The sequence below is a fragment of the Solanum lycopersicum genome, chromosome 4, assembly GCF_036512215.1.
Source record: "Solanum lycopersicum chromosome 4, SLM_r2.1".
NCBI classification, from domain to species: Eukaryota; Viridiplantae; Streptophyta; class Magnoliopsida; order Solanales; family Solanaceae; genus Solanum; species Solanum lycopersicum.
The window spans coordinates 42792061-42864149 of record NC_090803.1 but is presented as its reverse complement, the minus strand read 5'-3'; the positions used below and the strand labels follow the sequence as shown (position 1 = coordinate 42864149).

Here is a 72089-nt window from a genome sequence, read left to right as displayed (position 1 = left end):
AAGAATATATACATTATACTGGATCAAAATTCAACTATTTTGTCTTGCCACTTTCAGGTCAACCATAATCCAAACATAACACTATATATCCATTATTTTATTATTTATTTATTTACTTATTTTTACTGTAGGTGTTTGACATTTTAAAGCTCATCAAAGACGAGTTGATTGGTGAAGTTGTTTGTCTATCTTCTTCTTAAAATGTAAAGTTTAAAATATTACATTTTGTATAATGTATTCATTTGTTTATATGTGGGTAAACAAAATCTCCTAGTATGAACTACCTATCCACAAGAAAAATGTGAAATAGTACAGTTTTTAGCCTATGCTCCACTAAGCATCTTCTCCATTTCCTCCGGGTCCACATTAAAATTGAGACATTTGTTATCTTAACAATTCAATGATTATAATTTAGTTTACTAAACAATATATTTTAATCATAGTTAAAAGATTATTCTCTACTATTGTTGTAATACCCCTTTAGGTCGTTTCCTTCATTTTCTAATATTCTTGGTGTTTAGAGATTTTCTGTAGCAACCCTAAGTCATTAGTGACTTGCATGGATTGATAGTTTGGTTACTTGGTCACTCAGATAACCTTTATACGAGTTTTCATGTTTTAGATCTTCTAAAACTTGTACGGTTGACTTTGATCAGAAATTAGGTAAACGATCTTAGAATGTAATTCTAACGATTCTGGTAGCTCTAAAATATCAATTTCGATTTAGAAGGACGTTTGATGCGGGTCCCGAGGTTTCTAGGCTCATTTTGAGCTACCTTGTGAATTTTTCCTTAAAAAGAAGCTTGGGTGTGAAACCAACTTTTTGTTGTGACGACCCTTGTTGAAAGTTTCGACATCTCTGTTGAGTCTATAATGTGGATTTGGTAGGGTAGCATAATTTTTTTGCATGCACGGGGTTCTAAACAAATCTTGAACATGCAGTCGACGTCTTTTCAACTCCAAATGCTCAGTTGGTGCAGCAACCTTTAAGTTTCAACTTCAGTTGACTAGTGAAACGTTTGTGGAGGCCACTGATTTCGATCTCTACATTCGCGATCCTATTGTTACATTCGTGAAGGACAGGTCCCTTGACCCTGCATTTGCAGGCCCTGACTCCACTTTTGCAGAGAAGGGTATAATTTAACCGGTCTAATTGACCACTTAAGTGGCGAACTTGGGGCCCGCTTTTCTGGAGGTCATTTAGCTTATGATATATGGTGATCAATCCCGAATTCAATTCGATTTTCCAAATTTCCAACTTTGAGTTCTTGGCCTTTAGAGCTTCGATTGAGCTCATTTCTGTTGCGTGTGATGTGGGAAATTGTGGTGCATTGTCTGGGGGTCTCGGGGATGCATTGCAGGTCTGTTTTGAAGTGTTGGATAAACATTGTGTGCCCCCGTTCTTTCTGACACCTTAACACAATCAATACTCAATAATACCAGCCAAACTCAATCAAAGGGCTGCCCCTAACAACAAAATTAAAGACACCACGACATGAGTTAGAAATTTGGTAAAAATGATACTAGGACATGGAATTAGGAAGGATGGTGGTAAGAAGAAGATTACATCAACAAAAATGTTTGAAATATCAAGCTTAAGAATCTTCAACCTTGCAACATTAACAAACAGAGCCTAAATCTATAAGAAAATTATACCATAGTGATAAATTCGCTACCTAGAGCAACTTTCGTTAAACTTATGAGTTGAAAAACTAAACACCCGAGGAGTATTTGGAAGTTTACTTAATAATTTTTATGGTTTTTCATTTTTCTTAGCGAAAAAAATACGAAAAAGGGGAAGACCACTAACTTAGGAACTAGGGAGGCCCGCTTAGAGGTGTTTACTTACGCAGTCTCACAAAAACATGCATAATCTCTATTCTAAAGTCGCATGGACCAACTCTTTAGTGAGTTTGATACTACACTTGTATACCTTCGATTTGATAGGTTATAGGCGTCTAACTCCTTATATATTAGGAGAATATTGTTGAGACATTTGACCCAAAATTCTGGAGAATTTCTTAGTGGTGTTTACAAAAACTTCTCCCAACTTTCTTGACTTCAAAACTTAACCTATGAACTTTGATCAATTAAAATACCTTATAAAACATCCCTCCTAATATGTTAAATACTCTTACTCTTATCCTAAAAGCACTAGTTAATCCAAATGTTCAAACAGGTTGGGAGTCATACTTCCTCCTTAAGGTCAACATCCATCCTCAAATGATAATAATATTTATGGCAACATAGAAAACAATATAGGAATTAATCTAGAACATAAGTAACATACCTTATATACTAAAATGCGAGTCTACTCTCCATTTACTCTTCAAATAATATAAAGGAGAGAACAAGTGGGGATATTTAGTCTTCTTGTCTTCCTTAACTTCCTACTTAGCTCCTAAACACTACAACTCCTTCACAACACTTATCACATAAGCTATATCCTCTATTCAGAATCTTCTTATTTGGCTATCTACTATGTGAACATGGACTTCTTCATAATATAGATCCTCTTAAATATGAACATCTATTGTTGGCACTACACGAGTTGGATATCTGATACACAACCGTAACATAGAAACATGGAAAACCGGTTGTACCACCTATAACTCTGAAGATAACTCGACTTATCCATCACAAGATACGGTAAGGAACAATGTACCTTGAGCTCAATTTTCCCCTTTTATGGAATCTAATTACGCCCTTCATAGACGAAACTTTAAGAAAGACCAAATCATCAACATCAAACTCTAAGTCTCATGCTCATGCCTAACATCCACATTGGATTTATGGTGGCTCTAAGATGTCAACAACCATTCTCTATTTAACTTAACTTGTTCCATGACTTGCTGCACTATGTCTGGTCCAAACAACCCCGATTCTCCAACCTCGAACAAATCAAGAGAGGGTATATATTTTCTTCCATATAAATCCTCATATGGAGCTATACCGACGTTGTAAAGATAGCTATTATTATAAGAAAATTCAATAAGTGGCAAGTTATCATCCTAATTTCCTTTGAAATCTAGAACACATGCCGGTAACATATCCTCGAATATCTAGATTGTACATTTGTCTTGGTTGTCATTCTAAGGATGAAAGGATCTGCTAAGGTTGATTTGCATCCTTAGATCCTTCTGGAAAGATTTTGAGAACTATGTTGTAAATTATGACCCTCTATCCAAAATGATCAATATAAGGACATTTTGAGAAATATGTTGTTAATTATGACCCTCTATCCAAATGATCAATATAAGTACACTATGCAATCTATCAGTCTCTCTAATGTATAACCATGTATAATCTTGAGCTGAAAAATATGTCCCTTCTGAACTCGATGACTGCAGCTAGAACCTAATGCCAAAACCTGGGACTAAGATGATCGTTCTAAACCACTTGCTTATGCTCCATGACAACCACCCACAATTAAAAAACAAACAAGTATATATAGGTTTAAAGCCATCGTACAATAAGGCCATGTCAACAACTCTATAAAGAAAACAACTAACCCTAATAGTTTATATAAAGAAATAACTAGCTAGCACACAAGCCTGTTTGGACGTTGAGGCCACCATGGTATCTAGAAAAGCATAAACACTATGTGGAGTTTCGAAGCCGCCATGATCTCTATACAAAAGCTGAAATCTGATACATATATATATATATATATATATATATATATATATCTAAACATTATCTCAAATAACGATGAAACTTCAGTTAACCCGCACACAAGGCCAATGATCTTGGGCGTATTTGCATGCTTAAGAACCAAATAACTCCCGCATTTTGGCTTAGTTTAGAATCATTCTTTACTAATTGATAGTACCTTCGGGTCATATTAATTCATTTATACTGACCAACATGATTGGTCGTGCAGGTAATGCGTAAATGAAGAAATGAGCACGAAAAAACACGAAAAAACAAACAGTGGAAAACACAAGAAGATCCAAGTACATAACAACAAGAAAGAAGAACAAAAAAATGAAGATCAAGGAAAATCCGTATCCCCTCCGTGTCACGGAGAGGGATTTTGTTCTTTGTTCTCATATTAAAAGTTGAGAAAAAACAGACTGTAACAGAGTCGCATCGTGGATAAGTAATGATTTCCAAGGACTGGATTTGTGGGATCACTCCATGTTGTGGAACACACTTCCATATTTGGACGAAGTAGACTAAATATAAATAGACTAGAATTTTAATTCTTTTTTTGGGTTTGAAGAACGACGACTTTGGGAGTTTTTTCATCTGTCTTAGGGGTCATTCCTAAACTCTTTTATCTACGATCTCTTTATGTTATTTAAACATTGAATAATCGAGATTTTTTGTATGGGTAGCTAATTTCTCTAGTTCAAGGGTTGTGGCTACTGGATGATTGTATCTTATATGGATTGAAATTAATTATAACACGAATTTATCTTTTGTTCTTATTTTCGTATTTTGTACTTGATCACCACTAAAATAAACACATTTTCTAAATTGAACTCAGAGGATAGAACGTGGGGGCAAAAAGAGCATCATTTTCTCTTAAAATCTAGAGTTAATTTGTATCGATGGTAGGGATATACTTAGAAATTGTGCTGGATTATTAGATAGGAAAAAATCTTGATGCTCGTTAGTTGGTCCAATCTATCCCTGCTCAATGATGCAGTTAGACTGCCAATTATTGTAGGTGATTAGAGGCTGGGAGATCATAATAATATATTTAACCCTGTGATCATTCGATAGTTCATTAATATCCATTTTACGAGATAATATGCATGAAGTCAAAGTAATCTGCAGCCATGAACTTTACTCAATCATTGTTCAAACCCTTTTGAAATTGAATCACATTATTTTAGATTTTAATTAGATTTTAGATTATGGAGTTATTCACTATATCATTCTTGATAACACTTGTTTCGAATTGAAAGTATTGGAAAGATCGAATTAATCTAACCATAAGTCATTGTGGGTACGACACCTGACTAAAAAGAGTCACTTTAATACTTGAATGTGTGATTAGGCACAATAAGTTTTTGGTTGCTCTGCTAAGGACATAAATTATAAAGTATTTGATTTGACTATTTTTGAAGTTAGAAAGCAAAAGTTGACAACTTGATCTTAACTATTCATTTTGCAGGTTGTGTTGAAGCTTCAAATTGAAAGACAATCAGCACTTAGCAAAGCCTCTAGATGAAATGGAAAGATTTGTTCATTATTGGAGAAGGCAAACACGGCTCACTTACACAGTCCCTCTTGTTGCTAGTGAAAAAGTAACTCCAGTAGAAAGAGTTGAGCCAAAAGAACCTATAGTGATAGCCGAGATTAAAGCGAGAGACATGAAAATCCGACGTACCACCAGTGTTATAGTTGTTGCACACCAATGTATAGTTCACTGGTTTATTGCACAAGGATCGCAAGTTCATATCCAGAATTTCCTCGAAATCAGTGACACTTATACTCCAACTTGAGTGAACTCAGATTATGGGAGGCTCGCCTAATTTTCCTTTTCTCTCCTAGGGGAATCAAAATGATGATTAAATTTGAAGCGCACGAACTCAATAATATTATTAGACGATCTTGCACGAAAGTTCCTGATGGTTTTTATCATTTGGGAAAATAACTAAGTTAAGGAGTTACATATTGTGATTCCTACAAAAAGGAGGACAAAACTTATACCACGCTCTGAACAAGCTTAAATAAATGTTGTTAATATGGACGCACCATCATAAGGCTAATGAGGTATTGGTCCACACCTTCATCGAAGGGTTGGATCCTAACACCAAAATTTTACTTGATTTAACTACAAGTTGACATGCTTTGGAGAAGACATATGCTGAGTTGTTCACCTTGTTGAACATGTTTTTACAGGTAACCCCGAGTGGAATGGAGAAGGAGCCAAACCAGTCGTACAAAAGACTACTGGAATGTTAGAAGTAAATACAATAACATCATTGACTACAGATATTGTTGTGATGCAGAATATCATGAATACACATTTCAATAACATATATTTAGGATGACAACAAGTACAGGTTAATGCAGTACAACAACCACCTAAATAGTGTGAGATCTATGGAGGTGGTGACCACAATGCAGAGGTATGTGGGGCAAACCCAGATTCTTTTAACTTTGTAGGAAATGCTTAGCGTGGAGGAACTCATCAGAACTATGATAACTCCTATAATTCGAGTTGGAAAAATCATCCAAATTTTTCTTGAGGAGAAAATCAAAATCAAACGCATATTCAAAACTAATATAGGCCTAGGGGAATGCGCATGATTATCAACAATAGGGAACAACAGTAGCCTAGTAATCGGTAGAGTAACATGAGCTATAGGAGATGCTGAAGAAGAACATGATTGATCAAGCTCAATTAGTCGTTGATGTGACAAATAGTCAGTTTGTAACCCAAAATCTGGAGAAAAAATTTGGGCAATTTTCTAATGGTCAAAACTCATGACCTCAAGGAAGTTTTATGGGAAATACTGATCCAAATCTCACACAATTGAATGCCTGCGTAATGGGTTGCATTTGGAAGAGTTGGCTCCGAGAGAGCAAACTGTTGATATGCAACCAAAGAGGGTGAACTTAAGGAGAGTGAGACTGTTGCACAAGAAGAAAGAGTGAAACCAATAGTAAAACCACCTCGACCATTTCCTTAGAAGTTCAAATAAAAGAAGTACGACAAATGTTTTGGTAAGTTGCTCTCTATTAAAGCAAGTTCACATTAACTTGCCTTTGATAGATGTGTTGCAGGGTATAACCAGGTATGCAAAGTATGTGAAAAAGATTGTGTCAAATAAGAGGAGGTTGACTGAATATGAAACAATATCACTTACCGAATAGTGTATCTCCAGAATCAAGAATAAGTTGCCTATTAAACAGAAAGATCTGGGAAGTTTTACGGTGCAGATCACCATAGGGAAAAGCACCCACGCGCGAGAGTTGTGTGACCTGAGGTGAGTATAAAATTTATGACAACACCATTATATAAAAAATTGGGGTTGGGTAGTCCTTAACCCACTACCATTATCTTGCAGTTGGCAGATTGGTCAGTGTCTAGACCAGAGGGTGTTGTAGAGGATGTCTTGGTCTAGGTGTGATCCTTGATATTCTGGTAGATTTTGTGGTGCTGAATTTGAAGCCAGATCCTAAGGTTCCATTAATCCTTGGTAGACCTTTCTTGCTCACATGGTGTGCTATGATAGATGTAGCAGCCGGTCAATTGACTATACAAGCTCATAACAAAGTAGAAGTGTTTGATATCAATAAGGCGTTAAAACTATCGTTCGTGTATGAAGAGTTGTATGCTATAAAAATTATAGATCTTGAGTCAAAAGCTAAGTATATTGCATCCAAGGACCCTCTGGAGCATGTGTTAGTGGGCATGATATTTATGGGGATGATGAACAACAAGATATGGTAAAACTTATGGATATGTCAATTATGGACATATCAATAAATCAGTGGGAGCTGTTGAATAGGGTGTTAAGTCCTATTGCGCCCAAATCGCACACACAAGTGTACGTGGTTGTTTAAGTATTAAAGGAACTCTTATGAAAAGCCTTGTATCGTACCACAAAGACTTAAAATTAGAATACCTTGATTTTTCCAACACTTTCAATTAAACACAAACAACATTTAGGTTAAAGAGTGATTGATTTTATAATCTAAAATTTAAGTGAAACCTAAACAAATGCAATTCAATTTCTAAGGTTTCAAACAATGATTTTGTAAAGTCCAGGGTTGTAGTTCACTTCAGGAATCATGCACATTATCTTTTAGAACAGATATTAATCAGCTATCAAATCAATGATCACACGGTTAAATGTATGATTATGGTCTCGCGATCTCTTATCGCCTACAATAAATGGAAACCTAACTACATCGTTGAGCAGGATATGTTGGACTAGTTACTGAGAATTATGATTTCTTCATGTATAATGACCAAGCAAGGTGTCTAGGTATATACCTATCCTAAATACAAATTAACTCTAATTCAGAAGATAAAATCTCCTCATGCCCCACGTTCTATCCTCTCATTCCTCTCCAGAGTTCAATTTAGAAAATATGTTTATTTCAATGGTGATCAAGTATGAAATACGAAAATAAAAAATATAAGAGAGATTCATATGATAGTTAATGGAAATCCATAAAAACTCAATAAGTTACAATCATCTTGTGGCTAGAGCTCTAGAACTAGGGAAATTAGCTACTCATAATAGTAATTTCGATCAAACAAGATTAAATGTCATAAATAGATCGAGAACAGAAGAGTTCAGGAAAGAACCCTAAGAACAGAGAAGTATCTCTCCATATAGTAGTTCTTCAAAACCCAGAAAAAGAATGTTTTAATATTATAAAATTTGAGATTAATTGTAATTTAGTCAAAACAGCCAAAACTGCCAACTAGTAGTGTGGCGTGGCGTGGAGAGGTTGACCAAATTTCGTTTGAAGTTCTTTTCTCTTCTCCGCAATGCAGCCTTGTTGTGGACTGTTCTTCCTCAGCTTGCATTTTGAAAAAAAAAACATAAAATCCCTCTCTGCGATGCGGAGTGGATACGTGCAGGCCTTCACGTTATTTTTTTTCTATTTTCTTGTTGTTGTTTGACTTGGATCCTTTTGTACATCCCAATGCATGTTTTAGTGCTCGTTTCTTATTTCAAGCTCACCTACACATCTAATCATGTTTGTAGTATATATACAATCAAAAGACTTCACAAGACTACAAATCAACATAAAATTCCAAATTTGGCTTAAATGTGGGTATTATTTGGTTCATAGGCATATAAATAAGCCAAAGATAAGATCCTCCACCCAAACCTTCCATAGAAGAAACATTCACGTTGGAGTTAAAAGCATTGCCAGCTCACCCAAGGTATGCATTTTGGGTGAAGATAAGACCTTACTTGTGATTTTGTTTGTAGATTTTTCTGAACCACAGGTTGAAGAAACATTGAGTATACTGAGATAGAGAAATCAACTTTAGGCTCGCAGATGTCCGAAATTCAAGGGATAAGTCCAAAGTTGTGTATGCATAAGATTTAAATGGATAAAGGTCACAAACCTAGTGCTTAACGCCAACAGAATCAATGTAGTCATGAAAGATGTGGTAAGGAAAGAGGTGATCAAGTGGCTGGATGCGTAAATAGTGTACCCAAAATCTAACAGCGAATGGTTGAGTCAGGTACAACTTGTGCCCAAAAAGGGTGGTATGGTTGTGGTGATGAATGAAAAGAATGAACTGATCACTACACGGACATTAATTGGGTGGCATATCTAAATGGACTATAGAAAGTTGCATGCACAAAGGAAAGATTGGGCTGATAAGTTAGATAATTCTATGTGAGCTTACTTGACTACATACAAGACACTGATAGAGACTTCTTCTTATCGAATGGTGTTTGGGAAATCATGTCACCTTCCAGCAAAATTGGAGCATCAAGCATACTGGGCTATCAACTGCATGAGCTAGAGGAATTTAGGCTTCACGCATACGAAAAGTTATAAAAAAAGAAGACTAAGAAATGGCATGATAAGCATATCGTGTCACACACCTTAACCAACTGAACTTGCACTTCGCCGGAATAAGGGAAGGATGACCACCCAGGGTGACTCAACAAAATAGAGAGGAAGAAATAATTTTGGGTGTTGCAAGTAGTTCACATGCAGGCACATCTTAAACTGAGAGGAAGACAATTATAAAACCGCAATTCCGAAAACTTGAAGTAGTTTCAATCGGAACTGATAAGGAGAGGGAGACATAAGAAAGGGTTGAACAGTGGCCGGAATTAGCTAAGGGAAGTGGAATAAGAGCTGGGCAACCCAAAACTCCGGTGTGAGGTAATGGAACAGTAACACAGGAGGGAATATCAACATCAACTCAGAGGAAGCTTGAGTTAAATGGGATAGCACCAGTGACACCTTGGGCTAATCTATTTGCTACCAATAAATTGGCAACAAAAGGTATGAACCTTAACTCTATCTCCCCAGTAATCATTGACAGACAGAAAGTAATGAAAATTTTGGAAGAGGATGTGAAAATTGACAATGAAAAATGGGTTTTGTCTATTGTTGTTTATGTGGTAGGCAGTGCACCATCGATTGGAGCTACGGAGAGATTTATACTTGAAACGGGTACCTTCACTACAAAACATGTAATACTATATCATAAGCAGTGTTACTTTGTGATTAGATTTGCAAATGAAGGAGAAAGAGATAGGGTACTGTGTTCAGGGCCTCACTACATGATGCCAAACCCAGTAATAATGAAACCATGAGTGCCTGAATTTAACTTCAAAGAGGAGATACTGACCATCATTCCACTATGGGTTAAACTCCCAAACCTTCCCCTCAACTGTTGGAATGAATAGTTCTGAGTAAAATTGGAAGTAGTTTGGGGAAACCATTTTATGCAGATGAATGTACATCCTAAGTGAATAGGATTTCATTTGCTAGAATACTAGTTGAACTGGATATCACAAGACCATTGCTAAAAGTGATTAAGATGCATGATCCGAAAGAAAAAGTTATAGAATAACAAATATGGTAAGAATAAAAGCCTATATTCTGCCAGAAGTGTCTCCAAATAGAACACTCCTATGTGAAAAGCCAGATGCACAGGTGCAAAAAAAAGGAGTGAATCAAAGTAAGAAAAAAAATGGATTCCTGTTAATAAAGGAGATAAGAAGCATATCAATGATATTGGGCAAGACACAGTCCAAATGCAAGAAGAAAGGGCACAAACAAATGAAGATGGAATACAAGAGCATGGGGATTGACAAACTGTAAAGAACAAAAGTACCATACAAAAAGATAAACAGGTTGCTACAAATAATGATACAGGGGAGTAGGGTTACAATAATGGCCAGCAAAGTGGAGAAGTAGGTTGAGGAAGTAGGGAGATACCAATGAAACCCTCTTTATATCAATGATAGTAACATGGAAGGGGATAGGCTTCAACCAAGAGGTTAAACACAAAGAGTTGAAGCTCTTTATTAAAAGGAATAACGTTAATCTTATAAAAATTTATGAACATAGAGTTAGAGCTAAGAAACAAGATTTAATATTGGGAAGAACATGGATATGGATAGAATTGGTGCACAAATGATAGTACTAATGTGAGAGGGAGGATATGGGTGATATGGAATCCAAATGAAGTTACTTTTACCAGGAAGGAAGGTGTGATATGGAATCCAAATGAAGTTACTTTTACAAGTTAAGAAGATGCAACTCAATATATTCATGGTCAAGTGATAATTAAGAACAATAAAATTCAATTCCAATTCACTGCAGCCTATGGTCTCCACACAATAGCCACTAGATTACCTTTGTGGACTGCAATTAAACATCTAAATAATACCATAAGTGAATTTTGGTTGATTATGGGGGACTTTAATTCAATTTTAACTCATGAAGATAGGCCATTTGGGAGTTAAGTACAAGACACAGAGACAAGGAATTTTAGGGAATGCATACTGGATTGCAACCTAGCGGAATTACATATATGAGGAAGTGAATACACCTGGACAAATGGACATGTGTATAGTCGAATTGATAAAGAAATAGTCAATGATGCATGTGGCAACACAAGTCATGTACATGGAACCATTATTTTCATATCACTCACCATTGGGTTTGATATTAGAGGACCAAGAGGACACTTAGAAAAAAACCATTCAGATTCTACAAATTTTTAGGTAAACACCAAGAATTCAAGGAAAGGGTTCAAGCAGGCTAGGAGATAACATGAGATAGTCTGTATGGAATTCGTAAGAACTTGAAAATCGTAAGAAGATAAATGCAGAAATGAGCACAAAGGAATTTAAGGGTGTTGCTTATAGATTGCAAAGAATCAGGGGGAACTTATGTTCATGCAAAAGGACATGAGGGAAATCACAATAGATCAAGTCATGATTGAAGAAGAGAAAAAACTAAGAACTGAATTAATCAAATAGATTCAACTTGAGGAGAGCATTTATAACCAGAAGTTAAGAGTACAATGGACCAAGCTAGGAGATTCTGACACTGCTTATTTTTTTGCTAATATGAAGAACAGGAAAGCACAAAATCAAATCACAATGCTAACAAAAGAGGATGGTACAAACATTATAGAAATGAATGACATAAAGGAAGAAGTTCTGGGTTCTACCAAAAGTTATTGAGGCAGAACAGAATACATATTCCAGTTGTTCAACCAGATGTGTTCAAAGTTGGATACAGACTAAACAAGATGCATCAACTCAAGCTTATTCAACCTTTCACAGCAAATGATGTCAAAGCAGCCAGGTGAGGATAATTTTAATGCTTATTTCATATTAAAAAAAATCTTGGCAAGATATAAGGGGAGAGGTAACTGCAGCTATATTACATTTTTTTCCAAACAAATAACATGTACGGCTCTGTGAACAAGACAGACGTCACACTTATTCCTAAAATAAAACACCCTACCTCTATCAAGGAGTATAAGGCTATATCTTCTTGCACCACCTTGAACAAAATCATTTCCAAAATGCTCATACACAGATTACATATATGTAATGGAAGATCTAGTAGACCCAAGTGAGGCTGCTTTTGTGTCTGGTATAGTGTTGCATGATAACGTGATTATGAGTCATGAATTGGTCAAAGGATATGGAAGGAAAGGTGTTTCTCCAAGATGTATATTTACAATTGATATGCAAAAAGGTGTGTGATTCCTTGGAATGGAAATTTTTGAAGGATATTCTAGTAGGTATGCAAATTCCACAGAAGTTTTTAGGTTGGGTAGTGAGTTGTAAAAGGACAATTTCATACTCAATCATGATAAATGGGGGTCTTAGTCCAGCATTCCAAGCAAAGTGAGGGGTGAGACAAGGGGATCCCATTTCACCTTACCTTTCTGTTCTTGTTATGGATTACCTCACCAAGCTTTTGAAGACTCTGAAAGACAAAACAAGCTTTAAATACCACTCTAGATGTCACAAACAACAAATTGTACAATTAAGCTTTGTTGATGATCCTTTGTTATTTAGTAGTGGTGATGTTGCTTCCACCGCCATATTGTATGAATGCTTCCAATAATATTCAAAAGTGTCTGGACTGATAGCTAATTAGGCTAAGAGTTGTATTTGTTTTAGAGGAGTGTCAAGTATGTACAACAGGAAATACTGCAACACAGGTTTTAGTAAGAGAGAAATTCTATTTAGATATCTTGGGGTGCCTTTTAGTTCCAAAAATCTATCCATAAGTCAACGCCAACCCCTCATAGATAAAATAATGGGCAAAATCAATACGTGGACAACTAAATTTCTATCTTTTGTAGGAAGACTTCAATTGGTGAATAGTGTCCTCTCGGCCATGCAAGGATTTTGATCACAAATACTCCTAATGCCTAAGAAAGTCCTATAAAAAATATAATCCATGTGTAGGAGGTTTCTATGGAATGATGACAAACAAGGTAAAAGAAGAACACTCATTGCTTGGGAAACACTGTGTTTGACAAAGGTTGCTGGTGGACTTAACATCACAGACATGTATGTATGGAACAAAGCAGTTATCTTAAAACATTGGTGAGATCTCTGCAAGAAGAAAGATAAATTATGGATTGTATGGGTTCATACCTTTTATCTAAAGTGAAAGGATCCATGGGGAGTTGAAATCAAGCAAGCATCATGGATGGTGAAGAAAATACTAGAAGCAAGTCAATGGTTAACAGAAAAGGGCCTGCAGGTAAGTGAGATCATGGAGGAGCCAAATTTCAGCATTAAGGAAATGTAGTAGGTGCTAAAAAGGGAGTACAATAAGGTCACATAGAAAAGATTAACCTGTAACAGTCTCAGAAGTCCTAAATGGTGTTTGCACTATTTGTGGCTATACATAGAATGTTGAATACTGACAAATTGAGTAACTGGGGAATTATAGAGGATGATGTATGTGCACTATGCAAGGCCGAAGTTGAGACTCATCATCACTTGTTTTTCTCATGTAGTTTCTCACAACTAATATAAAAAAAAATGCTCAACTGGCTACTAATTGCTAAAGGGTGTGAAGGCTAGAATGAATAACTGGAATGGGCCATAAAGTATGCTACAAGGAAGTCTATCAAAGTAGATGTTTACAGAATGGCACTGGCAACAACAATATACTACATATGGCAGGAGAGGAATTTTAGAGTTTTCCAACAAAAAGAAAGGACCACATGCATTAACAATAGACTAATGACACAAGAGATACATCATAGAGCTAGCATGATTCCTAGATTAGCAGGATATATGTAGAATATCACATTTTATCCCTAAACTAGATTATAAGTTGTTTGTTTTGAGCTTCAATAAGACACTAAGAATGGAACCTATCCATATCAAGAATCCTAATCTTGTACAAATTGACATATCTGGTAATAAGTTCCAGTTATCAAAAAAATTTGGTCTGAATGGAGTTCACCTTTTGAGGTGGTGAGGATGACCTCACATGGTGTTGTGGGGCTAAAAAACAAGGATAAAAGCTCAACTTTTCTTGTAAATAGTAAAAGAGTAAAACACTACTTCAAAAATGACATTGACAATGAGCAAGAATTTCTCAACTTGAATGATGAGTGAGTCATGAGTTGGGTCGTGCCGCGACGCTTAATTAGGAGCTACACAATAGGAAACCCGTGACCCTTTGTAACGTACATGATTTCTAGTTTTCTTTCTAGTTATTTCAATTTATGAGAGTTAGTTTTTAAAAAATAAAAAGGATATATAAAGAAAATACAAAAAGATTAGTCATGCCAAGCCCAAAACTAAGGCGCTGGATGGGAGGCAACTCGTCGGGTTTACATTAATTTGTGTTGTGTTGACAATGTCCAGTTAACAAGAATTTGAAGCAATGGTACGTCGAGCAAGAGGTTCTAACTTTTGCATTGATAGAAATTAATTTTTCAAAGCGAGGCAGAATATTCCGTAATGTGTAAACGTTTCGAAGGGGTCAAATTTTTTGGTTTCTACGAGATTTATTTTTGTAAAAAAAAGATAAAAATAATAAGGGAGATATGTATCCAAAAACGTATCATGTAAAAGGAACCAAATTTCAATTTTACTGAGAAATAATTAATTGCGAGAAAAAAAAGCCTTTGTAATGAAGTCGCATCGTGAAGCTGGTGAGTATTTTATGTTTCTTTAAAAAGATGGGTTTTACCCATCTTCTTTCAAAATATCCAACCCATATCCCTTTAAATCCCCAACTCCCATCCCCAAATCCCCATTTTTCTCCTCAATAGAAATTTCTTCTTCCCTTTCTCCCCTTGTGATTTTTCAACCCTTAATATTTATCTCGGAGTTATTTTTGCTCGAACTCTCCTAATTATCATTGTTTTCAACATCAAAGGTCCATATTTGTTTAATCTTCCTTTTTTGGTTGGTTATGCATTCTTGCTGGTGATATGCTTGGGTGAATGTGGTGCATTTAAAGGGTTGTGGTTGTGACTGGTAGGTAATGGTGGATGGGTAAGCTTTATTGTAATGGGTGTGTCGAATTCTTGAGTAGAAACACCTAATTGACTAAACAATGGGCTGTAGGTAGTTGGGTAATTATGAAAGACCAATTATGTTGGTGAACTTGTGGGATATTTGAAGTTGTGTAGGCACGAGAGTATTCTGGTGTCAAATTCTTGGTTGTGCTCGACTGATGCTATGAAGATTGAATGCCACAATGTAATGTGTTAAATATGTTGGTTTGTTTGGCCTTAAGTTTGTTGTGCACCTTTAGGAAATCTTAGTACCTAAGGTTGGATCACTCCATGGAACAAGTGTTTGATGGTGTCTATGCATCACTCATGTTTTTCCAAAAATAGTCAGTTATCTTGGGCTGGAATGTATTATGTTTGAAGGAAATCATGTCAGTTACTCAGCAACCTGGAAATAAGGTAGCAACGTATAGCTAAAGGAAGCGAGCCCAAAGTAGGGAAATGTACCTCCTACACCTGCAGACCACAGGGGCAAACTAGGAGGTACGGTTTATGAACAGTGGGTAGAGAAGGAAAAGTTTGGTGGAAGAAACACATAGAGGCACAATTTTTTTATAACGTGTGCATTGAAAGGGATAGTCTTGCACAGGAGTTTCCTTGATTCATGAGGCGTATTCTAGAACTTCATATGAAGTTCATCTTTATTGAGCCTATCGAGTGCAACTTGCACATAGTCGGAGAGTTATATGCCAACTAGGCGACAGAGTACATATCATATTTTGTAAAGGTGCGAGGAGTTGATATGTGGGATCTCTTTGTTTCCATTTTCTAGGTCACACCTTACTCTCACTCCCGTGGTTCTAAGTGACAAAGTGGGCACTACATCTGATGCTAACCCAGTTGGTGCTAATGGGGCTGAACATTCGATCACCTTATCGGGCTATCCGACACACTTAAAGGACCCCAATGTATAATTCAGTGGACTAAGCACAGCGCGAATAGGTTTCACCAATGTCTTCTTTATGAACTCATAAGCATCGTAGCTTGGGTCTAGTTGAAAATAGTCATGAATTGCTTTATACATGGGTTGCACTACACAAACATCACATAGTGATAGAGTGTGTCTGGTTTACACTTTGATGAATCATATAGAGTTAAATATCGGTGTTGTATTTAAATCTTCCATGCGGAAGGCCCAAGTTCACAAAGGGCATGTGTATGATTTTGGAGGTATCATTACTTGATTGTGTCATACTGGAGGTGTACCGGAGGAAAGTATGGACTATATGACACCATTTTTCCTAGCGCCATTGGATATAACAAAGACAAAGAGGGCTTGACAATGAGTTTGGCCCACCACTCATCACTTCGGAGTGTCATTGGTGTGATGAGTTGATTATGGCTCGTATATATAAGTTTGAGATGTTGTGCCACCAAAATAGATGTGGGGCACCGACTCAAGAGAAATTGGGAAGGTATAAAGGTGGTACTCGCTTAATGTGCATGTCAAAGCATCGCTTTGCATCGGTCATGAGTTCCATGAGCATGTGGATGATGATATACTGATAGACGAGGAAATGTTAAACGCTAGTTCTTATGTGGACTCTAATTCTGACACGGAGGAGGTTCACCTTGTACATTATGGTGATGACGACGAAGCTGAAGATTACTTGGAGAATTGATCAAGGATATATTCACCGTACTTCTGTTCTTATTCAGTGATTTTGTGTAGCACTGGGGACAATGCTAATATTTCAAGTGTTGGGTGGGGTGTAATCTCTCTATAACGTATATATTAGTTGAACATTGGTAGCGTCTTATGTTTGTCTGTTATTTTAGTTTTCTTATTTGGGTTCCTTGGAGGTTGTTTTTGATTTTTCGGCCAAGGAGAGTCTTTTTGAACTATACAAAACACAAATTGTTTTTTGTATTTCTAGGATCAGGTCAATCGTCGTAGTTGAGTCACATTGTCATATGATAGATGGATGACGATTGTCTTAAGGGCAATTCTTGTCATTCATTTGTAGGTATGGTTTTTGTGCTGAATCTTGAATTCCGAAAGGAAATTATATGAAAGTAGGTGGACAATATATATATATATATATATATATATATGAATACATTTGAATTCTTGTACTCTATTTTAATGACTACAACTTAAACTTAAATAGTATATATGAATACATTTGAATTCTTGCCTATGATTGATCCAACTTGATTATAACTTGTTCCATGAGCGGTGAGGTATTGTACTGTCCGTGTAGTGCATCTGCATCTATAACTTTCCTCACGTGTTGTTGAAGTGAAATTGAAGTTTTGCTATGAGTAGGAAATGATAACAGACCTCCTTGAATATGTTTAAAAAGCTTATCCATTTCAAAAACTATCACTTGTAGCCTTTTTGAACCTATAGCCTTTTATTGGCAGCCACATTTCCACATGACATCACTTTGTTGAATCACTAAGTTGCTTACACCTTTCTTGCCTAAGCACTGTAGCATAGACTATTGTGGACTTAGTAAAACTGAAAGTGAACAAGGCAGCCAGAATTAGAGACAAAGTAGTTGAAAAGAACCTCAGTAAGGGAATAAAAGTATCACAATTTCTTTTATTAAAGGTTGGTTCTTGGAATAAAGAAATAAGGGGTAATTTGAGAAGTATGGAAGTCACGTGTGGTAAAAATGTTGAGAGCGGGCTGATAAATGAAGGAAATAATGATGATGCCTTAAAAGTGCAAAGTGCTTGGGTATGTGTAAGTCACTACTATATACTTATTCCTTCCCGTCCTTTAGCTGACATTACAACCTAGAAAAACCCTATCTTATTCTTTGCAGAGCACACTTAATTAGTGGAGATATATATAATAGGCAAGCTTATGGTTCTAAGTGCATGCATGTGAGATGTTATTTTTGAGTTAAAGTGTTCGTTGTTGTTAAAGTCCTTAAATTATATTTCATTTGTTGAGTTGAGAGTGCGAACTATTTTGAGTGAGGGGCACTTGTTGTATAAAAGATATGTGATATTTAATGATGAACATGAAGTTCAATGATTTCGGTTGCAAAATGTTATCAAGTCAGTACTTGAGTTGTATGATGTATGAATGTGGTCAAGGAAAAATTTAAGTGAGAATATGCATGTTTGAACTGATGAAAGATCCTTAAAAGGAAGTGGTTGATGCACAAATACCACTGTTCTAGGTCTAGGGCTAGTATAGTAAGTTGTTTGAGGATGAATAAAGCTCTAAGTTTGGAGTGGTGATCTTGAATGTATTTGCATGCTTAAGAACCAAATAACCCCCACATTTTGGCCTAGTTTGGAATCATTCTTTACGAATTGATAGTAGCATCGAGTCACATTAACTCATTTATACTAATAAACATGATTAATTGTGCGGGTGATGCGTAAATAAAGAAATGAGGGTGAAAATAGAGAGTGGGAATCACAAGAGGATCAAAGTACATGAGCAACAAGAAAGAAGAACAAAAAAATGAAGATCAAGGAAGATCTGTATCCCCTCCACGTCGTGAAGAAGGATTTTATTCTTAGTTCCCGAATTAGAAGTTGATATAAAATAGTAATGGAGCTGCGTCGCAGAGAAGTGATGATTACCAAGGATTGTATTTAAGATATCACTCCGCATCGCGGAAAACACAGCCAGATTTGGACGAGTTGACTAAATATAAATAAACTAGAATTTTATTTTGTTATATTTTTATTCTTTTTCTGGGTTTGAAGAACGACGACTTTGGGAGATTTTTCATCTGTTTTTAGGGTTCACTCCTAAACTATTTTGTTTACAATCTCTTTATGTTATTTAAACATGGCATAATCAAGATTTTTTATATGAGCAACAAACTTTTCTAGTTCTAGGACTGTGGCTACTGGATGATTGTATCTTATTGAAGTTTTATGGATTGAAATTAATTATATCATGAATCAATTTTTTGTTCTAATTTTCGTATATTGTGCTCGATCACCACTGAAATAAACACCTTGTCTGAATTGACACGGGAGAGGGATAAAAGGATAAAATGTAGGGGATAAGATAGCATGATTTTCTCTTAAGATCTAGAGTTAATTTATATCTAGGATAGGGATATACCTAGACATTGTGATTGGTTATTAGACAGGACAAAATCTTAATGCTGCTAATTGGTTAAGTTTATCCCCACTCAATGATGTAATTAGGCTCCCCATTATCGTAGGTGATTAGAGGTTGGGAACCATAATCATATATTCAACCTTGTGATAATTGATTCTTTAGTTATTAATAATTATTTTACGAGATAATATGCATGAATCTAAAAGTAAGCTGCAACCCTAGACTTTACTCAACCATTTTTCAAACCCTTTTGAAATTAATAGCATTAGTTAAGTTTTTATTAGATTTTAGATTATAGAAATATTCACTTTATTGTTCTTGATAACACTTGTTTTGCATTCAAAGTATTGGAAAGATCAAAGTAATCTAATCTTGAGTCCCTATGAATACGATACCTGCTTCTTAAAAAGAGTCACTTTAACACTTGAACGACCACGTACACTTGTGTGTGCGATTGGACGCAAACCAACATGATTGGACGCAAACCAACATGAATAATAACATTGCTAAAAATTCCAACACTAGTCTTCAAGCTTCTTCTATAAATATAAAATACTTGGATAGGATAGGTATCTAACCTACCCAAAATCTATAAACAACAAACAAGCAAAGCTTTGGGACTCTAGCAACCCCCTTCCCCCCCCCCTCCAAAATTGAACCAATTAGTTGGATAGGTAGTTGTGCTACTCGATAGGTCTGTTTGGTCGCCACTCAGGATCTACTAGCGTGAATGCAACGCTTTCGAGCACAGAGCATTAGTACAAAATAATGTACCGAGAGGTAAGAGAACTAAAAGTTAAAACTAATAAAATATAAGGATTGACCGAGAGGGCAAGGGTGGAACACAAGTACAATACCTTATCTTTCTATAATAGGGCAATATAAACACATAATTAGAAATATTTTAACTTGTCCCCCATAAGCCCGAAAGGTACAAGCATCACACAAACACTCACTAAATACCCATACTAGCTCCCTTACCTCGATCCCAATGATATGAATGGTCTAGATGTCATATACCATGAACTAATGAAATTTGAGGTTTTATGATACAATCTATAAATATGTTGCCCTGTAGGCACTCCATGCCCATCCCATAGGTATAACACGATCCATAGGAACAATATATCCAACCCTTAGGCACAATATAACAATCAATCTGTATGATCAAGAAATATCTAGTGTCAGTACCTATTAAAACATCACAACAATAACTAGTAATCATAATCAATCCAAACACAATCATAGCATGTGTTTTCTATGACATTGAGCAAGGAGTAGAGTGTTGTTAATAGACATTATATCATGCTTTCATAGCCAACTCAATATGATAAGTCTACAAGTCATATAACAATTATATAGGCCATAACAAGCGTAGGATATCAGGATCATCGCATAAGAGATACTCTAATTTTAACATACCTTTCCACCAAAGCCCAAAAAGTGTCTCTATGAAGCTTAGCCAACCGAAAGTAATGAAACAATGCAAAAATCATCAAAGCTGAAAAAACAAGTCATAATTAATTGATAAGTCACTAGTGTATACTCGTGAACGACCAAGTCCAAGGCATAAAATGAGGCTAATAACAACTAAAAACAATAATTAATATCCAATGAAGATATTCCAGCAACATCTCAAAGGACAGACAAGATCATGAGGCAATATAACAAGGCTTACTTTACGTTATTCAATCCAATAACCATTGTATGTACTCCAATAAAAATCACACCGACCCCATTCTTTCTAGTACTTTAAAACCATCAATATACAACAATAATAGCCAAACTAAATGAAATAAAGGGGCTTCCCTTAACCACAATATCAAAGACACCACCACATTTATCAAAAATCAATAAAAATGATACTATAACATGGAATTACGAAGGAGGGTTGTAAGAACAAGATTAGCTCAACCAATTTTTTTGAAATATGAAGCTTAAGAATTGTAATACCTCTTAAATGACTTAGGTGAAACTAGAAACTAATATGTTTTTAATGAGGTTATAAGGTCCTAAAATGATTTATAATGTGGTGTAGAGACAGTTTTTATAATATTAGGTGAACTGGAAGTCAAACGTCAAGGGACGATCAAGACGTTCGACGACTAGTCACCGATGCGCTTTGTGAGTGTTTTATGTGTTTATGTGTTTTATGATCTTATGAGGTCCTTATATGATTTATTATATTTTTTTAGAGGAAGTGTGTCAAGTTTCATGAGGTTTGGAGGTCAAACGTTCAAAAACGTCTATGACATTCGAAAGGTTTACCTTGAAATGACCTTGTGTGTCTTGGCATGTTTCATCCAGTTTTATGTGTTTTTTTTATGAAATTGATTTGGGAGGTCCTAAACATGTATAAGATCATATTCAGGTTGGAAACGTCCGGGCAAACATCCCAAAAACCAACCAAGGGTCCTTGAGGAAGGACTCTTCATTTGACCAAAGGCTGTCAAGATCAGCCCTAATTGACTGAGGCAATCGACGGTCAATAGGCTAGTAGACGCCCTGTCGTTGGTGGCCGTTGTTAAATACTTAGCCTAGGTATCTCAAGATCCCAATATCCAGTCTCTAAACCAAACTACGACCAACCAGAACGGTCTGTCTGTGGACAAGCGATCCGTCGATGGTCAATCATTGGTGAGGTCTGCAATTCGCAGGTTCCAAATAAATGTTTGGGAGGTTTAATTAGGGTATTTTAGGTATTTTAATGGGTTTTATAAGTCCTAAATACCTATATGAATTCATTCTTCCAAATCAAAACCCCAAAATCTCTAAGAAATTCTCTAGAATTCCATTGAAGCCAAAATTTAAGGAAGAGCTTGGATTGGAGATTTGAGAGGTGATTCTTCATCGATTTTGTGGATTAACATCATTGAGGTATGATCTTTGATCCTTTAAACTCCATTCATCAATGAGACCAAAATTCAAAGAGATTTCTAAAGTTTTCTAAAGATAAACTTGTCCAATTTTATGATTTATCCATGGGTTCTTGCATTAAAGGTTTTGAATCATTATATATTGATTATATTGTTGTTAATTAGATTATTTAATCCATGCAACCTAGTTTTTGAATACTTTATGAAATAATTGATATTGTCTTAATGCTTATGAATTCTAGTCAGTTTTCATTGGGCTATTGATTAATGTAAGAATTATATTAAATTGATGTCTAGGTTGTCTTAGATTGATCAATCTATATTGAATTGACCCAGATACATTGAGTATTATGGTTTTTGTATTGAATTGATGTTCATGGCCATGGGTAAGGGCTTTTGGTATTGAGTTGGAAGATTTAGCTATGGATTGAAGTGGTGAGAATAGAATGGTGGTACGCTTCCCTATTTCTCTTTATTTTATGTAATGTAGCTCTTGAATTATGTTGTGATTGATATGGTCCACTTATGATGGCGGTGCTATATGCTTTACTTGTGAATAATGTGGCCTCATAGGCGTTACTTTATGTATTATAATGATCATGGCCTTGTCGGCAAACTACTTGATGTATTATGATGAATTTTGTAGTTGATTTATGTGAAGTATGATCATATTCATCTACTTGTGATCAAGGTGAAAGTATGTGTTCTTCTATTGTTGTTAGGTGATAATGTTAGACTATGACTATGTCCTTATGTGTGTAGTCTTAGAGTTGATGCATGATTCTTCCTATTTGATTATGAGTCTATGATGGTTATATTGATGATGTTATAGTAGTGTATAGGATGACTTATAGATGATAATGGTTAATCCTATGTGCTTCTAGAATGATATGATATATGTGGTAAAGTGAAGTATTAGTGTGTCTTGTATGGTAGACTTGTGTCCTTTACTTGATTCATGTACGAATGTGAATATGAAATGTCTTGACTTAGGATGCTAAAGCCTCTTAGTCTTGTATGTATGGATGACATGAGACCTTGAATGATGCTAAGAAGGTCTTTTATATGGAACCTTCAACCTAGTGGTAAGGTTATGAACCTTGAAGTCGAAAGTTGTAAGGTATCCTTCTTGTGTGAGTGGTGGACTTAAGGAAGGTTAGGTAGAACGGCGTGAAATCATCTTTAGAAAAGTCATTAAGATATCCTCTTCTCCATTGAAAGGCAGCACTAGGGGACCTCTTTGGTTGGGTGAATGTGATTGGGTTATGAACTAGATTTGGAATCCCTTCTTATAATCCTTTAATGTGAATTAATCTATGAGAACAAAGGTTAGCACTGAGTGACTATGGTAAGGGAAGTAGCTCTAGTTAAGAGTAGGGATAGAGTGCAAAGAAATCCTTCATATTTCTTAACCATGTGCCTACTTAGGATGTGTCCAAGTTCTACCATTGGCAAGTGGAACACCCTCCATCGGAGTAGGTTACAACTCCGGATTCTATGTTTTGCTACCATGGTCTATGTAAGTTATTGTCTATTCTCATCATATGGGATACCTACTAGTATTGGAGAAGTTCTATGAAGTTTAAGTGGTGGTATGGGACCCTATCTAGACATTGCACAATAGGCTTTGAAGATGTTAGTGTGAGCCCCTAGGTCTTTTCCAAGACCATTACTTGAGTGTCCTTATGTTATGAATGTCTCTTAAATAAACTAATGAATTAAGTTAGAAAAGTATGTTAAATGAATAAGTACTTATCTAGAGTAGTTAAGGTGTGAAGGGGGAATAGGGATGGTCACTTCGTATCTTACCTAGATAAGTCTTAAGAATGACTCTAATTAGGAAAGTTGGTTGATTAAGTAGACATGATCCAAACTTAGGTAGTCTTAAGGATTATTTAGGTAATCTTGGAGAGGTCAAGCATGAACATTATCTTCATAATTTACTTAAGTAAGTCTTTTGATAACCTTTGGAAGGGAGAATGTCATATTATATGTATGCTTGTTAATATTAAGTGAGAATAATCTTATACTAGGTAATCTAAAGGATCTCTTAAGTGTGTGCGAAGGGATTGTGTGGGCAATCGCTTCACAACTCACTCAAGTGAACCTTAGAATCACCTTTGATAAGAGGATCTCATACTCATGTGTTTATATATATTGTAAGTGTGTATATCTCGTTATAGGTGGTCTTAAGGATCAATTAGGTGTGCCTAGAGAGGGTTATGGACAGTCTTCCTTTGTCTTACTTAAGTAAGTCTTAGGATAACTTTTAGTAAGAAGATTGAATGCTAGAAAGTGTTCAATTTAAAGTGGAATAACTTCAGTGTAACAGTGAAGGAATTCACTGTAACAGTGACATGGGTTACTGTAATGTTTCTCCAAAATGTGATAAATTGCTTAACTGTTATCTTATGTGTTTCTATGGTCTTAAATGTTGTTTTTATGCTTATACTATGATCTTTTAATCAAAAAGAGCACATTTCTATTAAATATCCATTTTTATTATTTTTATGCATTATGTCATACTTAGTACATGTGTTTGTACTAATTCCATGCTTTTATCTATCTCTAAAGTGATTCACATGTGAAGGCACTTTTGGGAGCGGAGCTTGGATTATAGGGTCTTTCAAGAAAGTTTGAAGTATGTCCTCATTTGACTCGAGGACATATATGTGTTTGGTTTCGTTTATTGAAGTATTGTAATAAACTTAGTAGTACTATATTTCTATTGTATGGGTCGTGCCCCAAGTACTCTTGTGTCAATGATTTGATGAAATGTGACTTAGTATTTCCTATGGTTTTTGAATGAAAGAGTTTTTGAAAGGCTATTCGAATGTTGTGAAAAGTTTTAATTTCGCACTACTTTTCATATAGGTATATGTGATGAACGATATGCAAGAGCTTGTACAAGACCTCCGAGAGGTCAACTACGCCGCATCACGACCTAAGGAATGCCTTAACCTCTAGTGTATAGGTGCAGGTCGTGATAAGCATATTCATCCTTTCATCAACAATAAATGTAGCCCAAATCGACAGGTTAATTATATCATAATGATGAGCTCTCAACATAAAACAACTTCCGTTAAACTTTTAAGTTAGAAAATAAACACCCTAGGAGTATTTGAAAGCTCGCTTTAGAGTTTTTTATGGGTTTTCTGTCTGTTTTTAATGAAAAAAATGGAGAAAGTGGTCTTTCATAAAGGCCGACGACTAAGGAACTAAGTGGACTCGCTTAGAGGTATATGTTTGTGTAGTCTCATAAAAATGTGCATATTTTTTATTTTGAAGTTGTATGGACAAACTGTTTAGATCCTTGGAAACTAGACTCGTGAACTTTCGATTTAATAGGTTATGGGAATTCTAACTCCTTATATATTTAGGAGAAAATTGATGAGACATTTGACCTAAAATTTCAAAACGACACTTACAAAAACTTTTCCCAACTTTTATTTTGCAACTTTCTTGACCCACAACTTAACATCTCAACTGTGAGCAATTAAAATACCTTATAAAACATTCTTTCTAGTATGTTAAGAATTTCTAGTCTTATCCTAATAGTACGAGTTAATTACAACGTTCAAACAGGTGGGTCGTCATAGATATCTTCATCAATGTCCCCACTTTCCTGATTAAGATCCCAAGCTACTTGAAACTATCTCTCTTGCTGATATCTTGAGTGTTAGGCTTCACTTCTTCTATCTAAAGCAACACAATACTGAATTTGCACTCCAACTATTATGTTTTGGTCTTGTTCAACATAAACCCGTTAGATCCAGAGTTTGCCTCCACAACACCAACCTATTATAATATCTGATGCATGTCACATCAATCAGTACTATGTCATTTAAAAGTAGCATACACTATGCACTTTATCATGAATATACTGCGTTAATTCATCCATCAGCGAGGAAAATAGGAACATGCTAAGTGTTGATCCCTTATCCAACTCAATTTTTACTAGGAAGTGTTATAAGTTTCCTCCACAGTTCTAACATGAGTTTTAATTTCATCATACATATCCTTTCATCGCCTTAATGAAAGGCACCGGTATTCATGTAGCTTCCAAGCGTTTTCAAAGGACTTTGTTGTAATTCTTTTCCAATGAATATCATAATTGTCTCTCCTTTTTTTAATATTTCTCCAGTTGTTTACTCACAAATGGATGCCTTTAGTAGTAGAACATTCCGACATGATTTCGAGTTGATTCTCAAAAATGGACACACCCTTCCTCACCCTCACTCCACCACCCTCTCCTAGACTTTCGTAGAGATGCTTACCAATTTGATACCTCTGTAATTGTTACACTTTTAGATATCACCCTTGTTCTTAAACGATCGAACTATCATACTTCACCTTCATTCTTCGAGAATTTATGTTGTTTTGAAAATGACATCAACCAACCTAGGTAACCACCCCATATCTACCCTATCAGTGCTCTTCCAAAACTCCACTAGACACTCATTTGATTCAATTGCTCTTCCCTACTAATGCTACCAATATAGCATGATTAATATCCTCAACTTTCAAAACACTTACGTATCCAAAATTCTAGTAACCCTCATAGTTATCTAAATCACCCAACACAGTGTTTCTGTCCCTTCTTCATTCAAGAGTTTATGGAAGTATGCTTGTTATCTTCATCTAATGGGTATCTCTTCCACCAACACCTTGCGTTCTTTTCATTGATGCACTTCATATGATCGAGGTCTCAGGCTTATCTCCACCACACCTTCTTAAGCTTGTACAACTTCTTATATCTACCTTTATCCCCTAGTTCCACATACATACGTTCGAAAGTTGTCATCTTGATCATCACAACCGCTAACTTAACCTCATTTTTTGCCGCCTAATACTTCTCCTCCTTGTCCTTGCACTCCACCAACTATATAAGCAGTCTTCTTTGCTTTCACTTTTCCTTGAACTTCTCCATTCCACCACCAAAATTATTTTTTGGTTTCGAAAAAAATCAAAAGATATTATTTATCAGGAGGTGAAAGGATCAAAATAGTCTCTCTTCTTTGGGTTAAGCTCAAAGTAATTTTTGACTTTTCACATAGAACACTAATAGTTCTTCTTGTTTGCAATATTACTACATTTTTTATCCTCCTTCAAAATTTTACCTATTTTTTTGCATTGATTTTATCCATCTATGTATGGAATGTTATATAGTCATTTTATATATTTAGTAGAAATAACAACTCCATATCAAAGAATGTGAGAAGAAAAACGCTTTGTTTTGTTTAGTAGAAATCATATTGTACGTAAAGTCGAGAGGTTCATCACGATAATTTTCACGTGCAATAGTACAATTTTTCCTTTTCCTGCAAATTCATATGTTAAGATGTTCTTAGTTTAGCTACAGTAATATTTCTCGTGAACAGAAAAATGTGTTTTTCTAATCATTTCTCTCAGATAAAGTTATTATTTCTATTAAATATATTAAAAAATGATTGGACATTCCTTGTATAAAATTTTTGACAAATTAATTTTAAAAAATAGACAAAATTTTAGGAGAGGACCAAAAATGCACCAATATTGCAAATATGAGGGACTATTAGTACTCCTTGTGTAAATTCAAGGATCACTTTGAGTCTTAATCCAAAGATAATGGACTATTTTGAGCCTTTCCTCTTTATCACGATACAAAACTTGCAGTCATTGAGATTTACCATTAAATGAAACCTAAATCATTTCCTAATCTACGGTTAATATAATTTTAGACAGATGAAGAATAACTGAATTAGCACAACAGCTGTGAAGCTTAAATTACAACAAACTATTTTCAACAAGTCTCAAAATATTTCTTTCAATTTCTTTCTGCCTTTTAGTCATCTTCATCAGCAACACAAGCTGCACGAGAGACGCAATTATCAGATAACAAAGATATAGTAGCATAACATTAAGATGCAAATGGGAAATAATTGTTTTTAAGGCAAGAATAATAAAAACAAAGAAAAATGCTACTACAATAGGCAGAAAACAGTTGAAAGATTTAGAATTCAAGATAAATCTTAGCTAATATAAATTGTTTACTATTTTATCATACAAACATTTACAGCATAAAGTAGAAAATATCATTTCGTAAGATGAGAAAACTGACAAAAAGGCAGAGATTAAGATTAAGCCACTTCAGGAATTCTTCCCTGAAAAGCCTATTAGTGTTAAGAATAAAGAAAATTTATCACATCACTGCATTCTTCAAACCATTGACATGCTAAAAGATACGACACATACACAAAATTGAGGTGACTTCGTACTACTTGAATAATTTTAAACTAATAACCCCTTTGTCTAGATATTCTGAAAGAAGATAATAGAGAACCAGAAAGAAGAGAATATGTACACGTAAAGATGCCTACTAAAGGATTGCGAGGAAATATCCTTGAAGTACCATAAGTGAAGCACCCAGCAGAGACAACATGACACATAATAAAAGTAAAATATATGAACAAACAAGAAACAAGTATGCTTGTTCTTTATACCACATGCAGTGAACATGGATTGTCACCATGGATAAAGACGAGACTGTATTCGAAAACATTCAACCAGACTTTAGCCCGTACACTTCAAGAACATTCAAGATTACTTTGGTGCTAAAACTTAAAATATATGTAAATATTTCCAGAAAGTTTGATTGTAAGGTAATCAAGAAAAATCTCAAGAGAAGCTACCCCCCGGCCCCCTCAGAGGGCGACTATCTCAAGTGTTAGCTCCACTCTCCATCTCTACTAAACATGTCACCCTCCCAGTACCTGAAGCCACCCCTGTAGACTCTCATTACCACATTTTATTTCTTCTCATCCTCCTTCATGACCTAATTCAATGCCACTAGCACAGCTCGCCTGTGGCCCATACTACCCTCATACCCCATGAAGCACCCAAAAGCCTGCTGCAACTGCTAATGGTTCTCTAATAAGTTTTGGCACATCCTAGTCATCATTGCAGAACAGCTATAGCATGTATTTACAGTGGCAGACCTAAGTTTTTGCACAAGCAAGTTCTGTTTGAGACGTTGTTAGTCGACCTTACAGACAGAATGGAAGGCCGCAAGTTGGATTTGCCTGTTGCGTTCTTTTTTTTCCTTTATACTGTGAAGACACTTTGCAGTTGATTCTTTGTTAAACTTTAAAGAAATTGGCAAAAATTTGAAGATCTTTTTCAATTCATTACTTTTACAAATTATGTTACGAATATATCTAATTAATTTTTTTAAAAAAATATTTTTATGACTTAAACAGTTATTTGAATGAACAAAAATCTATTTAACCATCTTAGAAATATATTAAACTCTTAAAATTTTAAGAATATATAAACATTTTTACTATATCTATAAATAACAAATTAAAGTTATCATAACAACCAGAAGATAGCAGAACATAAAAAGTAATAAAGTAAACTACTAAAAATTATGAAAAGAAGAGCGTCAAAATTAAGCTAGCAATTTCAAACTATACGCAAAACAGTTCCAACAAAAACTAACTTAGGATTAATTAAGAAACTATAAGTAATTTCAACAAATATACTTGCATATATAAGTAAATGTAATGAAAGTGAGTAACACAATTCCCTTTATTGAAAGATCCAATTTTGAAGTTAAAAGACTTCAGAATACACTTTTTTGGAAATGAGTAAGAAAACAAATTTGAAATAAAATAGATAGATGTATAAAACTAAACAAGGTTAGATGTGGAGATGTTGTTGAGTGTGAATATTGGTTACTGTTTGCACAGTCAACTGCAATCACAGAGATTAAAAATCATAACTGAGGGGGCTACAGAGTTACCACCACATGTTGAATTTAACGCTAGCTCTTTGTTAAGTAATGATTCACATGACAATGCTTTGTCAAGAGGATGAACTATAAAAAAATATGTACATAATTTTTCTTTTTAAGCATTAAATAAACTAAAATAATATTAAACAATTTCAACCAAGTGGATTCATGTGAACCCTCTTGGGACACATGCTCCTAAACAGATCCCTTATATCGTCAATCACCAGTATCATCAAAACAAGACTAAAACTGATTGTAAAACTCTGAATTAGATCCTCTCCCTCACACTTCATCACTTTTGATCTCAAATCCACCAGAAAGTTTCCGACTGTAGAGCACAACAAATAATCACGTCGACACGATATCAAAGTATTTGAATAGGACCACCAAAACTATATCAAATTTTGAATACAAACCCTGCCATTAAAACAGCATGATCATTGCTAGAGCTCCAAAGAGAAGGAAACAAAAACTGGGATCATATTTGCCTACTGCACTATAAGTTCTAGCAAAAGCTACTATAATTTTGTAATGACTTTTGTTTCTTTACAGTGTCAATCCTAATAATATTACTTATTCTGGCTTGACAATTTGCAGTGTCTCCCTTTTGTCTGTGTTTCAATGATATACTCCTTGCTCATAGTGTACTAAGGAATTTGGTTTTCCTGGAAGGAACTTCCTACAGTAGCTCTACATAATTTGAGCTCAATGATAAATGAGCTTATAAAGTACAAAACTTGTGCGGTTGTGCCTCTAGAGATAGTATATGGTAGTTCGTTCATCTATTTCAACTTTCTGTTGAAAGGTTAAACAGGATCCTACTGCAGCTTTTGCAACTTTAATTCTTATTTCTGATTATGTAAACATTGATTTGTATGCTACAAGTGGAACTCACGCAATATAGAGCAAATATAAGTGAAAGCAATGTCTAGCAGCAGGTATATTCCCTAATCTTTGGAAATCAACTACACATAAATGCAAACATATACACATTATTTTCTTTTCTTTTGTGCCTGTACTACAAAGCTTCATGGATAGCACTTGTAAAGGGGGGCCTCCTGACTCAGTATATTGAGGCACAACCATACAAGGTTGATTTCTAGTCCAGAATGATGCTCTTCCCTTGAGTGAAGGACTTTACCACATTTTGAACTGAAAGCTTATATGATTAAACTTAAGTAAATGAGGCCCTTGTAAAGTACACAATACCACAGAGTGCCAATGTATGCTTAACACTAGAATGGGAGAAGATTTATAGATTTGAACGGTCAAGAAATGAATGATAAACCCAACCTTTGATAAACAATAGTATCTTTAGATAAAATTGACTTGGATTTACCTCCCTGCTTTCTGCGTATATGGTTCTAACTCAAAATTGTGTAGCAGTTGCTTAGCTTACTTGAAACACCCCCATTTTCTTAGACTAGGTGAGCTTTTCACTTGTTTAGAGGAAATTAGGCGTGAGAAATCTTCCATGAACAGGTTTACAACGATGCAATGGGGATGGAAATGGGCAAACTATCCGAGAATAATAATTCAGAAAGGATCCATGTGGGAATAAATTTGATTGCATAAGTTTGGTTACTAAGTGCCTCTCAGAAACTGTTACAGCTTCAAATCTATTTTCTGTTTTACTTTGTTGATACAACACATATGCCTTAAATCTTTATTTTAGCAGCGCACCAGATAACTCCTCAAATCAAATGAATCGATTGAAATCTGGGTAATTGGGAAATGTTATAAAAACAGAAAGGAAAATCCAAACAAAGAAAGCATGAACCCAGAAACAAAAAGTACCTCCACAGCAGAAACAACAGTAGCAGCAAGAAAGGATCATGAGGAATTCTCTACAAAACAGCTCAAATTTTTCTCTAGTACCGTTATTAGAACTGGTGGTTGGCTCATCCAAAAGCTTCTGATCGTTATCACGTTGCTTCTGACTGTTCATTCTATGGAGATTCCATTCAAGATTCTTCAAGTAACCCAATTTGAAAGAATCCCTTAATCTCATAGATGGCCATAGATGCATCTCTCTCTCTTTCGATTATCGCTATCACAATAAGGGTGGGTATTTATCTACTCATATTTCTATAAGCTAAAACACTCACGTTTCTCTATATTATATATTACTTAACTTATAAATAAATATAAATTTCTAATTATTTACAAGTATGATGTTTTATAAATAGTCAAACACCAGAAATTAAAATAATCATCACATTTGAATTCAACCAAATCTATTATTAGGTTTCTTTAATTAAAACTATACGTTAGATAGATTTTTATGTTATAAAATATTAATAAAAGTAATTCATAAAATTATAATCATTTAATAAGAACGATATATTATACGTAAATAATTTTTTACTTAATTTACTAACATGAACAAGTGTCTGCAAATATTTTAATATAAGATTTAAATTAAAAACAACTATATATGTTATTTATTATAATTAATTGAGATGAATCGATTTCACAAAAAATCCCAACAAATGGGAGAATAATGTTATAAAATCAAGCTCATAAGAGATATAAATATAAAGAGATGAAGACAAGAGAAGTAAGATGAAAGATAAGATTTTCTTCTTATTCAAGTGTATATAACTTTCATATATCTATATTACAATAGTGAATGAACAACCCTATTCATAGAGTGAGAAATCACTCCAAAGGTCACCATATTAAGTATCATAATAAATAGATACATTCTTATCCAAAAAGGTTCATGTAACCTAGTGAATATGAATGGTTGTTCATGTACCAACCTTATGGACTATCCACTCATTCAATGAATTTATAACACTCTCCCTTGGATGTCCATAGATAATGTGCCTCGTTAAAAACCTTACTAGGAAAAACCCTATGGGAAAAAATTCTAGCGAAGGAAAAAGAGTACACATATCTTTTGATACGCACCATTTGTTGCCTCATTAAAAACCTTGCCAGGAAAACCCAGTGGAAAAAAACCTCGATCAAGGGAAAAAGAGTGCAACGCGTATTGTACTCCCCTGATTTAAACATCACTTAATTTCTTGTGATGATGTCTCCAATCTTCGTACATTGTGGTTGGTATATTCTTTTTTAAAGAAAAACCACACATTTCTTGAATATGGTGTGTCATTTATCTCAACCAAACACACTTTCAACTTGCTTCATCGAGGACTTTTATTTCTGCATAGCAACATTTGTTTGCTTCATTGATCGCCAGGATATTATTGTGCCTCCACATGAATACACATAGCGTGGTTGAGATAGAGCTTTATACGGATCAGATAAATATTCTACATTTGCGTAACCAATCAATTTTGTCTTGGATTCCTCGGGATAGAATAAACCCATAACTATGGTCCTTCGAGGATATTCAATCATGTGCTCAACACCATTTCGATGTCCTTTTATCGGGGAGAAAATGAATCTTGCCAGTAAATTTACTGCAAAACAAATATCTGGAATAATATTGTTAGTAAGATGCACTAGTGCCCTGATTACACCAAGATAGAGTTTCATCACCAAGAAACTCTCATCCTTCTTTTGAGATCAAACTGAATCATCATTTATGTCAAGTGATCTCATAATCATTGGGGTACTCAATGAATGCGATATATCCACATAAAATTGCATCAAAATTTTTCAGTGTATGTGCACCGTTAGACAAATATTTTATTTGTCAAATTAACAATCTGTAGGTCAAGACAAAATTTTGTCTTACCAAGACCTTTTCATAAAAATACAAGGACAATTAGGGTCATTCTTTTGTACCCTTTTTCTTCCTTGACTATTTCAATCCATATAAGAATTCTTGAAGCTTTATTGGATAAGTTTCTTTCAAACTCTTATATGCTTCAGACACCTCGATTGTTTCAAGGATTTTCATATAACCTTCATTGTCTAGCTAGACATTACAATTATTCATTTACATGCATTCAAGTTTTCATATGTTGCCAGATCAAAACAAACCTCATTTCATCCACCAAAGGAGAAAACATCTCCACTAATGTCAGGATTTTTGCGATAAACCTTTATGCCCCAAGGCATAAACCGTATTTGATATCTTACGGTTATACTATCGCATAATAATTTATTTGTACCCCACTGACATTATATCTTGATTTATGGACTACCAGTCCAAAATGTCACTTTTCTAAGTGAAACAAAATATACTTGAATAGTGCATTTTACTTGGCCAACCATTTATCTGTCCACACTATATGACAGATTTGAATTCAAGATCCTCATCACAATTTATATCATTGAGCGCTACCTCATATCAAAGATACCGTCGACGGTTATTTGATATCGATTCCAACAAGACATAACTTATCGAGATCTCTTCATTTTTCATTATTTCAGGTACCTGAACCTTTTTCAAGATTTTATGAAGTGTTATGTCAATGTGCTCTTTTATAGAACTTGCCTCATTATCATGACCATATTGATCATTTGCTCCTTCCTTCTTTAAGGAATTTTATATTTGGAATCAATTGGTCTATTACGCTTTCGGCGTATCATAGACTCTGTCCTTCAAGGACTTCACATTGGAGCATTCGCAGCTGAATTATATCATAGGGTCAGTGCATTCATCTGACAACTGATTTGCAACATTATGCAACTGAATTATCCCTTGAACTTTAAGTTCACATATTTATTTAACGAGGATCTAGATAATTTATACTTAACCTCACACATAATTTTCAGCTGTCAATCATCTCTCCCCCTAATGTTAGAAAATCTAACATTCATTCCAACCTTATTTGGAAGTTCATCTTTGTGCGTGGTGGAACAATTAAAATCATGACCGCACATTCAACAATTTAGATGAAAATTATATGGTTCCTGACCCTGAACCAATTTTAATGGGGAAACCTTGTTAGTTTGATGCATACATGTGTTGCTACACGTTAAAAAAAATTATCTCATACCAAATCTTATTTGGGAGTTTTGTTCTCATAACCATGATTTAGCTATAATTGGAGGCATACAATTTCTGCTAAATCAACCAGCTTTATCAATATAATTTCATAATTTGGAACTATGCTATTAATTTTAACAATTCGAGCAAACAACCTTACAAAAACCAATTTGTAAGTTGACAACAAAATACATGTGACCATCGCATAGATGCATTAATCATATAGTTGCAAATGATCCACATGACAGGTGAACAGGCCCATATTCACCCTTTTATATGTTCCAAAAATTTTTAGGGGATTACAGTTCCGACCTTAGCTGGTACAATGATCATTTTATCAAGAGAACAAGCAACACAAGAGAATTCTTGAAGAATCTTTATTTCTTCATCATATAAATCATCTGAATTCTCAATCACGTTTGCATTACATTTAATCGGAATGGTCAACCAGTCATGCCAACTGATCTTTATTTTAGTACACTTATAATTTACTTTTACATGTGATTTCATCAGCATGTACATGTTTGTATGGAACAAACAAGAGGAAAAGTGGGGTAATATTTTACATAAACATTATAACCCTCTTCGGTTGTAGTGATTTATAGTCTCAATATTTATTTTCATTCATCCGAAACTTAAAAAGTTTCTTTTGAGACTTACTACAATCCCAATATTATTCCTCTGATAATAGCACAACTCGTTAGAGCTTGCAATTAATTTTGTGTACTATGACATATTGCATGACACCATCCCTATGGTGAGCATCTCCTTCAAGGAGAAAATTATATTATTATTGTCATGGTCAAAATCATTACGAGCAAGACATCTTTCTTGCTTTACTTTTGTTGTACCATAGGTACACAACCAATGACAAATTTGTATTGCCACACAATAATGACCACAACCCTTATAGGCAAGAACTATTTCTTTCTTTTGCCCTTTCAGTAGTTTATAACATAGTGACGTATAAAACGTACAATACAATTAGCCATTTTTGCCGAATAAAATTTATTTCCTCTCAAATCTCCCGTAGAGATGAGAAGTGACATGTATCATTTTTTTTTTCAAACCTTCCATAGAGGTGAATTGTGACATATATCCAACCCATAATGATTTTATCACATCTGGACCCATTCTCTTGTAGAATGGTCGAGCATTCACGATACTCATTACAAGTCACATTCTCTTCGAGGATTGGACTAATTATTTATATGTACTTCATAAATTTGCATTATAAGCACATTGTCATGGCTTTAAAATTCATCATATTTCCATGACATACCTCAACATCACTTTGAAAGATCAAGTGTACCATCACTTTATCTTCTTGTCTTTTGATGGAGGATTTATAAATTATTGGGTCGATAACATTCACAAGTCCAATGTCCTTTCATATCATTTTGATAATGAAAACTGCCTTCACATTTTGAAGGACTATTTGGAGAACCCATAGTGTTCTTCCTTTTATAATTACCACAATGATGACTATTATATTTATGTCCCTCCACACCCTTATTCATATCATTAATCATTTGTCATCTTTCAGACTAACATTCACTACTACCACATTCGTATGATTGAATGGAGCAAGTTAACAGGCGGATTTCAGAGTTATTACATGTTGCTACCACATTCTTTTCAAGGAATGAAGCAAATTCAATAGAACGAATTTCAAGACTTTTCATCAAAGCCTAGTCATCATTATATCATCATTATGGTGCATTGACTCAAACTCAATGTCTTATCCATATAAGGCGTTTTACGCCATAATTCTATGGGACTTGAACCCAATCACGGTGCATCAAAACTCAAATTGATGTCTTACCCTTTTGGTGCGATAGAACTTGAATCTATTGTCTTATCCTCAAATATTTTTCATTATGGTGCATCCGGACTTTAACCTGATGTCTTACCCTTTTGGTGCGATGAAACTTGAATTCATCGTCTTACCCTTAACCAACGGTATAATAAATCGAAGTACAACATGACTCATCCTTTGAGTCTTTCAAAACAATCAAAATAACATTCAAATTCATTCTATTAAAATTTTATACCTTCTTCTATTTAAGAAATTTTGTATAGCATGTCATATTCAACCAATAGTAGTATATGTCTTCGGTTCCTGATAATTGTTAGTGACTGAATACTATTTTATTCTAAATCATAAAAATATTCTAGAAAATACATACCTGATTTTATGCATATAATACTTTGATCTTCATAACGAGATCAACCAACACATGAGTAAAAAAAAAGTAAAACTCAATCTTAATTGGCTAGAGACTCGTGCTGATAACGTGTTATAAAATCAAGCTCATAAGAGATATAAATGAAAAGAGATGAAGACAAGAGAAGTAAGATGGAAGATAAGATTTTCTTCTTATTCAAGTGTATATAACTTTCATATATCTATATTACAATAGTGAATGAACAACCCTATTTATAGAGTGAGAAATCACTCCAAAGGTCACCATATTAAGTATCATAATAAATAGATACATTCTTATCCAAAAAGGTTCATGTAACATAGTGAATATGAATGGTTGTTCATGTACCAACCTTATGGACTATCCACTCATTCAATGAATTTATAACAAATAACACTTTTATCATATGATTGGTTTTTTTCATTATTTGTTTATTTCCACAAATTACTTTTTCAATATAGCTTTGAAGTATATGTATTCTCTTCTTCATTTTTATGTGTAACATTCATTTATTTAGAAATTAATAATTAATATAACTATTTTTTTCACAAGATACTTCTATTAATTAATATTTAATTTTGAAAATAATTTTTAAAAATGAGTATTAAAATTTAAGAAAATTATTGTCCTCATTTTGCATTTAAAATAACATAAAAATAAAATCTGATCTTTTAATAATGAATATATAAAATCAACACAAAATAATATTTTATTTATGCCCAAAACATACAAATAGCGTGCTTTCATTCACCAAACAAATTTTAAAATACTATATTACTTTACTCCTATATTAGAAAAGGCATAATCACTTGCTTCAAGGACTATGCTTCAAGGGCTATTTTGGTCTTTACAATGCTTGCTTCAAGGGTTATTTTGGTCTTTACAAGTATATGGTTAGCTGTCTTTTCTTTGTTAATCTATTTTGCCTTTTCATTTTCTCAGCTAACGTGTCTTTTTCTTATCTTTTCATTTTCTCATCTAACGTGTCTTCTTTTTACCTTTTCATTCTGATAAAATGAAAATGCATGTCTTCCTTCACCTATGTCTTCTTCCTAATGCTTCAATTCACTATTTACACATGGAAGTTCACTCTCTTCAGCCTTCTCAAGCCTTCTCCAGGTAATGTTTTACATGTCTCAATTAAGCTTTCTTTTTCCTTCATTTTCCTTTCAATCAATGTTCAAGTTTTAAATTTGATTTGGATGTGTAAAATTTTCACTTATTTTTTCATTTGAAATTGTTATTGATGTTGGATTATCCTTTTGGTTGGCTCATTCAGATTGATTTAGGTGGGTGAATATACCTAAATTTGATTTCGATATGTGATACCCAAATTTGATTTGGGTATGTGATTCTTGTTCCATGTTACAAAAATCCCAATAATGTTAATCCATTTGGGCGTTTTTTGAATTCCTCTTTCAAATTTCTGGTTGTCTTCTTTTCTTTATGTATGAAAAAACTATGTATTTTCACATGCGGTAACTTTTGGTTTTCTTTTGTCAGATGTAGTGTTAGTTTGGTCTTCCACTCTGTTCATGTATGAAAAACCCATATATTTTCACATGCAGTAAATTTTGGTTGTATTTTAATCAGGATGTGTTTGGGCTACAAAACAAGAACATCTGGATTGGAATTTATATCCTCAACGGCAGCTTCCGCAGCAACTTTAGTAACTTTCCCAACAAGTGTATTGAAAGACACCATACACCCAATGTTCACAACTTTAGGCCTTGCAGAAAGAGTTGAATTAACCCCCTCTGAAGAACACCCATTGTAGAGAACTACTAAAATTAGTGTCCAAAATAGTCTTATAGTGAACTTGGGTACAAAAATGTGCAATCTTGACACAGCTAGGCAGAGATAGGAAAAATTTAGTAAACAGAAATTAAGTATACATAGTAAGCAATAACATCAAGAATTCAGAACACATAATAGTTCAGTCAAAGCATATTAAAAAGGGGGAAAAGGGAAGAAAGGGGTAGCCTCAATTTCACACTAGAAACACATGATCAGTAATTTTCCCACCAAGAGTGTGAAATGAGCCATATTTCATAAGGAGATAATGGAGCAGACAAAAAGAATATTGAAACTCTGAAAAGAGCAGAACAAAATCTTGAGAAAATATGGATTGAGTATTGGATAGGGACAAGAAATTTACTTACAGAACATTTTTTTACTTTTAATTTACCGCAAATCTGCACTGTGTAAAACGTGTTCTTGTTCTTGAATTCATTGTTGCAGAGACTCTTTTAAGCCCAAAAGCCTTTCCTGATTTTTCGATAAAGGTATGAGCTCTTTCTTATTATGGTTTGAGTTCTTCATTTGACTTGATGTGGGGTTTAGTTTCATACAGTTTTGTTCTATGTAGTTGGTGAGTTGGTAATTTGTTTTGTTGGTTTAATATTGGGGTTACTTTGTTGATTCTGAGTTTAAAGGTTCAAACTTTGTGCTTTTTTCTTCTGTTTTAGGCTATTTTTGTGTATTGTTTCTACTTAGTTGAGCTGCTGTATGAATTTTTTTCCGATCAATATTTTGCATCAATAGTAATTAAAAAATTATACACGCATACTACCAAAACAATTGAACTGTTGAATCCAAAACAAACAATAGTTGTGAAGTCAATACAAGAACAAAATACGCAGCAGAAGAGCTAGCTCAAAGAAAATAATTCAGAACCATAAACTAACAAAAGATGATAAAAGCAGAACTATATTGACAGATTATGCTATGCACGAGTCCTTTGTGAGGTAGTTTAGACGGTCTATTTAAGGACATCATTAATAGTGAAACCAACATCAAAATAATGTTGGGCGTATAAAAAGTATATGCAGAAGATATTCAACCTAAGTCTGTGAGGAGTTGAGAAATGCTATCAATATATTCACTTTGTATACATTTTCCACTTTATATATATGTTATATTCAATTTCAAATCCAAGATGAGTATTCAATATTGAGGGGTGTACTTGTAACTGTCAAGCCCTATAAATGTAACAACATATCAGTTAATTCGTTATAGGGGATTAAGTCAGTTAACAGTTTAGTTGTTTGATTATAGTATAAACTAAGGGGACTTGTACATTGGGGATTAATGTGAAGTAGTATCAATATGTCTCTCTCTAGCTTTTTCTCTTTATCTTTCCCTGAAATTCCTGTTCAGGAGCCATTCCTTTTCTTGGTTCCTTAGAGATTTGTGACAGTACTTGCATTAGTATTCTAAACTATGACCAGCTGCTATTTTTCCTTCAAATCTGCTCCAACAGGTAATTTCCTTTTGCACATGAATATACTCAATCTAATGACTAATGAGATTCTTCTTTCTTTCGCTTTCTTTTACGCCCTCAACTAGGAGTTCCCATCATTTTGGTTCTCACAACCTTAGGTTGGAGGAGGAGGGTGTTTACCGTCGAGCAACCCCTCCTGGTCTCTTCTTTCGCATTGCCAGCTCACAATTCACAGAAGAAATACTAGATTCCAACTACTGTTTACAAAAATATAAACCAGGCATCATTTATCCTCAAGCTTTCAAGTGCAATTTTAACACTCCCAAAATTTGACAAACTACAAGAGTAAACCCAGAAGTTATACACATTATCTTTTCCGAACCTCACCTGGTGGGATTTCACGGGTGTCGGTTCATAACCATAAATCTAATTTTAGCTCTTCTCTTGTCAGCATAGCAGACCTGCATGATTGAGGATTAGTGAACAATAGTCTTGCAGAAACTTCACATTGCAAGCACGAAATAGAATTTGAACTAGCAACAAGATGATAGTTGAACACCAAAAATGTATAACCACATTAAAGTCCCTGAAAACAAGAAATGACATCTCTAAAATGTAACACTATTCTGATGTCCATAAGAGACAAAAGGTCAGTTGTATCCACCTAGGGGGGAAATGGGGAAGTGGAGGAAACCCCACTCCTGTTTACAAGGTGCTTAGGTAAAAAGTTGAATAGTTCAAACACCACACATTGCTAACTTCAACAGATTGTAATCCAGATGGGTTCAAGAAAGTGAAGGAATTATTTCGCATTTTGTTGTAGGATATAGGTATAGCTATAAATTATAGATCATAGTATAGTAAATAGTATGTAATATTGGAGATAGAATTGCATTAAATAATATTTCTGGAGAAGTATCATCAGTGCATATAAATGGAATGACTGACAGTAACATGATGGATTTTAGCAGCAGAAAAAGGTCTTTTGAGGAACTCTGCATGTTAGCAGTACTTTCATATCAGATAAAACTTACTCAATAGTTACCCACCAAAAGAGAGACAATAAGTAGGAATTTCCCATGGCCATAGCTACAACCCACTCTTCCATCCTTGATTGGGGTTAATTAGTGTGTACACACACACACATCATCCACCACACCTGTTCCTACTTTTCATTTCGTTTATAAAAAAATTGCCATTTGTCGGTTAGCTTTACATGTATTTCAATTATTTCAGATTATTATATATGATTTGAATTTTATTGATTATTTAAGAGCAATGCAAATACACAAAAATTTAAGTATTAATATTATAGGCAGTATGGCCATTGTGTTTAGAACTTAAAATTTTGTCAATGTATTTTTGCTGGAAAACATGAATACATTTTCTAAATGGAGTTAGTTTACCTTTTATAACTGCTCGTAATAGATGTCATAATTGAATTCCGTTTACCTTTTCTAAGTGTAACAACAGCTAAACCATCATATGAAAGTTTTCTTATCAGTTTTCAGTTTCTCTCTACTTCTAAAAGAGCTTTAGCATCCTCATCAGAGAAATTCTACCAACTCTACCAAAAGCAACTATACTGATTATGAGCTCACACAAACTACAATATGCTAACAATGCCATTATGACTTACCAATTGATACTAATATTTTCATTCGAGTATTTAAGTTTACTAAATCTGTTGTTTTGTTTGTCTAAGCTTTCATATATTCATATGGCTATACTAATATCATACGTTTGAGACGAACTATTAGAGATGATATTTGATAGATACAACTTGTTGAAAATATTAAATTCTTTTTACAGTTAGTTTTTGCGTGCAGTGTGAAGATAGGAATTTGCAATTACTATTACTGCAGTCTCGGCGCTACAGGTATGTTCTTTTCCACCCGTTGTTACGGTTTTTCTTTTGCTTTCTGTATTAATTTTTTTGCATTTTTACTAATTTCTGCAAAGAATAATTTGGTTTGTTATAATTATTTAGAATTGTTTTATGCATGTAATTTGATTTGTTATAATTATTTTGAACTGTTTTGTGCATGAGTAAGAAAACGAAAGTAAACATATCATTTATATCGCATATTCAGGATAGATAACAGTTCTACAAATGTCAGACAAAAGTAATATAAATCATCTGAATTCTGAAAAAGCTCATGCTGATAAAAAAGCTAGACGGCGTGAATTATATAAACTGGCACAATCCAATAAGAAAGATGCCTATCTAGCTGGCAGGCGGGCAAACTCAGCCATCGACAATAATGCCTCCATCGGTGCTAGCTCCAGCACCACCACCTTGTCTACACATGAGCAAACTCTTAATAGAGGTAAAATAGCTGGATAGGCTATAATCTAAATAATCTTTATCTACTAAAATTAGTTTTAAGAATTAACTACATTATGCAGGATGTAGTTCGACAGAAGTTAATTTCATGGAAATCATCCACCCGATAACAAATTAAGCTACCCTAAAAGATGTTCCCCAGTGTAAATTCTGCACTGCAAAAAGATTTGAGTATGAGCCGCCCGCATTTTATTGTGGCAATGGTGTTGTGCGGCTTATTTCGCATCAAATACCGACAACTTTAAGAAATCTATATTTAGAAAATACGAATGAATCTGAACAGTTTCGAACTTATATAAAAACTTACAATAACATTTTTGCATTCACATCTCTAGGAGTTAATTATGACAAAGAACTAGCAAAAAAATATAAAGGTATATCCACATTTCGAGTTCAAGGAAAAATGTATCACTTTATAAAGGACTTAGTACCAGCTACTGAGAAAGGAGGAAATTTACAATTATATTTCTTTGATAGTGAAAATGAATTGAGGAATCGATTAGAATGTTCAAGCAAACTGAATGAAGGTACTGTACAAAAACTGATGGAATATTAAATGCTAATTCATACTCCATAGAATGAAGCACATCATTAAACAACGAAAATGCATTTCTAAATGTGTGGGCTCTAGCATAACCTCGAATTAAGGAGTTCCAGAGGTAAATGGTTCGGTTAGGAGTTTTATCAAACAGTTTGTGTGCAGAGATGACGTCGTTGTTTAGAGCATTAAGGTACTTTTTTCCCTCGGTTGTTTTTTCCTGTTTGTTCTCAATTTTTTCATTGAATTGTTTTGTGCATATAGATGAGAGTTCCTACTTAGTATCTGTCAACTCTAATTTTTGGGTTTATGAAATTTTGATTTTTATGTTGGTAAGAACTTGAATTAGGGCAAACATTGAGATAAAAATCACCCTGTTGTTTCTGAAGAATTATAGTCATTTGACTCACTATTCACTTATCAACATTGTGACTGAATCTGAAAATTGTGTTTCTCAATCAAATTTGATTTTAATGGTTGTATATTTCTTTTCTAAATTTGAATTTTGTTATTTATTACCTCTCTGGCTCTCTTCCTCAAATTAGAGGTTTTCCGAGATAAAAATATTTGTACTACATTTTAATTTATTTTCAATTGAAGTGTATATAAGTTAAGCGGCTTAAAAAATTAACCCAACTATTAATTATATTCATGTAGGTTTCCGTCTCTGTTATTATGACTAACTTCATGATGGAGTATTAATCTTTTGTTTGCTTTGAATATCATTGTCTATCTTCTTCAATTTATCTTTCTCTTTGATTGTTTGTAACCTTGGATTCATATGTTTGCCTAAAATTTTTATGACTGTTGTTGTGGTAATCATTTACTTCTCATTCAAACAATTTATCCCAATTCTACTTGTTTCACCTCTATACAAGCTTACTTCTGGCAAACTGCTTGACCTTGGGTAAGGTTGCCTCTTGGTCGTCCTACTTCCTTTCCTCCCATTCATGAAAGGGCACTTAGTAGAACTGAGGAAGGAGTAGAGCTGAAGCTCTTAATTAAGGACATATTCATGTATGATCTCTATGTAATACTATGCAGGGATTGAAAAAATCAAACACCACTTGGGTAAGCAAATGTGTTTGTTATATACAGTTGCCTTAATTATTTAAGGTTACATCATACTTCGTCTATAAATTGTTTCTACGTAACTGCATAAGCTGCTTGTTGTCGATATTTTTCTTTTACATGCAAGGGATGGAAAATGGAGTTTGAGAACGTTACTTCACGTCATAATATTTATTGTGAAGGCAAAATCTGTGAATTTTCATTCTACTTTTAACTCAACCGGCGATGCTTTCAGTTAGACCTTGCTCATTTATTATTATACTATTGGTAAGCAATACTTTAGTAGAGACCGAACAAATTAAGCTCCTTTATATGTTGCCCTAACTTTTCACTGTGTTGTGTGCAGGATCTTTTTTTTAATGATTTTTTTTAACAGTGTGAAGGTACTTTTGCTGGGATTAACACCATTTGACTTCCCAAGACAAAAGTTGCAAAACTTCTAAGGGTATCTCCATACCTTCAAAATTCAGAATTGGAGAATCAGTAGTGAAACTATATATACATAATAATTTCTTTTTACTTTTCAGAATTGGAGGTGGATGGGGGTGGATGGAGCATTAACCAAACATTTTTGAAACCTCCCATGAACATATGAAAGGCGTTAAGACAACCAAATGTATCATTGTTGAAAATATTGATTCAGGAAGACATTGATCCTGTTGTAGTTATATACGACCTGTTGATAAATGGGTGTTGTTTGCTAGGATGTATGCATAAAACAAAAGAAATGTGTTTCCTTTATCAAAGGAAGAAAGTAGCCTATATAGTTATGAGTTTGTAAGTAGCCTATGTAGTTTGAGTTTGTAAGTACTCTTTACATGTAAGATGAAGCTATTTCCTAGCTCAGTGCAAATCATATATGAACTTTCTACAAAACTGAACAAAGCATAGAGATGAAACAATTGTGGTTGTGAATTTGTTGTTGGAGACGCATAGTTTCTATTTTGCAGGTATATGTAAAAAATAGCCATATAATATCCTTTTCTACGAAAAATAATATTCATTATAATTTATGACATTCACCGTCCAAACAAAGAAGTTGTTTGCCAAAAACAAGGATGCATCTTCAGCAAAACTGTTTATCATGTCAATCAGAAAGATATTGCTAGCAATCTGCCACTGCCCATCAACGGACCAACAACTCCAGAAAGCAGTAAACGCAAGCTGAAGCAAATCATGATAAAAGAAGATTGAAAGGTATTCTCTCTACACGACTCTCAATTGCTATGCAGCAATAAATATTGTTTGTCCTATTAATTTTAAAACTAATGCTTGCATTTGTTGTTGGATTTGTTTATGATGTTATATGTAAATTTTGGGTTAGATCTATATAGGAAAATATGTTTTTAATGATATGCTATGATTAAATTTTATTCTTCTGGAAATATAACAAATGTGGTTACAACTTGTATCCCTATTTATTGCTGAAGGGAATCTATCAAATCTGTTACATTTGATAGATTATTTGTAGAAACAGGATGTGTGTTGCATTAGGAACTCTGTTTCAGTTTGATTGCTGATTGCTGATAGTTTGGTAGATTAGAAAATGGAGTCAAATTTCAGACGTTGAGTTAGAGGTAGAAATGTGAATTGATGGGGAGTTTTAAAATATTCTGAAATTGGGTTCTAATATCAAGTTGTCTGATTCTGATTTTCTGGATAAGATTTGATACTCTCCTTTAGTTATAGTGTAATACTTTTTTGCAATATGGTTGGCAACACCACTTTGTCTTGATGGCGTACACTTTTGGTACTGATAGCATGGACTTTGCTGCATTGTTATAAGAAATTGACAGGTACTTAAATCTTGCAATCAATGATAAATTCTTAAACAAACCAGTATTATACTCAACATTAACTCCTCCCCATAACTATATACTAAATTCATTTTCCATCTTATTTCTCAGAGAGTTCCCTCCAGGTTTTGCTCTATAACACTCACCTCCTCTATGATTTACAATATTACGTATACCTCTCTTATTTCCATTTACTTGTAGCCATTATTTAAATCAATTTAAAAAAAATATAAATTAATTTAAATTTGACAGTTTTAACCTTCTTTATATTAATTTGTTCATATTATACATATTATATAAAAAAAACTCATTTAACAAAACTTTAAAAATAAATTAGCACAAATACGTATTTTTAATCAACAAAGATCAAAGTCTTCATTCAAGCTGACCCACCATTTTCACCGAATATTAACTCTTCATCTTCATTCAGCTTTATCAATTCACGTAGATTTTTTCCCGATAATAACCCATCATTTTCCAACAACAATTTATTCAAATAGAAAATAAAAGTGAACTCCCCAAGAGAGAAATTCAATTAGAACAATCTGATTTTGTTTTAGTTAAACATTTTCACGAGCGAAGAAGAAACATGATCCAACGAATAGAGATAAATCATTGAAAATTAGATTTAAATTTTCATATTTAAGGGTAAAATTATCAAATCTAAATTAATTTATATTAATTTTAAATAGGTTTAAAGAATGGTTATAAGTAAATTGAAATAAGGGAGGTAGACGTAATATCGTAAATCACAGGGGAAGTGAGTGTTATAAAGCAAAACCTAGAGGGAGATTTTTGAAATTATCCCAAAATATTTTTAGCGTCAATACTTTGCTGTCAATATTTTGGTCAAGAGATATCCCTATAGTTATAAAATGGGTAAGAAATGTCCTTTTACAAATAAATATACATTTTTTTTATTTTTTAAAAACATATTCTTTCTAATTAAAATATTATTCTAAAATCACTTCAACAAATAAAAAATGTAGAAAATAATTTTTTTCTTCTTGGTCTCATTTTATCAATCAAAACAGAATAATGTCATGTATCCTTTTGACATATAATATATTTCATATATATGTAATTATGGTATATCCTCATTAATTTATATTTATATAACGATAAAAAATAATGATAACAAATAAGAAAGAAAATTCTCTGAATTGAAGTAGGATTAGTATTTGCTAATTTTAAAGAAATAAGTATTAGAAAAAGAATGTGTTGAAAAGAAAATAATAATATATCTATTTGAAAAATAGGCATTTTTAACCCATTATATAACAATAGCAATATTTTTGGATCAAAGTATTGACGACAAGGATATTTTTGGATCAAATAACAAATAAATGACATTTTTGTTCCTTTCGTATAGTTGAAGGACATTTTTAGGCTAAAGTATTAATTGTAAGAGCATTTTTCTAATCAAACTATAAATTGATGACATGTTTGTTCCTTTTACATAGTTAAAGAGCATTTTTTACCTTTTTTCCCTATTATATATATATATATATATATATATATATATATATATATATATATATATATAAACATTCGATTATAATTTGTTCCTGATTGCTATTTTCATGGGAAAATAACCCACAAGACGAATATGTGATATATATTTGAGATTACTATAGTTTAAATACTTATACTTTATAGCAATCTATAGGATTTGAGAAAATGATCAAAATAGTCCTTGAAGTATTGGGATTAAAGTATTTTGGTCCTTTATATATGTCATCTCATTCAAATAGTTCTTATTATATATGAAAAGATGGTCATTTTAGTCCTTAAGCCTAAAACTAATAAAAAAATAAAAAAACTGTTAAATTTAAGATTGGATCCAACACATGGTGGAACCCTTCTTCCTCAGTCTTTCTTTCGTAATCACTTCTCCTTCATTGATTTTCTTTAACAATCTTTTTTAACAATTTTCAGTTGATCAATTTTTGTTTTCATTGATAAAATCCTCTTATACAGACAATAAAGTTTCTTAAGATTTTTATTTTCTAGCTTTGTCCATTCAGTTTTAATTAGGGAAATCAAATAAGAGGGTTGAATTAAAATTCGGGTCTTGACCTGCGCAAGTTTACTTTGGGCTCAAATGGATTGGGCTCAAATTGGCTAAAAAATGGGTTGGGTCTTGACCCGTCCAATTTGATCCAATTAATCTAAACAATTTAACATATTGAAATTTTTTGTTAAAAAGGTAACAAATGGATAGATAAATCTTAAAAAATATTAAATAGATAATAATTTATATCTTCAATATAAGAAAATATCTTAATAAAAAGTTTTTAAACAGATTGAAATTGGAGATTGAATTGGGCTCAATCGAGAATTCTCTTTAAATGGGTTAAGCTTAATGTGTTGAGATTGAATCCAATTCAAATTATCTTGAGCTCAACCTTAAAAATCTAGGAGTGTTTGACGAGTCGAAAACCTAAATAAGCCACTATTTTAGTTACTAAACGTTTACCATTAGTGTCATAACGTGTATCTTTAAAGTATAACAGAACTTTTTCTTACACTTTATAAAGTGAAAGTTTTTCTTTCATTTTATAAAGTGAAACTTTTTCTTCCACTTTATAGAAAATTACTTTACCTTTTCACCTTCTCCTTTTCTCTTTCACTTTCATGGCTTCTAAGCTTTTTTACACTTTGAAGATTAACATTGATGGTCCCAATCTGACAACTGAAGCGGCCCCACACTAAATAAATCAAAATTTCGAAGTAGCACAATCCGGCAACATAACAATCTGTCCCTTCAAATTATATAAATTAGGTATTTCTTTAACATCTCATATTTTCTTTACTTAGAATGTGTTTCATTTATCTCATCTTGTGTCTAGTATAGTATCATTTTGCCTAATGGTTCTGATTCACGGAATAAATTATAACTTACATGTTCTTAAATTATTTTGATTTTATTTTACAATGGAATAGTAAAAATATTGGGGGGAAAAGAGCTAATTTAGCATTCCTCCGTATTCCTAATTTAAATTTCATTTTTGCTTGTTAGTGCGATAATTATTGAAGTTCATAAGAGGATTAGTTGCTCAATCTCTATGTTATATTAAATTTGAAAATAAATTATGAAAGAAATATTTCTATGGTCCAACTTTGGACCTAACGTTAAAAAGGAGATTGGAATTTTGAATAGTATAGAAAAGTTGAATTTTGTGAGAGTTCTTTAAGGTACCCATTAGCTTTGACGAAATGATACTAAACATTTTTGAGAATGATATTAAACCACAAAGTTATAGTCTAATTTGTTTTTATCTTATTATTTAACTACAATAGAATAAATCAAAATATCATATATTATTATAAGTAGGAAGCTCCTAACTTAAATGTTGAATTACCATTTTACCCTTATTTTATTCCTAAACTAAATTAAATATTAATATATAATTAATTTAATATCAAATAATCATATTTAAATACATGCATCTAGACACAATAGTTTAAATTCTAATTATTTACATATTAAGTAATAATTATATTATACTAAAACTAAGAAGGTGTAAAGTCAAACTTTAAAAGACAAAAATATTTTATAGAAAATTGTTAGAAATTATTTCATAGAAAATTGTTAGGAATAACTTTTTAAAAAAAATAAAAGTTATTTATTCTTTCTCTATAATTAATGTGGTTAAATGATTAAATTTGTTATTCTCTCTCTGTAGTTAGTATAATTAAATATATTGAATTATTATTAAAAACAATCACCTTTCCTCTACCCCATGTCTAAGATCATTCAACTTCTGAAAATTAACTTAAATAACTTTTCACCTTTTCATCTTATTCAATGAATCTTTAGTTATATATATGTATCATGAAAAAATAATTTTTCTTTATCATTTGCCTCGTGTTGATGTGAATCATTAGACAATTTTCAGGTACTTTTTTTTTTTTGAAATATGAATATTTGTTGATCCTCATTAGAATGATATTTTGAATCATAAATTTTATCTTTACTATTTTAGATTGTTTTTTTGGTTACGGGAGAAAAAAAAATTACTCCTTGTGTATTTCTTTTACTATATATATTGTTATAATAAAAGTCTTAAGAATGATATGAATGTTGTATTTATTCTTATCTGTTTATTTTTTTTGTATTCTTTACCGATTATACTTCTTTAATATATTCTTCTATGAAATTATGAATGTTATAAGTCAATTTTTATTACTGCTGAAATTACTAATTTATGACATTTAGATTCGTTTTTAAATGTACTTTTATAATATTTATTTACTTTTATCTTTCCTTACTAATATAGTTTCTTTAAGTAGCTACATATTTGTGTACTTACTAATATGGAGCGTAATGAGAGATTATTAAGAATAAGTCATATAGATATATTCATATTATTAAATGCTATAATAATATAATTATTTTTCATATTTCATGTTTGATGGTCAATGTACTATTCGATTATTATGAATTTTATTTAATGAATAAAATATAAATTGGTAAAACTAATATTTCTAATTTCAACATTATATAATAATTCAACTTTATAATAATTGTATGAGGCAAACGTGCAACGCACGTTTCAGAAACTAGTAATGATGTAAACACCTGAAGCTAATCCGGCAATGTAAAAAAAACAACACTAAGAATGTGTTGGGAGCTCTGTATAATCTGGCAAATTAAGAAAAAAAAAACAATATCACATACTAGATATATAGGGAGTCTAGCAGCTAATTTAGTGTAGATTCCTTGTGTGTGTTATAACCAATTCCTTTCACAAAATATAATTACCAGCATATTCCCACGGAAATATCTCAATGACCTTTCTTTCTAGTGATTGTTTAATTGTTCAAATGCTACTTCGCCAACACTGTTCGAGTGATTGATTACTATTTATGTGATTTTATTTTAGTAATTTCTTTTGGAGTTAGCAGACTCAAATATTCTTCAAAACGTGAAAAATATTTCTCTTATAAAGTGTAAGAAAAAGTTACACTTTATAAAGTGTACTAAAAAGTTACACTTTATAAAGTGTAAGATTTTCTCTCACTTTATAAAGTTGAAGAAAAAGTTCCACTTTATAAAGTGTAAGAAAAAGTTCCGTTGTACATTAAAAATACACGTTATGACACTAACGGAAAACGTTTGAAAAATTGGATAAAGTGAAACTTTTTCTTCTACTAAGTTTATTTTAGTTAGTAATTAAAATAGTGACTTATTTTGGTCATTTTTATATTTTTGTGGCTTATTTAGATTTTCGACTCGTGTTGAACAGATTATCTATGTTTGAATTCATTTTTGACACCCCTAGTTTTAATCCTTTTATTTGAAAAATGGACATGTTGGAAAAAAATACTACTACTAATTTTTGAAAAGGATAAAATAAAAAGAAATTTAGTTACAACTTAAAAGGAATTGATTTATGGAGATATGGAGGAGAAATTGAGTCTTTTGTTTTAATGATCTTAATTTTCTTCTTTTTATATAAGAAAGTTGGATTTTTGTTTTGACGAAAGTTGGATTTTTGTTTTGACGAAGATAAGAAATTAATATAGTGTGCATTATTTTTCTTACAAGGATACAGAGTCGGCTCTCTCTCGTTAGGTAATTACCGAGGCGAAAGCTGCTCTCTCGGAAGTAAGTTTCCTCACCACCTTAGTGGGACTAGTCTAAAAAACTTTCACCTTGTGAAAGAAAGAAGTTGATGAATTAGGATGCTATGGTGATGGTGAAAGAAAACAAATTGAGGAAGAAGTTTTACAAATTTTTAATTACTAGTTTTTTGACATGTGTGTTGCACATGATTATCAATTTCAACAATATATGTTATAGTAAATAGATTGCTTATTTAAGCAAAGATTTGAATAATAAGCTTAGCAAAAAATAATATTACAGATTCTTTTTTGAATGTTCATCGTGTATCGCCATATATATCTCTTATTCACGAAAACATAGGAAGATGGTCAATGAAAATTTTTATTAGTTAAATACAATAATGTATATATTTATTTCAATTTGATGATGTTCAATCAAGTAATTAGTCTTATCTCACTAATACTACCTTATAGATAATATTTACTTTGTATTTTTCCTGTCATCTACCATATGTACTTTGCATGTGCATTTTACGTTAAATTGTTTAGATATCATAAGAACATGTGAAGTGAACAACTACATTTATATATTCACATATTTTTTTTAGAAAAACTCGGAACGTTTTAACATAGTATATTTTGAAGTTAGAAGATCTTGTTAACTTGATAATACATTTGGGACATATATAATATTTTAATTTAAATACAAATACCTACCCAAATATAAATATATATTTGCATTAATGAAAATAGTTATCTCATAAAATTAACTATTAAATAAATAATGAACACAAACTAATACAAATTTCAACTGGCATTATTACAAGTCATATGAGCTTTTCTTCGTCTAAAATACTTAAATATTAAGAAATTGTAAATAAGTAAAACAAAAGGGCAATGATTATATAGTAATAACTATTTTGAAGCAAACTTCATGAGAGTATAAATCACACAAGTAGCATTGATAAATAAAGTTATTTTTTTGTCTTGAGCATAAAAAACAAATCATGACAATTCTTTAAATTTTGAAAAAAAAATATTCAGAAGCATATATCTGCATCACAAGAAAAATTGTTAACAAAAACAAATAAATATAGACTACATCATATTAACTTTATATTTTAAAACATTGCATATAATGTTTATTTTAAGCAATGACTTACTATATCAGAATAGTATTACCTCATATTCCGCTAAACTTTGGACTCACTCGACAATAATAAATCAGTCATAAAAGCTTGACTAGAAGTTGAAAATGAGAACAACAAGAAGGTGAGTGCAACAAGGAAGACACTATAAATGGCCTTGATGTTATGTTCTACCAGATTTACTGAGACATTATGAAAAAAACACTGAATTCTGCAAAGATACTTTCATAAAAGGTAATGTGGGCCCTTAAATCAACAAAACTCTTATGTGCGTAATTTCTTAAGTGTAAAAATATTGTCTGACTTAAGAACTAGCTACAAGATGATCACCAAGATTATTGCAATTAGGATGAAAGGTCATCAGGCATATTATTTTTCCCTACTCAAGCCAACTTCACCTCTAGGAGAATGGTCTCTCTCTCACAATGCCATAATTGTGCAAGAGTATTGAACCACTTTTTGAAGGATGAAAACAAATACGATCCTAAAAAGTTGATTTTGAAAAATCCTTTGACAGGCTTGAGTGGTCTTTCATCCACAATACCTTGGAGTACTTCAACTCCCCCCTTAATCTGTCCAAATTAATCTCCGTCTTACAATAGTACTTCCTCCATCTATGTATCTACCACTGAATATTTCATCCCTAGCAAAAACATTAGGCAGGGTGACCTCGTTTCTCCTTATTCTATGTATGAAAAGGCTTCACATAAATATAGATGAAGTCGTGAGGGAAAAGACTTGGGACTCTATTGGAATCTCCATCTCTGGACACAAGTTCTTCTTTGCATATGATCTTACTCTTTCCATGTGGACTGAGGAAAAAAATGTGACACTATCTAAGATTTTAGTAATGCCTTAAGTGAGAAGCGCAACAATGTTAAATCCAAAGTGTTTTTCTCTAGCAACACAGGAAACAACACTAAGGAAATCTGTTTCGAAATGCTCAACATAACTCTGTTGGGAAATAATACCTTGGATTCCCTATCTTGCACTCTATACCTACCTATAGTGACTTCCAATTCATCATTAACAACATGTAAGCTAAGCAAGCTAGTTAGAAGACTAAATTCCTAATACAATGTTGGCAAAAACTTCTCTAGCTAGTAACCTCTTGTTATGTCATCAATCTCCCTAGTAAAACCTTAAAATATTAACAAGAATCAAAGGAACTTTATTTGGGAGACTAGTGGCGAGAAAAGGAAAATTCACCTAATTAGCTCGGAGATTGTCACTAAACAAAAGAATGAAGGGGGCCTCGGAGTACAAATGAATACTCTAAGGAACAAGGTTATTCATGCAGGTTGGCATGAAGAATTTAAAACAAAAAAAACATTCAAGCACTCCGGTCAAGATTTATGTACTAAAAATATATTGTAACAACAAAACTGTTGGGATTTAGACAGTGTGAATGAGAAAAAGAAAAAAAAAGAATATGAAAAGTGAGGGAACTACTTTGGAGGGAAAATGAAAAGTCATTTGCAAAGTGCAAATGAAAAGTCATTTCTCCCATATCGCCAAAAGAAAGGGAAATTATTGTCCTTATAGCAGGAAACACTTCCATTACTTCTTAAAGAGCTAAGAAGAAGATGCCCCTCGCGCTGTCGTCGTCATCGCTCGGCCACGGCCTCGGATTTTATAAATTTACGGGTAACTCTAACATTCCAAAAAGTTGTTACTCTTTCCGAAAAGTCGTTACTTTCAAAAAAGTCATTATTTTCCTAACAAACACAATTTTCTGAAAAGTTGTTATTTTTTTCAAAAGACACAACTTTCTGGATAAAATGGATCTGAACAGATTTCACTGAAGAGACACGTTCCTTGCTGAAAATGGCTATAAAAGGAAGTCAATTTTCAATTTTTTCAAACACTGAAAATTCTCTCAAATAAAATCAAAGTGTCGATCGACTGAGTCTGTGTGACTTGTTGTTGTTTTTAAGTTCGTTAAAATTAAGTTTGAGGTACAGCTATTTCTTTAACAGGTTTAATCCATTTTATCTTGGGAGAAATTAATCAATAACCTTGGGTACAGTGAGGGAATTATTTCTTAAGGACACACAACAGTTTCTGTGGAGTCGGACTAATTCTTGTATTTTATGTATTTTCTGCTTCATCTTATTTCTGTTTATGTTCGTTGGTTAACCTTATAAATAAAGGTTACTATAAGAATAACAATCTTAAGAAATTTAATAGTTTCTGTATTTGAGGTTTCTGGAGATTAAAATCTTTGTGGTTTTCTACTCTGCTTGAATTTTTAAAATTCATTCGATTAACGATTAAAAGAACATAAAAATTTTATCGTTAAATCAAAAACAGTTTGTGTAAAGATTTGTTCTTTACTGTTAGTATTTCAAATACTTAACTTATCTGCCATTTGTGACAGAAAAAAATGACTAATTCAAGTCAAACAAATGCTGGAACAGTAAGTGCTGCAACAACAACGGTTGCACATAATCGTTCAAATGCTGCCTTAGCGCCGGCTGAGAAACCTACAAAGTTTTCTAGAGTCAACTTTAAGAGATAACAGCTAAAGATGTTCTTCTATCTCACTACGTTGAGTCTGCAGAAGTTCATTAATGAGAATGTTCCTGTTATGTCAGATGAAACTCCGGCTGATGAACGATTCTTGGTAAAGCATGGACACACTCAGATTTTTTGTGTAAAAATTATATTTTGAGTGGTCTGCAAGATGATCTGTACAATATGTACAACAATGCCAAAACCTCAAAAGAACTCTGGGATGCTTTAAAAAAAGTACAAAACAGAAGATGCCGGAATGAAGAAATTCATTGTGGCAGAATTTCTGGACTATAAGATGATAGACAGTAAGACTGTCGTCACCCAAGTTCAAGAATTGCAGGACATAATCCACGATCTCCATGCTGAAGGATTGATTGTGAATGATGCTTTTCAAGTGGCTGCAATTATTTAAAAGTTATCTCCATTGTGGAAGGACTTTAAAAACTACTTGAAACACAAACGCAAGGAGATGACTGTTAAAGATCTCATAGTAAGGTTGAGAATCGAAGAGGATAATAAGGCTGCAGAAAAGTCACGTGGTAATTCAGCAATATCTGAAGTAAATTTTATTGAAGAAGATCCTACAAAATTAAAGAAAAGAAAGAAAGCATCTGATAAAAAAAGCAATCCTCCTAAGAAGAAATTCAATGGAAATTGCTTTAATTGTGGTAAAAATGGTCATATAGCTAATGAATGTCGGGGTCCTAAGAAGGACAAGAAAAAGAAGGATCAAGAAAACTTGGCTGAATCCAAATTAGAAATGGACGATCTCTGTGCAATGCTTTCAGAATGTAACTTGGTTGGAAATTCAAGAGAATGGTGGATAGATTCTGATGCCTCATACCATGTTTGTTCCAACAAAGAATTATTTTCATCATATACTCCAACACTTACAAATGAAAAATTGTTTATGGCAAACTCCGTTGTTGCAAAGGTGGAAGGAACTGGCAAAGTCCTATTAAAGATGACATCAGGCAAGGTGGTGACTTTGAATAGGGTCTCATATGTTCCAGAATTGAGAAAGAATTTAGTTTCAATTCTAGCTCTAACTAAGAATGGATTTAAATGTGTATTTGTTTCTGATAAAGTAGTAGTAAGCAAAAATGATATGTATGTAGGAAAATGCTACCTTAGTGATGGCCTTTTCAAACTCATGTAATTGCAGTTGATATGAATAAAGATTTTGCCTCTTCTTACTTGCTTGAGTCTAAATGTTTATGGCATGAACGTTTGGGACACGTTAATAACAAAACCTTGCAAAAACTGATTAACTTAAATATTTTGCCAAAATTTGAGTGCAATAAATCAAAATGTCAAATTTGTGTTGAATCTAAGTATGCTAAGCATTCTTATAAATCTGTTGAAAGGAATTCAAATCCTTTAGAATTGATTCACACTGATATTTGTGACATGAAGTCAACACCATCACGTGGTGGGAAAAACTAGTTCATAACTTTTATTGACGATTGCACTAGATATTGTTATGTCTATTTGCTAAATAGTAAGGATGAAGCAATAGATGTATTTAGGCAATATAAAACTGAAGTTGAATATCAGTTAGATAAAAAGATCAAAATGATCAGAAGTGATAGAGGTGAAGAATATGAATCTCCAGTTGCAGAAATATGTTTAGAAAATGGAATAATCCATCAAACTACTGCTCCCTACACTCCTCAGTCTAATGGAATTGAAGAAAGAAAAAACTGAACTTTAAAAGAAATGATGAATGCATTACTTATAAGTTCACGTTTACCACAGAACTTGTGGGGGGAAGCTATCCTTACAGCAAATCAGATACTTAACAGAGTGCCTCACTCAAAGACAAATGTAATTCCATATGAGAAATGGAAAGGTAGAAAATCCAATTTGAAATATTTCAAAGTGTGGGGGTGTCTAGCAAAAGTCCAAGTTCCTATACCTAAGAGGGTAAAAATAGGACCTAAGACTGTGGATTGTGTATTCATTAGATATGCCACAAACAGTACGGCATGTCAATTTTTGGTTCATAAGTCCGAACATCTGGAAATTCATGATAATACGGTAATGGAATCAGATAGTGCTGAATTTTTTGAACATATCTATCCATATAAAACTAGACTTGAGTCATCAAGTGGGGGATCTAAACAACCCAGAGAAGAACCAAAAGAGAATGAACAAAATGAAGAAAGTCCAAGACGCAGTAAACGTCAAAAGACGTCTACTTCATTTGGATCAGATTTTGTAACATTTCTTCTTGAAAGTGAGTCTCAAACATTCAAGGAAGCAATGTTGTCTAGCGACTCAACCTCTTGGAAGGAGGCTGTTAATAGTGAAATTGAATCAATCTTAAGCAATCATTCTTGGGAGTTGGTTGATCTTCCTCCACGGAACAAACCCTTGGGTTCAAAATGGATCTTTAAAAGGAAGATGAAAGACGATGGAACTATTGACAAATATAAAACAAGACTTGTTGTCAAAGGTTTTAGACCAAAAAAAGGTCTTGATTATTTTGACACATACTCGCTAGTGACTAGGATTACATCAATTCGGATGTTAATTGCACTAGCTGCAGTATACGGTCTTGAAATTCATCAAATTGATGTAAAAACAGTCTTCTTAAATGGAGAGTTTGAAGAGGAAATTTACATAGAACAGCCTGAGGGTTTTGTAGTTCCTGGTAAAGAAAAGAAAGTGTGCAAACTTATTAAGTCACTTTATGGACTAAAACAAGCACCAAAACAATGGCATGCAAAGTTTGATCAAACCATGTTGTCAAATGGATTTAAGATCAATGAATGTGATAAATGTGTTTACATTAAAGATACTCCAAATCAAGAAGTTATTTTATGCCTATATGTAGATGATATGCTTATAATGAGCAAAGACATTGCTAATATAAAAGCTACAAAGCGTATGCTTGCTAGTAAGTTTGATATGAAAGATTTAGTAGTTGCTGATGTGATATTAGGAATCAAAATTCTTAAAACTTTTAACGGTCTAGCATTGTCTCAAACTCATTATATTCAAAAGATACTTGAAAAAATTTAAATTTTTGAATTTTAAAAGGGCAAAGACTCCAATTGATGTAAACCTTCATCTTGCAAAAAATAAAGGTGAAAGTCAGTCTCAATTGGACTATGCTAGCGTATTGGAAAGCTTAATGTATGTCATGAATTGTACACGACCATACATAGCTTGCGCTATCATTAAACTGAGTCGATACACAAGTAATCCTAATCATAATCATTGGTTGTCAATGAAGAGAGTTTTGGGATACTTAGATGACACTCAAAACTATGTTTTACATTACAACAAATATTCAGTCGTTCTTGAAGGATATAGTGATGCAAATTGAATTACTGGGTCAACTGAAACAAAATCCACAAGTGGATACGTTTTTACTATTGGTGGAGGTAGCAATATCTTGGAAATCATCGAATGAATTCTTATTTCTATTTATTTTTTATTCCAAACAAACATGTATAGCTCGCTCTACAATGGAGTTTGAATTCATTGCTTTAGACAAGACAGGTGAAAAAGTTGAATGACTCCGGAATTTCTTAGAAGATATTCCATTTTGGCTCAAACCAATGACCCCTATATGCATACATTGTGATAGTCAAGCTGCAATAGGAAGGGTTGGAAGCATTATGTATAACGGCAAGTCTCGTCACATAAGAAGGAGACATAACTCTGTGAGACAACTACTCTCTAGTGGAATTATCACAATTGACTATGTGAAGTCAAAAGATAATGTGTCGGATCCACTTACAAAAGGCCTAAATAGAGAGGGAGTTGAGAAATCATCGACGGGAATTGGACTATAGTCGAGAACAAGTCATCGTGGCAGTAACTCTACCTAGAAGACTGGAGATCCCAATATCTAGGTTCAAGGAGATAAAACAAAGTCATTGATGACGGTTCAACATTGTCAAAGGAAAAGAAAAATTATTATTATTTTATGATCCATTCTCATGATGAGACAATGTTTAGTAACCAGGATAAAGACATAAGGACTTTTTAATGGTTTCTAAGTTTGATACAGGGAATATCAAATGGTGTATCTATGGGATAACACATTTAGAAATCACCTATGTAAGTGTGAAGTGTAAGCCGCTTCAAGGAGAATCCGGTAAGACCAGTTCTTTAATTACTTACTATCCAAGATGTGTTCATGGCTGAAACGAACAAAACAATGAGAACTAAGAACAGTTCAAGGGTTGATTGTGTGACATATGTTGTCTATGTATACACTAAAGCTCGACGTTTCAAAGATATCAAATCTATCAATTGACCGAGTATATCCGATATATGTTCACTATGGAAAGTTTAAAGGGAAACCTACTTATCCAGATACGATTAACCTTTACCTACAAGACACACAAATTTTTCATGCATATGTTTTAACAATAGCCTTCCCCATTCATGTGGGGGATTGTTGGGATTTAGCAAGTGTGAATGGGAAAAGAAAAGAGAGAATATGAAAAGTGAGGGAACTACTTTGGAGGGAAAATGAAAAGTCATTTGCAAAGTGCAAATGAAAAGTTATTTCTCCCATATCGGCAAAAGAAAGGGAAATTGTTGTCCTTATAGAAGGAAACACTTCCATTACTTCTTAAAGAGCTAAGAAGAAGATGCCCCCTCGCACCGTCGTCGTCGCTCACTCGGCCTCGGATTTGGATTTGGCAAATGATGTGATTGATTGATAAATTTTTTGGACAAAATTTATTTAATCAGTTTTTGTTAAATCAAATAAATCCTGTTAAAATTATCTCTTATAAATTTACGGGTAAAGGTAACATTCCAAAAAGTTGTTACTCTTTCCGAAAAGTCGTTACTTTCCAAAAAGTCGTTATTTTCCTAACAAACACAATTTTCTGAAAAGTTGTTATTTTTTCCAAAAGACACAACTTTCTAGATAAAATGGGTCTGGACATATTTCACTGAACATACACGTTCCTTGCTGAAAATGGCTATAAAAGAAAGTCAATTTTTGATTTTTTCAAACACCGAAAATTTTCCTTCTCTGCATTCATTTTTCTCTCAAATAAAATCAAAGTGTCGATCGACTGAGTCTGTGTGACTTGTTGTTGTTCTTAAGTTAGTTGATGTTAAAGAAGTTTGAGGTACCGCTATTTTCTTTAACGGGTTTAATCCATTTTATCTTGGGAAAAATTAATTCATAACCTTGAGTACAGTGAGGGGATTAAATTTCTTAAGGACACACAGTAGTTTCTGTGGATTCGGATTAATTCTTGTATTTTATGTATTTTCTGCTTCATCTTATTTCTGTTTTTGTTCATTGGTTAACCTTATAAATAAATGTTACTATAAGAATAACAAAAACACCCAACATAAATCGTGCCAATGAATCCAAAACATGGCAACGAATTACGCAAGGATGGGATTTTTCTATAAAGCTACAAGATGGACAATCTATAAAGAGGAAAAAGTCAGGCTACTGGAGGATAAATGAATCCCCTAATAAGAACCATATGAGATCAATACATTGGACTGTTAGGTGAGTAAAAGTAGGGGCTTTGATTTCAAGTGGCAAATGGAGCCTACAGAAACTTGGACATCGCACCTACGGAATCATGGATAGCTTCCTCCCAAACACTAATATAAAGAAGGATCACCTCATTCGTGAGTAGAGACCATGATAAACTAGGGGCAATCCGTAACGTCAGATACTCCTAGATTTGGAAAACAGAGGCCTTGAGCAAAATGAGGACCTTCATTTGTCTTTTGTACTCCCCAATAGCCACCATATCTCAACAACATTGTCCTGAATATCGACCATGTATGCAAAACAGGGAAAATATTGATCCTATCTTTTTCTACCATAGTAGATCCACCCACTTCTCGAGAAAGTTGGTCAGGACAACACCAACGTAGTGACCATAGACTCTTCCACGCTAATATTGGTAACTGGCTCATAAAATGGAATCACCTCAAAGAGAAACTCTTCAATAAATGACTCTCTTGGGACTATCGTCCCATTTGAATTAGTATAAGAAGAATCATATCCCTATTGACCTTACTATTGCCTAGCCACTGAGTTTCATTGCCTCCCAATTCCTCCCTGTCCAGGGTTGATTGGAGAATGTTGAGCTTGAAAGAATTTTGTGGTGGTAGGTGCCAACCGAATATGAATAGGGACTTTCATGGAAATCTTTTTGGCTGCCTTCAGATCTAGAAAATGAAAACTCAGTTGCAAGGCAATAGTAAGATCAATAGGAATATGATTCTTCTTATAGGGAGGAGGAATTGGGAGAGTGATCAGGGACCATGACTGTAATTGGATCATTACATTTGTCAAAACATGCCTCCACACTTCAGGAATTTAAAATGAATTCTTGCAATCTTGTAGTCTGAAACTAGCTGAGAAGAGTTCTCTTATGCTACTTGTTATCATGATAATAATTGTATCAATTAAGGTTGAAATTGTATTCCATAATATAATATTTTGGAACATATAAAGTGGAGAATACTGTCCATTCACTATCCACCTGGACCATTTACAATTTTATGATTTTAACAATTGCATATATCATATGATTGGATGTGTTTTGCTATCAACTTACAATTGATTTTTGTAAGATTATTTGGTCAAATTGTTAAAATTAAAAGCACAGTTTTCAAATTATAAAAAAAAATTGATGATGATAATATCTTCCTCTAATTATATGTGGATGATATATTGATTGTGGACAAAAATTAATGCTTTCAAATTTACAAGTTAAAGAAAGACTTGTGCAAGTCTTTTGCTATGAAAGACTTGAATCATGCTTAATAAATTTTGAGGAGTATAACCATTTTGTGAGATGAAAGGAAGCTTTATTTTCCAAAAAAAAAAGGTACATTGAACGTATACTAAAGTGTGTCAACATAAAGAATGCTAAAAATTTTAGCACATCTTTTAATGGTCATATGAAGTTGAGCAAAATGATTCTAGAACAAGCTAAGGGATGTATTAAAGAGGATGGTCAGAGTTTCATATCCTCCATCTTTGAAAGTTTAATTATACAATGTTTGTACTAGACCTAATATTTCTCATACTATTGGTGTTGTCAATAGATTTGTTAAATCTGAAAGAGAACATTGGAAATTCGCTAAATGGATAATGAGATACATTTTCCTAATTTTTGTTGATATGAAGAAATACAAGACAACCAATCAGAAATGTCACGAAATCTTTCGCTCTTTGGGGGTGCCCTCAGCGTCGAGGAACATGTACTAGGGTGTATGTGTGACTCGTTTAGATCATGAGCTGACACAAAAAAGCAAGAAAATTACTTTTACAATATCAACGATCAATACCAGTGTCCAATCTTGAAACGTTATGCATATGTTGATATGATAGGTGACCTTAATAACATACAATTTTTTACTAGATATTTTTTATATATATATTTTCAGGAGAGACTTTTTCATGAAAATCAAAGTTGAAGAAGTGTGTCGTATTATTTAAAACTGAAGTGAAGTATATTGCAACTACTAAAGTTGGCAATAAGATGACATATGTCAAGCGATTTCTTCAAAAACTTAATTTACAACAGATCGAGTATGTTGCCTACTGTGATGGTCAAAGTGCAATAAGCTTGAGTAAAAAAATCTATGTACCATGCAAGAAAATACCACAAAAATGGAAGATATCATTGGATTCTTAATAATGCGTCGGGTGTATTTTTATTTCACGTCAAAAAGATTAACAAGTAAAAGATGTGTGAATATATTGATCAATATGATATAAAAGACAAATTTAACCTGTGCAAAGGACTTATTGATATTAGCTTCCTCTAAGTACAAAAATACCTTCTTCGTTTTAGATTGGAGGGAGAAATTTGTGGAGTCCATCTCATGGCTCAAAAATCTTCGTTTGCTATAAGTTTGCAAAAAATGTCAAGAAATCTTGATTTGGTAAATCTCACATTTAATGTGTTCGAAGTGAACATTTTGAATGTTTCTTTTTTTATTGATGTCACTAATAACATCAATGTATATAATATACTATAGACTATATGATTGTTTGTGAAGAAACACTAATAACATCAATATATATAATATACTATAGACTATATAATTGTTTGCGAAGAAAAACTAAGTGTAAACAATATATTTTAGTGAAGTGACGAAAAATCAAAAGTTGATTATTTCTTTCAAGTGTATAGTAATCATTTAGAGTATTGTATTTGTAATTATATTGTATATTATTTCTTACTATAGACACATCAATTGCTCCTCTTGGCCTTTCATTTTTCCCTTATTCAAAAGAGTTTTCACGTAAAATTTGGTGTTACAATTTTCACATTATTTTTCCATGTTGAATGATTTGTGTTATTTCTCGTTTTTCCAACACTAAACTGACCAAAGCATTAACAAGTAGAGATCGTTTGATGTGAATGATAATACCAAATAGTCATGGGCTTACATTGCAGTACCACTTAATTTGTTGTTTGGTTGGCAATTTCGAGATAACTTATCCAGGATTAATAATTAGCATCAGGAAAAGTTATCCCTTTCTTGGATGGTATAGTAATTTTGAAATAACTTATCTCTCGAGATTAAAAAAAATGACAAAAATATCTCTCATAACCCTTTTGTTACATCACTTTTTTATATTTATGAAGCGCATTTTTGTAAAAAAATAAATTATTCTTAAAATTTATTATTTTAAATACAACAAACCAAACACTCAATAAAAAATAATCTCATCATAACTTATCCCATCATAATTTGTCCCATCATAACTTGAATTCAAACCAAACAAACCATATTATCTTCCACTCCCAGTTGAATCAACATGCCTTCTGTAATTCTTTGTGTCCTCCTTCACTCTTCAAGTCAGTCAATATCAATCATATGTACAAAGGAGTTAGATTTTTGTGAAGGGTCTAAATTTTCATGAATATTGTCGGATGTAACAAGAAAGAAATAGAGCATATCCAGGATTTTAGAAGGATGGATGCATTATTACGAAATATAATTTTAATCAATTTGATCTTTAAGTTTTTAACAGTGAACCTATACATTTTAAATAGGTCTAAATATACAGTACTACTAGTTTCAAATTTTAATATACATATCTAATTTAATTATATAAAATTTTAAAGAGCTAAATGTTTTTAGAAATTTCCAATATAACACACTTGAAAATTTTAAAAGATTAAAGAAAAAAATAAAAGAAAACTTAATTGAAATTCTAAAAGTGTTACCGATAACCACTTGGAGAGGTGTTGCTCGAAAAATTAAGATAGATAAAAGATAAAAAAAATTATCTCGCCTAGAGAGGTACAATTCAGCGACGGAATTCAAAATTTCACGAAAAGTGTCTAAAAATTAAACAAGTATTTTTTGGGACCAATGTGTGTACTAAATTTTTTTTTTTTTTCAAAATTTGAACAAGGAAAAAAGGATATAAACGTTGCAACATGTGAGATTCCAACACCACCTAAAGCCTGAATTTTAAAGGTGCGCTGGAAGTTACTAAGCTACAACACTACGTTTCGAGGTGGTGTCCATAATATGTTATATTAACCATTTGGCATATTATTTTAATTGTATATATGGTATAATTTTTCGACGAATATAATGGTGTATGCTTGAACACCGTGAGTATACTATAGCTCCGCCACTGAGGTGCAGGCAATCATCGTTGTATGATTATTTGATACTTTGAACGTGATTCTCACATCTATATTAAAGTAGTTTTAAGAAAAATAACACTAATTTATATGATCTAGAAAGAAAAGCATGTGTTCGCGTAAACCCACGAAAGCCCCTTCAGATATGCCCCTCAAAAGGAAGGAAGCTTAGAAGTTTGTAAAAGCTTTGTCATGAAGTTACCTTTTTTTTCCGTTAGGAACACTTCGAATTGAGTGCTCAAGTAAAAATAAGATTTTTTGGGATTTTGCATAAAATTAGGAAGAAATAAATTATAAAAAGATAGGCATAGAATTAAGTAATCCATAAACGAAGGAAAGAAAATGAAAATAAACAATGAAGGGAAGGAAAAAAAAAGAATTATTTTTTATCATAAATAATTTTAGTGTGTATAGTGATTGTGACCATACAATGATACACACACAATGGAGACATTTTCGATTCTTCTCATATTAAGCAAACAATTCGGTGGTTGTTACATAATATTTTCTTGTACTCATGATCAAACATTAATCTCTTTGAAATTTTTTGAAAAAAATAAGAATATATATCCCAAGTATAGGGAAGAGAAGAATATAATTAAAGAGGGAGCTTTGACATATGATGAATGTTTAGTAAGTTGAAATTATTGAAAAAGGATAAAATGTGGCTCCCAAATAGTAGGGGAAGCCCTGGATGCAAAAAGGGTAATGGAAATGGGACAGGAGTAGTTGCAATTGCTATTGATAAAGATAAAGGAAGCCAATATGCAATAAAATGGGCTACTGATAATTTGGTTAAGAGAGGACAAACTCTTGTTCTTATTCATGTTGTCACCAAGCCTATTGCTTCACAATGTATGCTTCCCATCTCTCTTTCATTATATATAATGTTTCCCTTAAATCAATTCTTCTTCCGTATATATATTTGATTTAGCAGTCGATTTGTTTTTATGTATTATCAATTCGGTTTATTGATTTTCAGCTTATAAATATTTATCCGATTATCGCTTTTGGTCCTTAACTATTTCAGTAAAAACAGTAAGAAAATGTTTATATAACAAACATATGATTTTTCCAATAACCTGGCTTGCCAAGACAATAATGTGACTTTAGAGAGGACTCATAACTCTAGACTATGACCAAAATTTCAGAGACACACCTTAACTAAAGTAAGGTCCTATTACCTCCGAATTTTTTTTTGTAATTTTGTACACCTTTTGGCTTACGTAGCACACTCCGTGACTCCACACAGTTCAGGCGTGTGGGAGATATTTGGATGGCACGTAAGACAAAAAGGTGTATAAAATTACAAAAAAAATGCGTTTGGAGATAGTAGGATCTTAGTTTAGTTAAGGAGTGTCGCTGGGATTCGATCATAGTCTAGAGGTACCCGTACCTTATCCCTAGAAACAATAATTACTAGCATAATTTTTAAGGTCAAACATGATTTGGGACAAATATATTACTCAACTTTGTAACTTAGAACAAAGATATCACTCGTTAAAAAATGATGCATGTATATTCTGTTTGTCTAACAAATGGTACATATATACCCTCATCGTCATGACTTTTCATTTCATACATAATCTTTGCTTTAGTTTACTTGGTTGATCATTAGTGTATATGATCCAGTTTGAATTCTTAATGATGTTATGAAAACATACAGATGGAAACTGTGGTGGCGTTCATGTTGTAGATGGAAATTTATCTCCACATGGCCAAAACCTTGAGAAACAAACCAAAGAATTGTTTCTTACTTTCCATTGTTTTTGTACACGTAAAGATGTAAGAACTCTTTTCGATCACATTTTCATCAACAATATCAATCTTTTTTCTTCAAGATCTGTTTCTTTTTTTTTTGAACAGATTCGTTGCTTGGATGTTATACTTGAAGATGCAGATGTGCCAAAAGCACTAACAGAATATTTATCTAGTGCTGCCATTCAAAATTTGGTTCTTGGAGCATCTAGGCATGGGTTTATCAGGTCATCTAACTTTAACATTAACCAACTCCCAAATAATGCATCAGTAGCAAAGTCAGAAATATCGTGTCCCATATTGAATTTGATATGTATGTAATATAAAGACTCATAACTCAAGTATCTGTGACAGACGGTTGAAGGTTACAGATATACCAAGCAGTGTATCAAAGGGAGCACCAGATTTCTGTACTGTTTATGTCATCTCAAAGTCAAAGATCTCTTCTGTGAAAAATGCTTCTCGCCCGGCCTCTATGGAATCGCCTCTTTATAAACAAATACAGCAATTGGAAGAACATGTTCATAGTGGTGGTTATACCCCTACTGCAACTAACAGGGCTATCCATAGTATGACATCCATGGTTTTTCCCTGTTTTTTTTCTTAACATCAAACACATTTTTGTTTAACTTACCTTGTCAAGTAACTACATGTGCAGTTGGATCAGTAGGTGACAGGTCTCAACGACGATCATTCGTATCTGATGACAGCAGAAAAGTTGGGTAAGTTTAAAGACCTGTTATTGCCATTGCTACACCTATCTGAACATGTTTCTGGCTATTGCTATTGCTACAAAAGAATAAGATGTTCTGCTTGATTATATATAATGTATAGACACTAAAGCCAGCAAGTTTTGGAAGCAGGTCCCCGTTTGATAGACGAAGAGTCATCCCTTCAAGGATCTTTTCTGACCTTTCTGAAGCGGATACTGATTTATCATTCGTCAGCTCTGGTAGGCCAAGCACTGATCGTACATCTTCCTTGATGTATGATGGCATGGATTCTGGCCGTATTTCACAAATATCAACGAGTTCAGATAGTAGCTTTGGCTCGGAGCGCTTGGGAGCTAGGGGGAGTGAGCTCAGCTCTTTCAATGACTTCTCATTACCCTCATTTGAGACTGTAAGTTTACCTTCTTTGTATGATACACAAGTAACTTCTTCAGGAAACACTTGATATCGACGAAAACCAATGTATCCTTAATGCAATATACAATATATTGTGATTTACTGCTCAGTACCTTCTTGATTAGCCTTAATTCACGTCATGAGTCTATATCGGAGAACTGAAAGCAGCAAGCTAGGAGAATAGTAAGTTGAACCTAGGAATCTTTAATTATGTATGGAGCTCAAACAGAAGCATAATGCATTTCCTGTTAATGTCACTGTTAAGTATTAACATCACTGTTTAAAATTCAAAGGACGATGGAGAGGCGGAAATGAGAAGGCTAAAGATGGAGCTTCAGAGGACAATGGACTTGTACAGTACAGCATGCAAAGAAGCACTGACAGCAAAACAGAAGGTGAAAAAAACTCATCTCATACTTTTTAATGGGATAGGATAGTTTTTTATATGCTATATGTGTAGTCAGTGGAGCTCAATCTATGGCGGGTGGAAGAAGAAAAGAGATTGGAGGAGGCGCGGCTTGCAGAGGAAGCTGCAAAGGTAACAGCAGAAAAGGAAAGAGATAAATATAGGGTTGCCATGGAAACTGCTGAAGCAGCTCAAAGACTTGCAGAACTTGAATCAAAAAGAAGAGTAGATGCTGAAATGCAAGCCCATAAAGAAGCAGAAGAGAGGGAGAAAGCAATGATGAACTTAGGTCAAGTTGATTTTAGATATAGGAGGTACAACATTGAAGAAATTGAAGAGGCAACACATTTTTTCTCTGATTCTCTCAAGGTTGGAGAAGGAGGATATGGTCCTGTCTACAAATGTTATCTTGATCACACACCAGTAGCAATTAAGGTCTTACGTCCAGACGCGGCACAAGGAAGATCTCAATTTCAGCAAGAGGTACTGTATGCATATTGAACTTAATGTATGTTAATGAAACAAAAAGTGCAGTTTCAAGGACATATCTTCTGGAAGCCTAAGAAATGATGGTGTTAAGTAGTTTTCGCTATTTGTATCTATTTAACGCAGGTTGAAGTCCTGAGTCGTATGAGGCATCCTAATATGGTACTACTTCTTGGAGCTTGCCCAGAATATGGTTGTTTGATATATGAGTACATGGCAAATGGAAGCTTAGAGGAACGTCTCATGCGACGTGGAGATAAAAAATCAGCACTGTCATGGCAGCTAAGATTTCGTATTGCAGCGGAGATTGCCACTGGCTTGCTGTTTCTTCACCAGACCAAGCCAGAACCTCTGGTGCACCGTGACCTCAAACCTGGAAACATTCTGCTTGACCATAATTTTGTAACCAAGATTAGTGATGTTGGACTATCAAGGCTTATCCCTCCTTCTACGACTGAAGAGGTAACACAATACCGGATGACATCTGCAGCTGGCACATTTTGCTATATTGATCCAGAGTATCAACAAACAGGCATGCTTGGGGTTAAATCAGATGTTTATTCCTTAGGAATTCTTCTTCTGCAATTGATAACAGCCAAGCAAGCAATGGGCATAACTCATTATGTTTCTCGATGCATTGAGAAGGGGGAAGAGCTTATAGAGATACTAGATCCTTCGATTTCTGATTGGCCAATTGAAGAGACCTTGAATTTTGCAAAGCTAGCACTCCAATGTGCAGAACTGAGGCGGAAGGATCGGCCAGACCTGGGAAAAATCGTCTTACCTGAGCTTAGTCGATTGAGAGCATTGGCCGAAGAAAATATGGGTCCCTTAGTGATAGGTGGAAGTGCTTGCCCCTCCCCCAGCCACAGCCAAGCATCTACATCACAGGCAAGCTGTTGAATCAATAAGTTCTTCTATATATTATTGTTAATTCTAGTTAGAAAATGAAACTATATATCCAGTAGCACGTGACATATTAACATTCGTTAAGGATATATCTATATATGTATATGTATATTGCTAGTGATTTGTGACAAAGCAAGTAAGTTGTAATACATTATGAGCATGGTTAGCAGGAAATGTCAAGTGAGCCTCAAGCGAATTCTGGATTAAGCATCAAAAGTGTTTCACAAGAAAAACAATCAGGTACTTAAATGTTGTATATTTATTTATTCTTTTGTAAGTGGAGCTGACCCCTCTATAATCTGCAGGATCAGGGGATGAATAATTTAAGTTAACCAGTACGTAAATAATTGAGAGTAGCAACTATAGTTGTTTGCTATTCTTGTGTTGTATATAGAAGGATAGATAGCTCGGGCCTGGATGCCGCTGAAGCTTATCACAGCATACTGTGATTTTGTTGTATATTATGTTCAATTTTGGGTTAGATTCCATGGGCAGATAGTTGTTAAACTCAATTGATTTGAGAGTGGTAAAATAATGTATTGGCATTGTAACTTGTAAATAGTCTTTTAACCTTATGATTCCAAGTGAACAGTGAGCCCTAGACATCTGCATAACAGTTGTAGTGGATGTTCACTTTTCATTGAGTTGTAAACAATAATAATATATTGGAGTCATTTTTTGGTGAAATATTTGTATGTATATTACTAAGTTTTTTTGGCATGTGAAGTTGACAAGGTCTATAAATCTTGTCATTTTCTCATTCTAATTCTTCCTTTGTCCTCTTCATTCCATGTTTGCCTTGTCTTTTTCTCCAAATTATTTCATTCCTAATTTCATCATTTGTATAGCTCAAAACTTGGATTACGTTTTTTAGAAATAAGGTTGTGAATCGATATCGGAGATATTATCCAACTTATTTTACACCAAAGGAACAAATCTATGAATGAACAAGTAAAGTAGCAGGTAACAACCAACAGTCAAAATGTCTTTAGAAGTACCACTGATGAAGTTGATGGGGAATTAGGAAATAAACTGTTTTTTAAACTATGTTATAAAACTTGGTTCTTTTGGTTTGGTTTTCATGTATTCATGTTCAGCCCTAATACCTTAGTTGCAAAAGTACCTGGGTCATCTCGGTAAAAAATTACATGGAATATATAAGATAATTTTAATATATTTTTTTTAATATATACTAATTTTGAACCACCTCAATCAAAGACGAGAGATAGCTCAGTGGTTCTAGACTGGGCAACTTGGGTTGCAAATGCTATCTCCTGAGTGAATATTCTTAATCTGCTACTTGTTTCATCCCATTAAAGAACTCCTTATGTGTCATAAGATGAGAGTCATTATAATATTGAGACGATGTTCAATGATTATAAAGGCTTTTCAACAACTAAACTGTTAAACATATAATATCTTTCATCTTCTTAGGGACATTAAATCACGGAAAAATGAAGTAAGAATGCCTCTTATGCTTTCAACTAAAAAAAAGGGACAAGTGGGTCCCCTTTTCTCTCTCTCTATTTTCTTGTTTTTAACATTATATCATCATATCATATATTACTAAAAGCATGAACAAAAAAAATTGAAAGTTGAATTACGATTTTACCCCTACTATAAATTAAAATGTTATAAATCATTTGATTATTTAAGTTAAATATTAAATTGTACCATTTTAATTAAAATGTTGATGACTTTTACACTTCCTTAGGTTAATTCCTAATTAAAATATCTAATTATATCTATCCTCTATAATTTATATGTATAAAATAATAAATAAATAAATAAATAATCTCTCTCTATATATATATCCATTCATATTTATTTTTTCTCTTCTTTTTTTTTGAGATTTTAAATGTCTAAATAGTTTAGTTAATATTTTATTCTCTATCTATAATTACTATGCTTAAATTAAATTATATTAAATTGACTAGGGAAAGAATATCCCTCCCTCTTCCCACGTCTGGATATGATTATTTCATTAAGTCTTCTTATACAAATTATTCTAACTTTTCATCTTCTCTTTATGAGTTATGACATTAATAGTCTTTCCTCTCTCAAAATCAATTGTAGAGGTAAAATTATTGTCACCTTTCATAATTCCCATAAATCTCTAACTAATGGAGGACTATTTTTTGTTCACCAATTACTTTCTTTTGATGAGATTATTTCAAAATTTTCAGGTACTATTTTATTTTATTTGAAAATAATAATATTATATAAGATTTTGATAATGATATTTTGTATCTTACTTTCATGATAATGACTATTTTTCAACTG

The 72089-nt window shown here is 33.3% G+C and overlaps 2 protein-coding genes and 1 non-coding gene across 3 annotated transcripts in view; 2 read left to right on the top strand and 1 right to left on the bottom strand.

Moving 5' to 3' along the window:
* Positions 1-1144, top strand: part of LOC101257854 (WPP domain-associated protein) — a 3919-nt gene extending 2775 nt beyond the window's left edge. Inside the window, exons 3-4 of the mRNA XM_004237625.2 lie at positions 1-57; positions 1004-1144. The exon at positions 1-57 is cut by the window's left edge and continues 45 nt beyond it. Of these exons, the coding sequence (XP_004237673.1) occupies positions 1-57; positions 1004-1144 (198 nt within the window). The remainder of the gene's footprint in view (positions 58-1003) is intronic.
* A 26754-nt stretch (positions 1145-27898) lies between these two features.
* LOC101257463 (uncharacterized) lies at positions 27899-32299 on the bottom strand. Its single transcript, XR_011220680.1, has 2 exons — positions 31965-32299; positions 27899-28243 (listed from the first exon to the last, which is right to left on the bottom strand). It is a non-coding gene; the product is annotated as an uncharacterized protein (transcript).
* Positions 32300-65658: 33359 nt separating this feature from the next.
* LOC101257762 (U-box domain-containing protein 35-like) lies at positions 65659-70493 on the top strand. The gene is made up of 11 exons (XM_019213538.3): positions 65659-65975; positions 66787-66905; positions 66987-67105; positions 67233-67447; positions 67537-67600; positions 67742-68000; positions 68299-68400; positions 68466-68894; positions 69024-69788; positions 69977-70046; positions 70112-70493. The coding sequence occupies exons 1-11, from the start codon at positions 65747-65749 to the stop codon at positions 70126-70128; spliced, it is 2388 nt and encodes a 795-aa protein (XP_019069083.1). The 5' UTR covers positions 65659-65746; the 3' UTR covers positions 70129-70493.
* Positions 70494-72089: the final 1596 nt, after the last annotated feature.

Excerpts from the sequence above, each read along its gene's own strand:
- LOC101257762 (XM_019213538.3), top strand. The coding sequence starts at position 65,747 with ATGTTTAGTAAGTTGAAATTATTGAAAAAGGATAAAATGTGGCTCCCA. Across the intron at positions 67,448-67,536 it reads AACTAACAGGGCTATCCATA|TTGGATCAGTAGGTGACAGG; the intron begins GTATGACATCCA and ends CTACATGTGCAG. Across the intron at positions 69,789-69,976 it reads GCCAAGCATCTACATCACAG|GAAATGTCAAGTGAGCCTCA; the intron begins GCAAGCTGTTGA and ends CATGGTTAGCAG.